Source organism: Xenopus tropicalis, chromosome 8, assembly GCF_000004195.4.
Source record: "Xenopus tropicalis strain Nigerian chromosome 8, UCB_Xtro_10.0, whole genome shotgun sequence".
Lineage (NCBI taxonomy): Eukaryota > Metazoa > Chordata > Amphibia > Anura > Pipidae > Xenopus > Xenopus tropicalis.
Window position 1 is genome coordinate 119032074 of NC_030684.2, and position 72089 is coordinate 119104162.

Consider the following 72089-nt stretch of genomic DNA (forward strand, 5'->3'; position numbering starts at 1 on the left):
GAGGGGAAGCTGATCATTTTAAAATCAAGGTCAGACTTATAATGAAATAGTTGCAACAGCTGTCTCTGAGATACACTCATTTGCATTTTATTTTTGTGGTTAAACTACTTTGGAATATCATATTCAGCAGCTTATCAGCTTGATTGCAAAATATCTAAACCCTAATAAATATTTAGCTTGCCCCAGTTTATGTTCCCTGAGTGACCCCTTGTATTTATGTTCCTAAGATGGCACATTTGGCTACATTGCAGCGAGGGTGCTCCACTTCTTCATGCCACCTGTATACAAACTCATAATCCCTTCATGGAACCACCGTCAGATCAATAAGGGTGATAACATGAAAGGAAACGTACCTATTCCTTCTATTGTTATATCTATAGAGTCCAATACAAACACAAATGAAATATGAGGTTTTTAGGAAGACTGGTCTCATTCTTATCAAGCCTTCTATTAAGGCAAAACTCAGAAATAAATAGTACTAAAAGATACAATTGTACTCAACACAGGAAAGACACACATTCACTGCAATTTACTATAAAAATAACATGAAAATATTTGCAGTAAAATGAAAAGGCACAGACCGCTGAGCAGAAGGGCGTAGCATCAAAAGCCGAAAAATACATATTTCCTTTTCCTGTCATCTCTTTGAACACCTGAACACACATTATATTAATATGATTGTAATTGTAAGATAAGAGAGCTAAAGGTCAAATAGAATATTTTTCTATAAACATGTCTATGTTAATGATTAGCCTTTAACAAGCAACAGATTGGTAGATCTATGTTAGAGGTCTGCACAAACATAAAGAGCAACGTCTTGAAGAATGAGCTTATCGAATACCTGGGAAAGTTTCTGGACTGCTGTTTATTTGGTATATTGTTATAATTTCAAAGCAGCAATGCTATGGCAGCATTGGGTGACCTTGCAACATGCTTTTTTAGATTAAGTAACATATTTTTCTATATATTAAATACAGCTTGGAAAGTTACACTTCCATTATTGTTGGCCATGCTCTGTACTAACCACCCTATGTCAAAGGCAATCTGTTAAGGACAGTGGTTCCAAATTGTGGAGTGGGCCCACCTGGAAACGGGGGATGGAGCAAAAGCAGGGGCCTTAGCCTGAAAGCCAATTAGGACATGATCTGCGGAAAATGACTATTTGCTTTCTTAGATACACCTGAAAGCCAAGCATGAAGGCCACATAGGGTGAGATTTGACACTTGACACTGTGATAAATACACTAATATTTTTTTACATAAGGACCTCACAGGGGAGGAGGTAGGTAACTATGGTCCAGCACCACAGGGATACTGCATTGGAAGGGTGCCCCTGCTGATCTAACTGCTTTAGCAATGAACTGCTGCTAACTCAACCCTAAAGTTGGTTTAAAATGAAGGATCTATAGTTTCTACTATACCAGCTCATACTGTAGGTTACGAACCATTGATTTAGCAGGAGGAATTTTCTGAAGGGTGCCCAGGATAGCTCATAAAATTACTATTTACACAGAATACCCTAGAGGCTGAAGTTCACCAACTGGGTTTTAAAGCGCAGCCAGGAGAGTTGCTGATCAGATTTCCACCTAAGGACTGGGTTGTCCTTTTCAGTGCACTTTCTGATGCAACCATAAAAGATAAATTGAAAAATAGCTAAAAAATGAAGGAATATGTAGAAAGGGCTCAAAGCATAAAAGAGGATCACAGGAGTTTCAATTTAATGCACATGTTGTGCGAGCACAGATCAAGGAGTTTGGTGGTTATGAAACTAATTAGCCCTATGCATTTTCCTGTCTAATCAGGTATTTATTGGCAGGAGTACAAACCCTATGAAGCATCATGTTAACATGTGAACATCTGAAAGAGAAATATCTTGATCATGTGCAACAGGTAGAGGTTGAGAAAGAGCAAAGACGACATTTATTTGTTATTCAGTATTTCATAGCAGTTCTATTAGATTTGTCATTTAATCCATATCAGGACAGTGCCTCGTGGACAGCAAGAGGTGGCAAGAGGGTATGAGAAAATTGAGAACATGTCTGATGCTAAGAAGAAATCAGAGCAGCTGTGGATCAAATGTCTGAAAAAAAGTACAAGTAAGGAAATAATTATCAGAAACAAACCAAGAAGATAGATTAAAAGTCAGTACATAGGAAGTGGTGTAAGTCCAGAGGGTGTGTAAGAGATCAAAAGTAGTGAAGATTAATTGAACATCCCACTATAAGAAAAGCATGTACAGTTAAATAGTAGCTCATGTTATTGTGATTTTATGGTGATAATTGTGAAACATAGCGGTTCAGCAGACACAAAAACTTATGCAGCTACTCGGTGGCCTTTGAATTATGTGTTTTGGGTGTAATTGTGCCAGATTAGGTGTGCTGCAAATGTCTACAAGCAGTGCTATGGAAATAAACATACATACACCCATACATATCAGTGGGACTCAGTTACAAAACAATCTCAACAGATCCAACCATCTGAGACAGAATTCTCGTTTTGCTCCATCTGTAGGTATAATACACCTCTCTGCTGCATGCTTTGGGATTATTCCCATATATTAAATGGTAAAATCCTAAATCTGCAATTAGTGACTTATAAATGTTGTAAAATGTAACCTACCTTTAAGGACAGATCATTGTTAGAAAGCCATTATACCTAAAGGTTTCTTGCTGAATTGTCTTTACTGGAAGAGGACATGGGTGTTGGCAAAGTTTTATGGTATCTACTGGGTCAGTTTCCACTAATCTAGCTACATAACCTCCACCCCAGTAAAACCAACGCCTTTAAGGAATAATGTTTCTTGTGTGGTATAATACACCTAATACCAACAAAGGTGGACTGCATTTGGCACAAAATGAGTAGCTGGTACTGGTGTAATTACCTTCACTTATTCCCCTCACAAAGTAATGTAAATGTGAAATGAGTGGAGCAGAGGTGGACTGTAGCTCATGGGTTTAGCCCCTAGACAGCCTAGCATAGACAGGCAAATGGGTCTGGGAGGTGGAAGCAGAACAAATTTAATGGGCAATGGGGAATGAAACTGGACATTGGTAGAGAATTAATTTTAGGGTACACAGGAACATGGTTTCTTAATGGAGATTGTTTACTGGGGTGGAACATGTTTTATTCTATTGAACACTACCAATAAATGTTATGTCTAAGTGGCTTTGGTTATTTAGCCAGATTAGAGGGTACATCTTTCTCTGAATCAGTACACTGTGTTGAGAGCCCTCTGGGAGAATGAGCTTTGGGCTCACTTGGGTTATTTCCTAGCTCTTCAATTATATAATTATGTGTATGTATTATACTGGGGTTTGTTTAGAATAGTTGAAGTTGATGGACTTTAATCTTTTTCAACCCAAATTAACTATATGTAGTTTCTGTTCTCTGGACTTGCATAGAGAGGTCACCTATCATTTACTATTCGCCCATCAATTGGTATTATCTATTAGGAAGACAAATAGAAACCTTATGGAGGTTTTACTGTTACAGCTGCAGCAGACGGGGAGATTAGTCGGCGTGCAACAAATCTCCCTTGTCGCGGGCGACTAATCTCCCCGATATGCCATCCCACTGGCTAGAATATAAATCACCGGTGGGATGGCATACATGGCGCCGAAACCGCTGAAGTTTCCTCTCAAGGCAATCGGCAATTTCAGAAAATTGCCACACCGTGTATGCCATCCCACTGGCAATTTACATTCTAGCCAGTGGGATGGCATATCGGGGAGATTAGTCGCCCGCCATTTGTCGTGTGGCGACTAATCTCCCTGTCTGTCACAGCCCTTATAGAATATTCTGTTCTAGGCCCCATATGTCTCGCCATGCCCCAGTGGCACCAGACCGCACTGCTGTTATCTTCTTTTTAGGTTATCAGAGAGCAATTAGAGGGTGGCTAGATAGCCTAAGATGCAGCACAAACAAGGGCAAGCTACAGGCAATAACACTAATATTTGAATTTGACAGATACAATAAGAGGAAACATAACGTCCCTTCCAAAGCTGGTGGAGCTATAAATTCACCAAAAAACCATTTGTTTGTAAAGGAAACACAACTTCTTTATACAATTCCGAGAGGCTGACAGACAGATATTGTCTACAGTAGATAAGATAGTAGTTCTAAAAAAGGAAAGGGAATGTGGACAGGGGAGTTTATATGAAAGGACTTCACATGTACCTTTCCTTTCGGATGTTGGCGTATGAACCATGTGCAATGTACAAAAGATATCGCACCTGGAAAATAAATGTGTTCAATACTTCGATTGTGTATCCTGGGAGAGTTGTATTTGCTCTAGGAAAGACAAACAGCTCAGATAAATACAGACCAGCCCAGAGTGTGGGAGGGAATGGAGCAGATAATGCTCCACCCTGTACTTTGTCAGACCAGATTTCCAGTTTAGTTATATAATCTCTCTGCCTTTCTAGGCCTTATGTTCTATTCACTTACTTCAAAGCTTGGAACATGCAATGTATTGTGCTTGAAACCAATGTACCTCTTGTTAAACCATCCATCACCTTATTTTTCTCCCTCATCACACAAATGCAAATACATAGTCTTTCATTTACAAACCAAGTCTGTCATGGGAAAACATGTTTTTTTCAAAACGCATCAGTTAATAGAGCTTCTCCAGCAGAATCCTGAATTGAAATCCATTTTTTCAAACAGATTTTTTTAGATTTCATTTTGAAATTTCACATGGGGCTAGCCATATTCTTCATTTCCCAGGGTGCCACAGCCATGTGACCTGTGTTCTGATAAACTTTGCTCTCGCCAAACTAAAAATATATATATATGAGTAAATATATCCTTTTCCTAGAGCCACCATTTAGTGATGGGCTGTGTGCTCCCTCAGAGATCAGCTGACAGGAAATAATGCAGCTCTAACTGTAACAGGAATTAGTGTGGAAGCAAAAGGCAGAACTCTGTCCATTCATTAGTTTTCCTTTAAAGGGCAAAAGCGTTTTACTTACTCCCACATACTGACTGGTACTATTACGTAGCTGACTGACAGGCCTGCGGGACAAAAAGATGGATAACATAGGAGGTCCACTATATGACTAACATTCTACTGTTGATTTGTTCAGGCTGTCGGTCTGAATTGACAGAACAGTGGAAAGTGAAGTAGAGCTGCGGCTGATGCACCTTACAATAGAAGTTATGTGCAGCAAATTTTCCAGAAATGAACATTCAACAAACTGCCTGAAATATATGGAAGAAATATGTCAGGACTGCCATCCCAGCATACATGAAATGATACTTTAGCGGTACATTTCTGGCCTGTTTCTTTATACATGGTCCCTCAAAATGTAGTTGCAAATTAACTAATTTGGTTTTCCTGTCGAGCAATTTTTAGGTGTATGAACAGATTCCATGAATCATGTTTTTCTCTAAATCCACTGTATCAGACACTATCTACGCTTGGGTTTTTCTGAATGAGTCAATGCAGGGTTAATCTTCAGAAATATTTTGCAGTCAATCCTTTCCCATGAAAGTTCTGACCACAGAAATTGCAAAATATCAACAAGTGATCCCATATTAATTGACTAAAGGGCAAATTAACGAAAACTCTAGCATTTCTCATTTCCATGAATGTCTGACATTTACTTTAATATCTAAACTGAAAAAGTCAGCACGGGTGAAGTCACAAAAAGTTTCGAATTGAAAAACTGTGGCTTTTTTTTAATTACGGCACAAAAAAACAGTGACAAAAATCCGAAACCTCTAAAGTTTTGAAGCAAAAAAAGCAAGTTTTAGCTGGCGAATTGTTGGATTCAAAAGCAAAGCCTTTTTTCCTCTGCAAATTTTAACGCTAAAAAAAATCCAACTGGCCCCCTAATGCTGTGGGCAGACATATCAAACATGCAGTGGTTATTGACAGGCAGCAATCAGGCAAAGTTGACAAACAGTCCAAGATTAGAAACCAGAGTATAAAACCAACAGATCATATGAAACATTAATCAAGAAAGGATCTAGTAGTAGACGGACAGACGGTACGTGACCCTTTAATCATGATTTTACACCAAATATGACATCTCTGAATTTTCAAAACATGTTGTGTCCTAGGAATTGACCAGAAGCACATTGAAAGGTTTACTCGCCATGCTTATCCTATTTCACTGGTTTTGGCACGGATTGGCAATATTTGGCACTATTGCAGCAAAACAACTTACAGCGCTGCCAGCCGGGGGTTCTAGGAAGAAGTGCTGAAAGTGACCTATTCTTGAAGTAAGGGCAGTCTGGGTTTTCAGCTTTAGACGCCACATTGTTTCAAAGAAGATTTCTTTTACAGTGAAGGAGGCCTTGTCCTTGTGCATGTCTATTAAGGCTAAGCACAAAAGTTCTTCCTCTCCAATAAAAGTCACTATAGCAAAGTACTGTATCTTGCAAGGAGTGTATCTTATGAACAGCTAAAGCTAAATAACATTTTGTTCTACAATGATATTATTCTCCTTTCTTGGCCCCGAAGATAATATCTCCACTTTACATCCCACATAAAAGTTTCATTTGCAGTCACCATTAAGAGCAACAAGCTTGTGGCTTTACCAAGGTAATTTAAATTCTTTCATGGCGAAACCCAAAATGTGTTTATACATTCCATCAAGTCGCATTTTGGTATGCTAAATTCCAGTCATTGCTTCAGTTATAAAATCCAGTGAAGGAAAAGGGTACTGATAATGAGTAAACAAGTACCAGAGAAAGGCTTGAATTGACTGGAATATCAATCTGCTATACAGGGCCTCCAAGTCATTTGTATATTAAAGAGACTTTGTTTTTTAAAGCAAACACAGATGTATTTGTTCCAGAAACACGCCCATTGCGAGAGATACAAGAGTCTTTAGGCGCAATATCCAAAGTACAGGGCTCCATTATGCGGGGCCATTGCAAAGAGGGTGCAATAGCAAATCAGAGCATGAGATTTAGATAGACGAACAAAAGTAGTGTAAGCACTATGGGGCCCATTTATAAACTTATAGTAATTTTTACTAACATTTTGGGCTACATTCATCAAATCACGAGTTCAAATCCCGAAATGGGTAAAATTCGGATAGGATACGATAATTTCTGATGATCGCAAATATCACGAAAATGCTTACGAAAAAATCGGAATAGTCACGTTAATATCATATTGGCATTCCCAAAGTCACGAAATTTTCGTACCAAACAATTGTAAACAGTGGGAATACCTTTCCGACTTTGATCCTTCTCTGCATGATTTTGGAAGCCTCCCATAGGACTCAATGGCACTCTGCAGCTCCAACCCGGCCCAAGGAAAGTCTCCCATAGGGCTCAATGGCACTCTGCAGCTCCAACCTGGCCCAAGGAAAGTCTCCCATAGGGCTCAATGGCACTCTGCAGCTCCAACCCGGCCCAAGGAAAGCCTCCCATAGGGCTCAATGGCGCTCTGCAGCTCCAAACCGGCCCAAGGAAAGTCTCCCATAGGGCTCAATGGCACTCTGCAGCTCCAACCCGGCCCAAGGAAAGTCTCCCATAGGGCTCAATGGCACTCTGCAGCTCCAACCCGGCCCAAGGAAAGTCTCCCATAGGGCTCAATGGCACTCTGCAGCTCCAACCCGGCCCAAGGAAAGTCTCCCATAGGGCTCAATGGCACTCTGCAGCTCCAACCCGGCCCAAGGAAAGTCTCCCATAGGACTCAATGGCACTCTGCAGCTCCAACCCGGTCCAAGGAAAGTCTCCCATAGGGCTCAATGGCACTCTGCAGCTCCAACCCGGCCCAAGGAAAGTCTCCCATAGGGCTCAATGGCACTCTGCAGCTCCAACCCGGCCCAAGGAAAGTCTCCCATAGGGCTCAATGGCACTCTGCAGCTCCAACCCGGCCCAAGGAAAGCCTCCCATAGGGCTCAATGGCACTCTGCAGCTCCAACCCGGCCCAAGGAAAGTCTCCCATAGGGCTCAATGGCACTCTGCAGCTCCAACCCGGCCCAAGGAAAGTCTCCCATAGGGCTCAATGGCACTCTGCAGCTCCAACCCGGCCCAAGGAAAGTCTCCCATAGGGCTCAATGGCACTCTGCAGCTCCAACCCGGCCCAAGGAAAGCCTCCCATAGGGCTCAATAGCACTCTGCATTTACATTTTGTTCACAATTCTTTAAATCCTAGGAGTGCTGTCCTTGTTTCAGTGCAATTTGTGAAACTATGAAAAAACGGTTGAAATTTTGCAAAACATGGGTACCACACAGCTTTTTTGATGCAGCCATGTCTTTTTATATGCAACTGTACCTTTTTTGACATGGAAGATTGACAAGGAAGTTTCACAAAACAATGGCAAAATGCAGGATTTTGCTATGAATCCATGCCTGGCTAAAAAATGTTCACCACTAAGTGTTTCTTTTCTTCTTTTTACAGACTGCACTGGTCCATGCTGAGCCTCTGAAAGGAGTCTTCTGACTGGACGAAGCCCCTGTCATCATGATGTTTAAGCTGGTAGGTATTTGTGGCTCGGGAAACAGAGGCGGGAGGAGAGCGGAGCTGATTTCATGTACAATAAGGTCACTCAGGTGCCACACCCAATCAATTATTTTGATCATTGATTGTTATTTTGCTCTCATCCCCATGTATCATCAGTGGAAGTACTAATAAACCCAAAGGAAGCAAATAAACACATCTCTCTCTGCAGAATAATGCCATAAAGTTTTACAAAATGGTCTCCATGTTCCCATCGATAAGCTTTGTTGGACTCTGAAATGTTCCATTGTCAACATTCCATCCTATTAATAAAATAGTTATTTTAACATCATTCTGTATGGAGCCATATTTCATGCATTCACCCTGACTGACCAACTGCTCCCAACATGTTTAAATAACAGTTATAATTAGAAATAAATTTAGAAATGTCTTTGATTTGTTTTGTTTCCCTTGAAGGTACAGTATTAGTGACACATTGTGCACTTTCATTCTTATTACTACACTTTCTAAAGCAGTGCCGCATCACCATCTTATCTGAGTTTTCCAGTTTTCCTTTACTTTGAATCCCAGTGCAGGTGTAAGAGCAGATCTTTTAAAAACTCTGCATTGGATCAGAAATTGGTGCATAACATAGCAATGGCGGGTACAAGGCATCTATCTTATTATGTCCTGGTAAGTACAGGGTTTCATTGCAGCCTGCGCCTACTAGAGCTCCATAATACATCATTCAGATGTGTAAGTGAAGGGACAGGTAGCAAGAGGTACCCCTATGAGTCTCCACACCCCCTCCTTAATACAGCACTGCTGACCGCACACAACACTGTACTCCTGGGGAAGAGGGGACATCTGTGTTGTGTTACAGAGCTTAGAGAGACATAAGGCAAAAAAAGTGCAGATAACAATGCAGAGTGTTTACTTTTTTATTATTATTATTATTATTATTATTATTATTATTTATATAGCGCCATCAATTTACACAGTGCTTTACAGAATAAAGGGGTACAAAAGACAGAACAGTTGTGTTATATATATATATATATATATAACATGTATATATAAACAATTCACAAAAATGGCTTACAGTTACATTTGGATGAGGATCGGAGACACTAGGGGCAGGGCCCTGCTCGCAAGAGCTTACATATAAAAGGGAGGGCAGCTCAGACATAAGGTCAGGGTAACTAGCACGGCGTAAGAGTTCATGTTGGTGTGTAAAGTGACAGTAAGTGCAGAGTGAGAGGTGTATGCTTGATATATACACATTCCTACTGTGCAACATTGCAGGATATGTTTGAATATAATGACAGACATCTTGGTAAAAGGCAGTTTGACAAACCAGAAAAAGGAAGGGGGGGGATTAGTTGATCTGCAATTTCTATCCCATCTATTTGACCTTTAAATCCAATATCTGCTTTTGAACCTATGAAGGACGGAGATATGTTAAATTCCTTAATTTATTTAACCAGGAGATAATTGAACCTGTGTTTTCCAGTGTCTTTGCACACACCCTGAACTACAGCATAAAAACAGGATGGACAGATAATCAAAGGGAATTATGTGCCAAAGTAACTAGGCACTAAATATTTGGCATTGTTTCTACATCCCTTAAGGCTACATATGCCTACATTTCAGGAATGTCCAACCTGTAGCCCCACAGCTGCTGCTGAAGTGCAATTCCATAGAAACCCAGACAGTCAAAGAGAGGTGAAATTCAAGAACAGTTAAAGGGCCTGTAGGTTGGAACTCCTTGGGCTACGTTAATATTAAATGAACCAGTAATAATGAAGCTTGGCGACTTCAAAGCAATTCCAGGGCCACTCCCTGATAAAGTTTACTATGCAGTTCTAAGAAATGCAGTTACAGTGTGATTTTTTTAATTAACAAATTTGGGAATTTTTATTTTGAACACGAGTACATAATTGTACGGAAGCTTTATCTTTTTTGCATATTATCATTAAAACATCAAATGCAATAACCGTAGACGAAAAGGCATATTAATCAGATGGGCTTTAATTTTTCCAGCAATTAGCTTAATAACACTTAATACAGTGGAATGTTCTAAAAAAAAAAAAAAGGGGGGGATTACTTTTAAAGCCAGACTTCAAACCACATAGTAATTTAAGGCTTTTCCACAGAACCCCAAATCCTACTTATTTTGGCTCCATTGGTTCCTTGTGCTTTTAGCACTTTATGTTTCTGTTCTGGGACTAAATATTTTTTTAGCGTAGAGCTATTATCATATTAGCCAGAAGTTTATAATGTGATTTAGCTATTAACACAGGCTTTAATTGCATTGCGTAGTTCTGTGTTTCGTAACCACACGTCAAAAAGAGGTATTTGATGCAAGTCAAAACTAATTTATTTATGTATTTTTACAGTATTTTTCCAAGATGGAACAATTCATTTCAGTACAGGAACAGTTGCACAACCCCTAAATCCTTGCTTAAAATTAGCATTTAGAATTAACAGTTCTAATAGGTGTTAGAGCACTGACCTCTAACACCTTAAAGACCAGAATGATGTTCGACATGAATGGTGTTCTCTGTGAGCATGCATTAAAGCAGTGGCAAATCCCGCACACTTTAGCAAGGCTCCAGGCTTTAAAGAAATCCATGGATGACTTTAGAATGACTCTAACAAAATATATTGAGTAGTATTTAAGAAAATGCTATAAACTGGTTACTAGACCTTGGCAGTACTGAAAATATGAGCATACAGTTAAATGTGGGTAATGTAATAACAAGTAAGGTTTGTCTGGTTTAGTAACCTACAGCGGCCAATTAGATATTTGCTTTCAAACAGTAGACCAGGAAATACTTCCCGATTGGTTGCTACAAGCTACTGGAGCAAACATTGTACAGGTATAGGACCGTTATCCAGAATGCTCGGGACCAAAGGTATTCCGGATAAGGGGTCTTTCCGTAATTTGGATCTTAAGTCTACTAAAAATCAAGAAAGCATTATTTAAACCCAATAGGTTTGTTTTGCATCCAATAAGGATTAGTTATATCTTAGTTGGGATCAATTACAAGGTACTGTTTTATTACTACAGATAATAAATAAATCAGTTTTAAAATTCTGAATTATTTAATTAAAATTTCTGGATAATGGGTTTCCGGATAATTGACCCCATACCTGTACCTGTTTTTACCCTTAGTAGGTAAGACTGGTGGCAGAGCAGAGTAATAGAAAGCAAAATAAATATTCAGCCCTCAGCTCTGGGGTCGGTCTGTAATCTGTAACTCATTAATAAATGAGCCTTGTGTGGTCAGTTTCCTCATGTCTGAAATTGAGAGGATGCTATGTTTGGGATTCACTGACTCAAACAAAGGTTAAGCAACATTGCAAAGTGGGGGTCAGTACAGTAACGCACAACACCCTCTAGTTTCTTATGAAGATGAAAGCTTCCATTAAACCCAAAATCACAGTTTGCCCATCTGATCATCTGAGTTTGCACCACCAGGGCGAGGACTAGGGGCAGGCAGATAAGGCATATGCCTAGGGTGCAGCTGCGAGGGGGGCGCTAGGAACATAACACTTGTCTGCTACCCCTAGTTTTGAAATGCAGTTCCTGCAGACCTTTGTGGCCGAATTTGTTGGCACCATTCTCCCACCCCCCCTACTTGTCACCGTGTGCACCATGGGGGTGGTGGTTGGTATCAAGCTACTTGGGTGCTGGCTTCACACGGTCCAACACTGTGCACGATTCCATAGTATAAGAGAACTACTGAGCAGCACATTTTTGCAAGGAGAAAAATATACCTAGAGGGTTTTAAAAGTGCTAAGCATTGTTATGTGGTCCATTTACCTGCAAAACCCAGGCGCTGGGTACAGACCTACTTAAGGTGCCAGTGGACCTAGGGCCACTGGTTGGGGAGCACTGATTTAGAGGGTAAAACTATCATGTCTTTGTGTGGTACAGCGAAACCACCACAGAGATCTCATGTCTTTGCGGTAGTTCCGCTGTACCACACAAAGACATGATAGTTTTACCCTCTAGATCAGTGCTCCCCAACCAGTTGCTCACCAACCTACCCAGTGTTGCTCCCAGTTGCTTAAAAATCAGGTGCTTATTTTTGTATTTCTGGTTAGAAGGCAAGTTTTGGTTGCATAAAACCCAGTGTAATTGCCAACCAGAGCCTCCTGTAGGCTTCCTGTCAATACAGGGGCTATCAAATAGCCAATTATAGCTCTTATTGGCACCTCCAGGAACTTTTTGCATGCTTGTGTTGCTCTCCAAAACTTTTTCCATTTGAATATGGCTCATGGGTATAAAAGGTTGGGGATCCCTGCTCTAGATGGTGAATCTGAATAAATAAGGCAGACACTAAAGAAATAGTCTGTGTTTACCAAAGAAAAAGTGGGCTATTTTTTTTTTCTTTTTTATGTTTTGGAGGTTTGTACTTCATGTTCAAATACCTTCTCTTTTAACCTGGAAATAAATCTTGCTCTAAAATACTGAGCCATGGTAATCTGCACAACAGAGTACAGCTAATTTTTATTTCTTCAGTTAAATATGTGTTAAGTATTTGTCCTCCTTTATGATATCTTCAGATAAAGCACACAATATGGGGGGATGACCACTATAAACCATAAAAAACAAAAAGAGCAATCCAAATGTGAAACAGACCCAGTATGTCAGATATTAAACATTTACTAGAAAACTAATAAAGATGTTCTGTACGGCACATTCTGTCTTCCATTGTTTCCCAATCATTTCACCCCCTAATGTCCTACTTGTCCCTTTTTCACCTGCTACTGTGGCGTACATATTGGTAGCCAGTGACTGAATGCCCCTTACTGGCATGATAGCTTCATAAAGAACCAAATAGACTCAAAATGTTGCGGTTGCTCGTGTTGTGATAATAAAGATCTTAAATATCACTTATATGCAGATGACATCCAGATATATTTAGACACCCCTTTACTAACCACTGATGTTCAAACCCAGATTGCTAACTGCCTCCAGGCTATCTGCTCCTGGATGAACCAACGCCACATCAAACTTAACCTAGCTAAAACAGAGCTCATGGTCTTCCCGCCCAAACCTAGCCCTTCTCCTCCTTTCACCATTACTATTCATGGCATGAACATTAACCCTGTTAATTTAGCATGCTGTCTTGGGGTTATCTTTGACCAGGCCCTCTCTTTCTCTAACCATATTAACAACACCACCAAAACCTGCCACTTTTTCCTCTGCAATATTGCCAAGATACACCGCTTTCTTTCACTAGTTACGGCTAAAACCCTAACCCATACCCTTATCCTTTCCCGCTTACATTACTGCAATCTCCTACTAACCGGCCTCCCAGACTCCCACCTCTCTCCCCTGCAATCCATCTTAAACTCTGCTGCCAGGCTCCTCCTGCTCTCTCCTAAGAGGGAACCTGTTCAGCCTCACTTAAGCTCTCTAGCATGGCTGCCTGTTAAAGGACAAGGAAAGTCAAAATCTATTAAGCACACTATTTAATAGTACTACTATGCTGTGTAAAAACGCTATATTTCTGGCTTGCCTAATGAAAGATTTACAGAGATACACATACTAGAACCTACATACTTGTTTCAGTGAACAGCGCCGCCATCTTGTCCAGCATTTCTGTATGGGCTATTGCTGAAAAAGCACAAGCCAGCCCTCCCTCCGATCCCCGCTCCTGCCACAAACCCTCCGCCGCTCTCCGCACCTGCCACAAACCCTCCGCCGCTCCCCGCACCTGCCCCCCCGCTCCCCCCACCTGCTGGGTCTGCATGTCACAGAGTTCTTACAGACACTTGTCCTCCCTGTGTGTAGTTGTGTATATTGTAAGATTGTACAGCGCTGTGTATCCTTGCAGCTCCTTATAAATAAAGTTATACATACATACATGAAGGTGTTTTACTGAGATTATTGAGTGCTGCCAGTAACCATTTGCCCCTTACTGACAGCCTGTGATTAGTGGAGAAACTACTGTCTCTTTATCTGTTACAGGGCACAATATCCCTTCTATTCTGGTGAACAGACTTTGCCCCAAAACGTACTGAGTTAAGTATGAAGATCCCTCAGTTTCATGTTTCTAAAGACCCATTGTTCATCCTTAGTTATAAGCTCAGTTATAAGCTCTTCTTGTTCGTGTGAATGCAGCAAAGCTGACAGTCGCAGAGACTGGAGTTATAAAATAGTCATTGGAATGCAAACCTCTCACTCACCTATTCCTTTATCTTTTATATCACGGCCTCCGTTGAAATAAAACAGTTACAAAATAACATCAAAAGGGAGTGGAATAATGACGCTGTTTCCCTTCACCTAATAAAAGTTATTGTTTGATAAAATTACCATGCCTTTCCTTATTTTATATTACTGTATATATGGCTTTATCACCCTTTGATCAGTGTGGGCTAGAAACTCACCCTTAGACTTATTTACAATGCCCCGTTATCTAGTGCTTTTATTGAACTATGCATCATCGTTAGAATATACAATGTATAGGCCTGATGTAAACAAAGAAAAGGGTTGCCATGGAAATGACTTGTTCTTTAGCCAGCCTGGAAATCTGGGTGCAGGAAGTGCCTGAAGCATTTTGCATAATATTTGGCTTTAGTTCGTGCACATTACAACATGCTTGTGGGGGAAATTAATGAATCTAATTGTTTTGTAAATGTGCTATTAATTACTATGGCAAAATATATTTTTAGAACATGTGACTGTAGGTGTTTCCTGCTCTAAACATGTTTGATTAGCAATGATTTATCTAAGGCTTCTAAGCCCCAAATACCTATTGGCATAGAGTGTGTAGGGACTGAGATGTACCTAAACCATATGCAACCATATGCGACCTCCCATAAATACACTGGAAAGCAAAGGGTAATGTTTTCAGGCTGGCATAATATTTTCTTCCATATATCAGCACAGGACTACTATGCTACTCCTATTCTACAGTATGACTTACAGCCTGAAGAAGAGCGACCTGTATGATAAGTCACTATATTTGGACACCTTTACCCTCAATGCAGCATTTGTTTCCAGAATTCATTGCGGGCACCTTGTAAGTTGCAACCACCGTAACTTATACATTATGTACCGATACATGTATGTCTGATATCACACAAATTTCAGCACAGAGTCAGTTGCAGCTATTGCTACACCCTCTAAGGCAGGGGTGGCCAAGACATTGATCGCAGTCCATCAGTCGATCCCCCATGGATTTCTGGTGGGCCACGATGAAGCCGGGGATGCGGAAGTGCACCGTGAATGCGTCTTGGAGAAGGAGTCATCGGTCGATCGCCGATGGAAAAAGTCTGGCCAGCTCTGCTCTAAGGGAACTCTGGAATTACTGCCAGGTCCAGGCTAGTAATAGTTCCAGGATTACCTAGCATTCATTGGTGCACTTGCTATTCATCAGAGCAGGCTTAACAGCGCCTTAAAGAAGAACTACACCCCCCGGGCTATAAAAGCCCCCTTAACTGGCCTGCCTCAACCCCCCTCACCTCTCCCTTATCGCAAAGTCTCTAACTTTAAAAACTGTCCCTATCGCAAACCCCAACCTAAAAGTGCAGAGCAGCGCAGCTGTGTACCTGGCAGACATCTTCCCTTCAAGCGAACATTCTTCGGGTCTCACCGCCAACATGGACCCTTCTTGCGCATGTGCCGGCTTTTATAGCCGGGGAGGGTGTAGTTCTCCTTCAACTAGATGTTACTGGGCCCAACAGCAAATTCAATTATGTGGCCCCAAAGTATTGGTAAGTTGTCTTATTCTATAAAAATATATTAAAATTGCTCACGTGGCCCCCTATTCTCCTGGACCCCCCTGCAACTGTAGGGTCTGCTTCCTCTGTAGTTACACCCCTGAGGCTGAACAAGCACATAAGTTTTGCAAATAGCAGCAATGCAACATTAAACTTTACTGCAGATTTCTTCCATAAAGGGAGTAAAGGCTTTATTGTGCCTCTATTCCTTCTTGCTGAATTAAACCTCAGTACAGGTATAAGATCTATAATTCAGAATGCACGGGACCTGGTGTTTTCCGGATAAGGTATCCTTCCTTAATTTATATCTCCATACTTTCAATCTAATAAAAAATAAAAATGCATTTGAAGTGAGAAGAAATGCCCATTGACAAAAAAATTGCCAAGACAAAAAGACACCACAAAAAAGATGCCCATTGGAGTCACACGCGTAAAAAGTTGCTGCGTGTAAAAATGTCGCCTATTGAATGCATTTCACAATTTTTTTCTGCAGTTTCGCAAATTTTTCAGCAAGGCAAAACAGGACAGATTCGCTCATCACTGCTTGCAAAAACAGGAATGGGATCCCTTATCCGGAAACCTGTTATCCAGAAAGTTCCAAATTACGGAAAGGCCATCTCTCATAGACTCCATTATAAGCAAATAATTCTAATTTTTAAAAATGATTTCCTTTTTCCCCGTAATAAAAAAACAGTACCTTGTACTTGATCCCAACTAAGATATAATTACCCCTTATTGGGGGCAGAACAGCCCTATTGGGTTTATTTAATGGTTAAATGATTCCCTTTTCTCTGTAATAATAAAACAGTACCTTGTACTTGATCCCAACTAAGATATAATTACCCCTTATTGGGGGCAGAACAGCCCTATTGGGTTTATTTAATGGTTAAATGATTCCCTTTTCTCTGTAATAATAAAACAGTACCTGTACTTGATCCCAACTAAGATATAATTACCCCTTATTGGGGGCAGAACAGCCCTATTGGGTTTATTTAATGGTTAAATGATTCCCTTTTCTCTGTAATAATAAAACAGTACCTGTACTTGATCCCAACTAAGATATAATTACCCCTTATTGGGGGCAGAACAGCCCTATTGGGTTTATTTAATGTTTAAATGATTCCCTTTTCTCTGTAATAATAAAACAGTACCTGTACTTGATCCCAACTAAGATATAATTAATCCTTATTGGAGGCAAAACAAGCCTATTGGGTTTATTCAATATTTAAATGATTTTTAGCAGACAAGTTATGGAAATCCAAATTACGGAAAGATCCCTTATCCGGAAAACCCCAGGTCCCGAGCATTCTGGATAACAGGTTCCAGGTATCCTTATTATGCCCTGGGTAGGTCCTATCAAAATCCAAAACCCAAATCCAGGACTAATTTAGGAGCATGATGAAAGAACAAACAATAAGGCCATGATTTTTGTGCAAGATTTACACTTTTGGAGCACTTTTGAAAGTTGAGATTTTGAGAGCTCCCATAGGGATATACAGGCAGCCTCACTTATGCGCTTTATATTGAATGAGGCCTCATTGTTTTAAAATGCTGTTGCCCCCAAAAAATGACTTGTGTCCTGGGAATTAATTGTAGAACGTTCAAAACAAGATGGGAATCCCTTTTAGAATAAACTGCCAAGGGGTAATGTGCAATTCCCTTTGATAGCTGCTGAAAGTAATTGACTGCAATAGTTACTGAAGTTAAAATATAATCAAGTTTATAGTCCTAGTTCCTAGTCATAAATTTGTTTTTTTTTTAAATAAGATCCTCTAGATAACAGGTGTATAAAATGTGGTCTCTTTTTTTTCTTTTTTTTGTACCCTTAGTTTGCAGCTACTAGCCCAGAATGTAGGGGTTTCAATAAGCCGACAACACTTTAAATCATTATCATCAACTATCATAACATTGTCTTTGCATGCTATTTCTAATTTTGAAATAAAAGTATTTGCCCAATGTTTTTACATTACTTACCTATTACCCCATGTTTCTGTATGAGTGGACTGCCATATTTGTGCAGCAGTAGTTCATTAGGGGGAGATTTATCAACATTCGGGGTTTTAATTTTTTTTATGATTCAAGTTTTTCATTCGAATTTGGGTTCAAAAACTTAAAGGAGACATATTGGATAAATGGAAAAAACCCTAATTTTGTAGCCAATTATGAATAATATATGGTGCTGGTTTCACTTTAGGCTAAAAATTAATCCTATCTGTAAAAATGGCCCCTTTATTGGAGTTCCCTATAGATCCTATCAGGTCTCTGTCTGTTTTTCGAATGAAGGGTGGGCATGTCCTAACAGTCCCTGCCAGGGGGGGAGAGCCAATCACAGCCCTGCACTCACACAATTAAAGACAGGCTTCAGTTCCCTATCAGGTCAACCTAGCTGCTGATTGGTTCCTATCCTACAGTGCAGTGTATTCGAGTTTTTTTATCAAACGAGTTTACCGCATTAATAAATAACCAAGCATTCAATATGCAATTTTATTCAATTTAGAGAAACAAACTCAATTTGACAAATTCAAAAATTGATAAACAAGTCCATTGGTGTTAGAAAGTCTAACTGGCAGGTTTAGAAGTGGCAGTCAGGTCTAGGGAGCTTTCACTACAAGTATTAAAAAGAAAATGGTAACATATTCTACAACACATGTCAATAAATGTTATACAATTATTTTTCCTGTGTTTGAAATTATATTGACTTCCTGTCCCACTTGTTAATATGCTCTTTTTTATTGAGATATTGTCATTGTAATGGGGAATCAGTTCCTAAAGGCCCAGACTATCAGTAACTAAACAGTTAGTCTGTGTGCTTTCTGTATGCTGTCAATCCTCAGCCAAAAATCTGGAAAAAAAAATATTTAGAAACTGCAAAAAGGGAAATAAGTGTAAATTGCAAATGTGTGCATAGAAGCACTCTGGGTAAACATTTTTTGGGTTTAGATCCCATATAAGTACAGGTATGGGACCTATTATCCATAATGCTCAGGACCTGGGGTTTTCTAGATAAGGGGTCTTTCCGTAATTTGGATCTTCATATCTTGTCTACTAAAAAATCATTTAAATATTGAATAAACCCAATAGGACTGTTCTGCCCTCAATAAGGGGTAATTATATCTTAGTTGGGATCAAGTACAGGTACTGTTTTATTATTACAGAGAAAAGGGAATCATTTAACCATTAAATAAACCCAATAGGGCTGTTCTGCCCCAATAAGGGGTAATTATATCTTAGTTGGGATCAAGTACAGGTACTGTTTTATTATTACAGAGAAAAGAGAATCATTTAACCATTAAATAAACCCAATAGGACTGTTCTGCCCCCAATAAGGGGTAATTATATCATAGTTGGGATCAAGTACAGGTACTGTTTTATTATTAGAGAGAAAAGGGAATCATTTAACCATGAAATAAACCCAATAGGGCTGTTCTGCCCCCAATAAGGGGTAATTATATCTTAGTTGGGATCAAGTACAGGTACTGTTTTATTATTACAGAGAAAAGGGAATCATTTAACCATTAAATAAACCCAATACAACTGTTCTGCCCCCAATAAGGGGTAATTATATCTTAGTTGGGATCAAGTACAAGTTACTGTTTTATTATTACAGAGAAAAGGGAATCATTTAACCATTAAATAAACCCAATAGGGCTGTTCTGCCCCCAATAAGGGGTAATTATATCTTAGTTGGGATCAAGTACAGGTACTGTTTTATTATTACAGAGAAAAGGGAATCATTTAACCATTAAATAAACCCAATAGGGCTGTTCTGCCCCAATAAGGGGTAATTATATCTTAGTTGGGATCAAGTACAGGTACTGTTTTATTATTACAGAGAAAAGGGAATCATTTAACCATTAAATAAACCCAATACAACTGTTCTGCCCCCAATAAGGGGTAATTATATCTTAGTTGGGATCAAGTACAAGTTACTGTTTTATTATTACAGAGAAAAGGGAATCATTTAACCATTAAATAAACCCAATAGGGCTGTTCTGCCCCAATAAGGGGTAATTATATCTTAGTTGGGATCAAGTACAAGGTACTGTTTTATTATTACAGAGAAAAGGGAATCATTTAACCATTAAATAAACCCAATAGGGCTGTTCTGCCCCAATAAGGGGTAATTATATCTTAGTTGGGATCAAGTACAAGCTACTATTTTATTATTACAGAGAAAAAAGGAATCATTTCTAAAAATTTGAATTATTTGCCTATAAAGGAGTCTATGGGAGAAGCCTTTCCATAATTCGGAACTTCCTGGATAATGGGTTTCCAGATAACGGATCCCATACTGTACTATTTTTGGACCATTTTGTTGAGTTAAAAGTAAGTTTTTCAACGTTTATACTACAACAGTCAATACCAAACTGCGCATAAATATTGGGTGCCATGGGTTTGAACAATGACTGATACAACAAAGTTGCATTATTCAACCATCGTTACAAAGTGCACATTACAGGTATGGGACCCCTTATCCAGATGCCCATTATCCTGAAAGTCTTGAAATACGGAAACTAATGTTTGTGGAGTGAATGAACACTCATAATCCAGCGCTTCTTGATGAAAGGATCCGTATATATAAGCCTTCAATGTGGTAGAAATCAATATAGATGAAATGCTGCTTCCTCCCGATGTTAGCTCCCCTTAGGATGAGCCTCAAAGAATATGTGCATTACGGAAAGGCCATCTCCCATAGACTCCATTTTAATCAAATTATTCACATTTTTAAAAATGATTCCTTTTTCTCTGTAATAATAAAACAGTACCTGTACTTGATCCCAACTAAGATATAATTGCCCCTTATTGGAGGCAGAACAGCCCTATTGGGTTTATTTAATGGTTAAATGATTCCCTTTTCTCTGTAATAATAAAACAGTACCTGTACTTGATCCCAACTAAGATATAATTACCCCTTATTGGGGGCAGAACAGTCCTATTGGGTTTATTTCATGGTTAAATGATTCCCATTTCTCTGTAATAATAAAACAGTACCTGTACTTGATCCCAACTAAGATATAATTACCCCTTATTGGGGGCAGAACAGCCCTATTGGGTTTATTTAATGGTTAAATGATTCCCTTTTCTCTGTAATAATAAAACAGTACCTTGTACTTGATCCCAACTAAGATATAATTACCCCTTATTGGGGGCAGAACAGCCCTATTGGGTTTATTTCATGGTTAAATGATTCCCATTTCTCTGTAATAATAAAACAGTACCTGTACTTGATCCCAACTAAGATATAATTACCCCTTATTGGGGGCAGAACAGCCCTATTGGGTTTATTTCATGGTTAAATGATTCCCATTTCTCTGTAATAATAAAACAATACCTGTACTTGATCCCAACTAAGATATAATTACCCCTTATTGGGGGCAGAACAGCCCTATTGGGTTTATTTCATGGTTAAATGATTCCCTTTTCTCTGTAATAATAAAACAGTACCTGTACTTGATCCCAACTAAGATATAATTACCCCTTATTGGGGGCCGAACAGCCCTATTGGGTTTATTTAATGGTTAAACGATTCCCTTTTCTCTGTAATAATAAAACAATACCTGTACTTGATCCCAACTAAGATATAATTACCCCTTATTGGGGCAGAACAGCCCTATTGGGTTTATTTCATGGTTAAATGATTCCCTTTTCTCTGTAATAATAAAACAGTACCTGTACTTGATCCCAGCTAAGACATAATTAATCCTTATTGGAGCCAAAACAATCCTATTGGGTTTAATTACTCTTTCAATATTTTTTTAGCAGACTTAATGTAGGAGATCCAAATTACAGAAAGACCCCTTATCCAGAAAACTCCAGGTCCCCGAGCATTCTGGATAACAGGTCCCATACCTGTACAATAAATTCATGAGCAAATGTTAGGGAATACTGAGGAAGATGCAGGACCCTACTGCTTCCAGTTACTTGTGGGGCTCGTTGGCCAGTGGTGTTTTAAGTCCAAAGAAGCCTACTGTGATCAGCTTGTACAACAGTCTCAGTCTTAATTAGGTCTTTTTTACACTTCCTTTTGTGTCCCACAATATCTGTCTGAGGAAAACAAATGTCCTACATCCCCAGCGGACTCACCACTTGAACATTTAAACAACCACCTACTCCTACACAACTTGTTCAACCCACATCATTCCAATCAAATGTATCTGCAAGACACAAAATGAGCAAATTAATTGCATTTCCTAAAAACCCAATATATTCTATACTTAGAATTATTTTGTAACTTTCCACTACTTCACCACTAAGTGACTATGATAAAGTCAGGCAGTCCAACACTGAAACACAGCTAAAAAACCTAGGGCGATGACATTTGGAATGCAAACTGTGGTCTATTAATGGAGTTCTCATATGGAAAGTAACATTGTGTAATTTGTTACAAAGGACAAAATGTCTTCCCGTAAAACAAATTAAGGTGCGAAAAAATACTATTGTTTTCTAGCTCTGAACTGTGCTATTAGTCAAGCGGTTGGGAGGATATTCTCCGCTGAGAGAATACTTTCCTGGAGATGTAAGATCCGAAAATGTTGCAAATGGTCCAAGGCGTTGGTGACAGATGTGGATCTTCATGAGGGAAGTAAAGCAACTTCTGTTAGGATAATAAAAAGGGGCTGCACGCTGCTGTCAACTTGTTTGGCAGATAATACAAGGATATTTCACAATTTGGGAACAGTTTGCAAGGGCAGGTTTTTCGCCACGCTTACTGAATTACAGGTTATATTGATTTTTATTTTTAAATCCAATTGGAATTAAATGTATTTTGAATAAACATTTAGATGTGTTAATACTGCAACAACAGCCATTAAACTGATGCACGCCTTCTTCTGCTCCTACCGACAAGTTTTCCCAGATAGACCCCACATTGGTCCAAAATGAAGTGAGACCTCTAGTGGCAAAATCCAAAAGTACCATATTATTAAAATGGGGCCCACTGTACTACAGGGACTTTGGCACCGCTATTTCAGAAGAAGCTGTGGTTAAAGTCACAGTCATAGGTAAAGCTTTTTTGAATGCAGAGTCAAGTTACTGTATAATGCCACCAGAACATGCTACCAACATGGCAGTGGCGGTTCCATGTATAATATCTCTGCTCTATACGCTATTGGAAATTGCTGTTGCTGTTGGTTTGGGGAGGCTTAAAGCCTTTATTAAACTTATTTGTACAGCACCAACTTTGACCGTAGAAACATCTTTAAATATTCCAAGTCTAGAGCAACCAGTAGCCACTCAGATCATGAACAGAGAAAAGGTTCTCAGAGCCAAGTGCCATATGCAATAGTAACTGCAATCAATGTGGGTTAAATTACATCAGAGACATACTGATTAAGCACATCTTTATCTGTTCATTACAAATTAGTTGATTAATGTCAATTAATAATCCAAAAACATATTATTGGTCAAAGCAGCATGTCACATCCAATCTTTAGCATTTATAGTTACCTGTACTGTATCTGTTCTGCTGTTTGGGTAAGCACTTCAATATTTGGCCCGATGTCAGTCAGGTAGGCCCATCAAAGTGCCCCATACAGGGGCAGATAAGCTGGTGAATCAGTCGGAAGGACCCGAATCTGCCTGTGTATAGCCACCTTATGGGATAAGTAGAACAGTAAAGTGCCTTGAGAGGGCACCAGGAGGGAGCTAGAGAGTATTGCTTCCGGGTTACTAAAGTGCAGACAGCAGCTGCCTTAACGTTGATGAATAACAAGACTTGGACCTGACACAGACAAAAGATCAGTGCTAACTCAGCAGCAGTGCCACCAAGTCACTATTAACCATTATTATCAGCACCATATGCATTTATTGCAGAATTGCAATATTGAAAAGCCATGGGACACATAATCATTTGTGGGATATATTTATCCTGTGCATTATACTAGTACTAAAGGCAAATGCCACATTGCCAAATGCCAACTTCCTCAATCTACAGAACAGAAGGCAGCATTTCCCCTCCCATCCCCTCTCCAACAAATTAGTGTTCAGACACAGTTCCAAGAATATATTGGGCAGCAAATAAATGTTCACCCAGAGGTTGCTGAATTTCCAAGAAAGCTAATAGGCATAGGCCCATAGATGTCCTCTTCAGGCTGGATCCCTCTAGCTAAGGCACCCCTAAGTGTGCCAGCACCCAAGTCTTGGAACCACTGATATAGGGAATAATGTATAGAGTAAAATAAGAAGGTCATCAACCTGTTCCTTGATCATAAAAGGGTATAAGGTTGCATGGCACTAATATGATAGGTTGTATAGGATATCCATGGCTATGTTTAAAAGGATGCCATTTATTTGTATATATTAAAATAATTTTATTTGTGGTTCTTGTGTTTCAAAAGTGCTCAACTTTAAAGTGTAGGTGATCTGAGGAGCTTGCTATGTGTTATAGAGTACTTGGGAGTACTCAATGTTATATTGTATGTTGTCCTTAACAGCTGACAGTTGACAATTGTCATTATATAGAGGCTATTTAGGATTTGAACTGTGGATTCTGGCAAATGCCAGAGGGGCTGCTGTAAGATGCCATAGACACTCACTATTTATTGGGCTGGTGGGGGCTGTTTGGGCCTCTGTGTACTTGAAATGCCAGGGTTTATTTTGAATCCCAGTCATGCTGACATCACAGTGTTTGTACCCCCAGGTAGTCACTATTATTGGAAGATCGTGTCAGCACAAAACTGGATTTTACGTTAAAGGCCAGCTTTAGCTGAGTGCCCTGCATGTGTTCCACTCATCTTTCCCTTTTGTGGCACTTCTGCTGTTACTTAAGGAGAAAAACACTGCAAAACAACAATTAGACCTAAGCTGAAAAATATGTACTCTTGCAGAGAACATGTCCGAGTCTTTAATTAATTAGTAAATGAATAACAGAAGTACAAACAGGCTTATAATATGTTTATTTATTTCTCCGTGTACTGGCATGGTTTGAGAATCTGGTATTTAGTCATGTGCTGTGTGTGGTACATACCTAAAAACGATCATTTTTGCAGTCCCAAAGCAGCTCTTTTAGCTTCCGTTTTGTACCAAACAAATATGCAATAGGAACCAAACTGGATTAGGCAATAAAGCAATCAACCACTCAAAACCCAGTTTAAAAGAGTTCTTGGTACACAGGAATAAACTGATGAACCATTCCTCTTCATTGTATTCATTAGCCAGTAAAAGACCAGGAATAGCAAACCACTGTTCATGAAGAAACATAATTCAACAACAAACAAGGCAGCAGGGAGCAAGGTGGCAATAAGCAATATGAGCAACACCCTAGGGTCACAACCATTGAGAGCCTAATGTGTCATTACCCATTACTTTCCATCCTGCCTAATAGATATATGTATGTATGTATATCTTTATTTATAAAGCGCTACTTATGTACGCAGCGCTGTACAGTAGAATACATTAATACAAACAGGGGTTAATAAGAAAATAATAGATAAATACAAAGTATAACAATAACTAGAAATAAATACAAGATACTGTTTCAATAAGTTAAGAGTCAAAGACACAAGAGGATGGAGGTCCTTGCCCAGTAGAGCTTACAATCTATATAGATTTATCTGACTTTTCCTTTTCCTTATCTTATCTTGAGCAGTTGACTCAGTAGCCAGTGCCAGCCTAAGGGCAACATAACTAAGGTGAACTCTTTGAAATACAGTAACAGACACAAAGATAGCAATTGTGGCCAAGACAAGCAGTGTTATAGTTGATTTCTTGATATAATGACATTCTAGATATAATTATCATCGTGTTCTGCCTGTGCTGGGTTTGACCAAAAAGAAAATATAAAATATCACATTTACTTCTAAATTCTATTATTTTGCCAGCAAACTGTATCTTGTATTTTAAAACACATTAGTTTCTTGGTTTCTGCAGCTCTGAAGCTTGTGATCAGGGCAGTTAAAACATTAATTTCCAGGCAGGTCAGGTGTTCCACAGGTGCCTTGCATGTGGAGTCAGGTGGCCTTTTCTATAACAAATATAAATATTGTTCTGCTTATAAATGAACCCCCTTCCATGCAACTTTATAGAACATATACTGCCCTTCAATAGATAGTACTAATCACTGAGAATGCCTCTGTGTGGCAGCACTATGTGATCTTCAAATCTTAAGTGTAAATGTAAATATTTAGGACTGAAATTAACATTAAAAATATTAAGCTATGCCCTCTTGCCCCATCTATAATAAGGGAGGTTGCTTGTTCCTGTGTGTAACGGTCTAATGTGGTAGTTTGGCCCTAGGGCCAAATAATCAATTTAAAATGGCAGGCATAGCTACCGTTGGATTGGGGACCACATCAATAAACTGATGCAGTCCCCAATCCCACAGAAAAAGAAAACCTGCCTGATTGAGTTATGGCCAGATGTCAGTCAGGGAGGCCCCCAGTAGTGCCCATATACAGGCAGATAAGCTGCCAAATCAATCTAAAGGACCGCCACCTTTAAAGAGCAAGCTGCACTGGGGCAGGGACTTATGGGAATGATGAACAATCTCTCTAAAGTGTTGCGGAAATGGACTGGCACTATAGAATTGAATAATGATGACAAATCAATCACTGTCAGCAGCTAAGAACATTCAGTAACACAGGACAAACATATAATAATGAAACTAAATGTGAAGTATTCTCGTGTTATGAAAAGAGAGATCTATTGCAGTTGTGAACATCTTTGAAAAAAATTAAATTCCCTCAAACCCTTACTAAATCGACATGTCTCTTTGTGTTCTCCAACTATCAATAAAGTGCGGTCCTCCAGGACATTCATTTCCCACATGTTAAACTCATTTAGCCTGAACTGAACAAACTTGTCGGAGCCGCAGGGTATGAGATTCGGTGCCAGAGAGGGGTGTAGGGTTACAGCCTTTTCCTATACCTGTAGGTAGTAGTGACCTAGTTATCTGCCTGTATTAAGCACAGCTCCTTGTCCCATGGCCCTCTCCATTCCTGCTGGTTGATGTCACAGCCTCAAGACATGAATGGAATTCCAGACAGGACAATATTGGTTCTATTACTCTGTCTGACACACAAATATTTCCCAATCAAAATTCAAAGAGGATGAAATCCGGCTCTGGAAAAAAAAAGCACCAGCTTGGCCATTCTTTATTAGAGGTGGGCACCAGTCACTGCGGGCCAGCTTTATTTAATCTCTTTTATTGCTTTTTCTACCAAAAATGTGTGTAGTGAAGAAATTCTATTCTAGCTCACATACCCCCTCTAATGGCTGCTGGGGGAAATGCCTGACAGGCTTCAAACAATGCTGCTCAGTACCAACTACTGGATTCCTCTCTAAACTGATTTTACAGATTGAAGGAATGAGAAGAGAAACTGTGCGTGACTAGGAATGTTCTGAGAAATACCAGAAGGTTTTCTTTCAAATTAAAACCTTTTTTTCCCTAATTTACAGCTTCACCTAAAATCAGTTCAATGCCAAAAGAAGCCTTTTATGAATTCGATGCACTAAAATAAGATTCATTATGACGAGCCTAATCATTTACATGGTGTGACCTTGCCAGACTTATAGTCTTCCAGAATATAACTATAACTCTCAGTATCTTAGGACACTGCAATAACTGCCAGACACATATTTATTCTGTATACTGTTTATGACAGTAATGTGGACTGTGCACTCAATTAAAAGCAGCCTCTTACACTGGGACACTTAACTATTAACATTTCCAACAAACTATCTCTATCACTGTAATGTTATAGTGTCAGGCATTGTTACTACAATATGTAACCCACTTTGGTTTTTTTCCCTTTCTGTCTGACCCTATGATTACCTGGGGAATTCAGTCTCTTATAGTAGATAATTGGCATAATGGGCAGTACAGCTCAGTGCCTGAATCAGTTCAGAGTGGACTTTGGTCTCAGCAGGTGACACATTGGCACATTTATGTGTTTGTTTGTCAAATGATAGTTCATAGGACTACATAGATAGCACTGCCTTGGGTTACACTGTGCTTCCACCCTATATAATGCACATTTATCTCTCTATATGTTTACAAAGAAGGGGGGTGAATTCCTGCCAGACAGATGAAAAGGAAAGGATAGATTACATAGAAAGACAGGCAGACATAGGGGCAGATACAGGGACAGGGGTAAAAGACAGTTCCTTTAGGGAGACAGGCTGATAAATAGATCGAGAAAAAACAGAGTAGCTGATTTAATGGATAATAATAGATAAATATATACGGAATAGTAAGATAATAAATAAAGAACGCGTGTGGCACTTTACAAATAATAATAAATAGATAACAGGCAGATATAGCTGTGGATAGATTGACTGATTGATTGATTGATAGATAGATAGATAGATAGATACAGATTGATATGAAAGCAGAAAGAAAGAAATATGATATATAGTTGACATATGGATAGATAGATGTTGATAGATATAGATAGATAGATAGATAGATAGATAGATAGATAGATAGATCGATAGATAGATGATAGATAGATAGACAGACAGACAGACAGATAGGAAAGTAAGAAAGAAAGATAATATATAGATGGCATATGGATAGAGAGAGCTAGATGATACATATAGATAGATAGATGATAGATAGATAGATAGATAGATAGATAGATGATAGATTTTGTATTGTGATAAGCAAAGTAAAACAAAACTATATAGACTTATATAGGCTAAGACTAGATAGAGAAAGAGAGAAAGAAAGAAAGACATATAGATGACAGATAAATAGATAGATGGATAGATAGATATAGATAGATAGATATAGATAGATAGATAGATAGATAGATAGATGATAGATTATAGATGATGATAGATAGATAGATAGATAGATAGATAGATGATAGACAGACAGACAGACAGATAGATAGATAGATATTCTGTATTTCCATAGGCAGAGTAAAACAAAGACAAAGTAAAGCTTAGACTACGCATAAAAGAATCAAATCCCTATCGTTCAGCATATGAAAAAGTGCCAGTAGGTGATAAATAGAAAAAACCCGATAGTTATTAAAAGTGATCACCTTCCATGTACAAAATACAGTGTTTGTGTATAACTGTATATGTATATATATGGATATATATGGTTATACACTTGCATGCCTTTCCTGTGTATCTCTTGAATTGATACAAAAAAAAAAGAACTTGGCGCAGAGTCAATTAGAAATTCCTTAGCGTGCGTCAGCGGCGAATATTCGCTGTGCGATAGTTGTGTCTCTCCCTCATGTTGTGAGCTCATAGAATAAACAGTAGCCCGTTTCCTACCGCTCGGCCTGTGATTGGCTGGGGGAGGCTCTCTGGGATGTGCCAGCCGCTTTATATGGAAGGGGAGAGCGCTGTCCGGGGATCAGAGCGCACAGTGAGCTGTTGGGCGCAGCTAAGGGCTCCGTATTCTATTCCTACCAACTAGGCGCTATTAGCCCCACTACCAGCAGCAGCAAGGAGCGGACTCACCTCACCAGAGGAGCAGAGAGAGAATAAGGACAAGAGTAAGAGGAGATGCTTTCTTCCCATTGCTATCCCAGTGCTGCTGCTCTTGCTGTATGGACTAACTCATCCATGTACCATAGGGGTGCCTCCAGCCTGTACCTGTGGATGTATTACACTTCTTTCTGCTTATCTAATTCATTAGTGCATGAGCTTATTACATGGGGCTGAGGACCATGGCATATGTGATTCTGGCTTAGTGCATGATGCTTTTACCTGTATTAGGGAGTTAGCCCTTGGCTTTAAAATTGTTGGGTTTAAACTTTTCTGCAATGTTAATTCTTATAGTAAGTTTATAGAATTTACCATTCAGATTGCCTTAGTATATGACTGTAAGACTTGTGGCTAATTCATACCCATTACTGGCAGCTGATGGTCTTTGTGTCATTTTAAATCCACTTGTGATAGTATAACGCCATCCCCTGGCGCAGCTGGAGGTGCCTGGCACTGTATGTGTTAATTATATTGGTTTAGCGCTGTCCCTGATTACAAGCAAGGTGTTTGGATTTGCTTTTTTGCCTTACTGAGGTGCTGTTGCTGATATTTTGGAATTATTGTTTGAATAACAGGTGATGAGGTTCCCTTTCTGTTTAATTTAATATACAGGGAGAGGTGGTTGTGTGGTTTGAAATTGCTTGTCTGCTTGCCCCCCAGCTATAGATCTCCCTTTCTGTGCCATCCCTGTGGAATGTAAATGAGTGGTTATTACAAGCCACACCAAGAGCTTTATGAAACTTGTCATAAAGGAATGCTCACTATGCTTATTAATGTTACAACGCCAGTGCAATTCTCTTACTTTCCATGAGCATGATGAAAAGCTAATGTATAGATGCAATTACAGACAACGCAAGTTGGTATGTAGGTGTAATTAAAGGTGGAATTCGAGACCAAGGGGCCCCTAGCAATGCCAGAAGGCTGGGGGTCCAAATGCAAACCTTGACCTGTTGTTGAACTATAACTCCCAGCATCCACCGGCAAACCTTCAGAAGTCGTAGATCAACAACTAGGTGTAATTAGTACTGTGTATTTACAGACAGGTCTATTATTGGTGCTTTGAATAGATATATACCACTCACTGTGTTATTGAAAAGGTTAAATGCTATTGTGTGTGACCAGAGATATGCAATATGTGGGGCCCTAGCTACTGTTGAACTGCACCTCCCTGAGGGTTTGCCTAAACTGTTAAGTAGATACCTGGTTTGATGGTAGTGGATATATATTTATAGGTGTCCACCTTAAATTGTTTCAGAAGTAACTGAAGTTCTCCATCATGGGGATGATGAAGGGCATTTTCCTACTGTTGATGTTGGCCGTGCCTCAAACATATCAAGCAGCAGGTAAGAAGGAATAAACTGATATAACGCTTATATTATATATTATATTCTCTTTAAGTAATCACTGTCCTACAATTTGTATGTGTAGAAACTCAGAGTAAATGTAGAGATGGGGCTTTGTACGAAGAGGTGGGAATCATTACTTGTGTCCAGTCTGTAGGTGCAAATTGTCCCTTCATCTAAATTGCACTAAAACATCCACATCTGTGTCACTTTCCCCTATTTAAACACATATATTAGGCCAACTAGAAATCATGCCACTGACTCTCACTGTATATTGTATGAGAGAACCTCCTGGTTCTCCAGGGCTTGATTGTTACATAAAGTCTAAAGAACTTGTTCTGGCTGCTTCTGGGGGTAAATTTTGTATCAAACTTAGATATTCTGCATATGTTTCCATTTCAGAATCTGGGAATGATGATAACAGTGTATTTGATCTGTTTGAGTTAACGGGATACAACCGCAAAACTGGTTCTCGTAAGCCTGAAGGACTCCATTTAGTAAAGGGACCTGACCCTTCAAGCCCAGCTTATAGAATTGAAGATGCTGACTTGATCCCACCACTGCCAGAAGTCAAATTTCAAGATTTGCTGGATGCAATACGTGCTGATAGGGGGTTCATTTTGTTGGCGACTCTGCGTCAAGCAAAGAAAAGTCGAGGGGCACTTCTGTCTGTGGAGAGAAAAGATGGCGCAGGGCACATCTTCAGTCTGATCTCCAATGGCCGGGCTGGAACCCTAGATTTAAGTTTAAGTGGAGAAAGGAAGCAGCAGGTGGTGTCTGTAGAAGATGCTCTCCTAGCTACTGGCCACTGGAAGAACATCACCCTCTTTGTACAAGATGACCGCGCACAGCTCTATGTAGGATGTGACAAGATGGAAAATGCTGAGCTAGATGTGCCAATACAGAAAATATTTACTGAGGACCTGGCAAGCAAAGCTCATCTTCGAGTAGCAAAGGGAGGAGTAAAGGACAACTTTCAGGTGAGTAGGGCCAAGTAAACCTGAGACTCCTTTTAAGTGAAAAGATATTGAGAAGTGGTCTTTGGCTGAGCAGGCATGATTGATGATTCTTGTGATGTGTATCACGAAAAAGAATGGTAACAGAATTATATGTCTAGCAGAATGAGGGCTAATCCCTCATGTTTTGTAAAAATCAGTAAGTTTTCTTTGAATAGGTGTAGCAGAGTGGCTCTTAATCAAAGTAACCCAATTAGCAAAGGGGATCTAAATGGTTTCTTTCTCTTGCCAGGGAGTCCTTCAGAATGTACGCTTTGTGTTTGGAACCACATTGGAAGCTATTCTGAGAAACAAAGGCTGCTCAAGCAGTAAGTTGAACTCATTCCGTGAAAGTGCTTCTGTGACTTTCTAGCAGATATGTACAAAGCTAAACCCTACAGGTGGCACTCAAGTGAGATACAGCAGTCAGGAAAGCCTCTTATTTCTATCAATTAAAAGGAGGTTTACAGAAGATTCTCTATTGGGGAATCTGTCATATTAATAGATCTAGGAACCTGCTTCAATGCTATTACTGTACTTTCTATTTAACAATTTTCTCTAGTGATACTAACCGGCACCTGTTATCTTTCAAGGAGTTGCAGCAATAATTGGGTGCAACAGGAGATCAATGCATAGGCTGAGGGCAACACTGATAAAACATTAAGTACATATAACCAGTTTTTTGCTGTAGATGTAAGTAAGATCTCAGCCTTTTTACACTTCAATCATGCATCATAAAAAGATGCCAGATATACATCAATAGTGAGGAATTCATGGATAATGCCCAGTAACACAGTAAGGAACTGGCAATAAACAAGGGTTTTATCATTAAACACATTCATTTCAAATAAAAGGTTGAAATAATTTCTTGTCATTCCAGTGACAAACTCAGTCATCACTTTGGACAACCCAGTGAACGGCTCAAGCCCAGCCATCCGAACGAATTACATTGGCCACAAAACAAAGGACCTGCATGCTGTGTGTGGCATTTCCTGCGATGATCTGTCCAAACTGTTTGCAGAAATGAAAGGCTTACGGACGCTGGTCACATCTCTCCAGGACCAAGTCACCAAAGAGGTAAGGAAACTTTCCCAGGAAAACTGTTCTGCAAATAGGCTGAAGAGCCAGATGAACATTATTGACTGAAGCCAATTTCTTCTTTTATTTCTCCCTTTAGACGGAGAGGAATGAACTTATTGCTCAGCGAGTAACAATGACGCCAGGTGCTTGTCTCCACAATGGAGTCTTGCATAAGAACAGAGATGAGTGGACCGTTGACAGCTGCACTGAATGCACATGTCAGGTAATATTAATAATAATACCATAAAAATACCATTTATGCGTCTTTTCAGTTGGGCGATTGTATGGGAATAGATAGTGATAGGGTTGTTTCCTCGGCTCCATATGGATCCTGACTGTGGATACTTATTGTTTATGTCAGAATGACCACGTAGCCATACTGGCAGACTAATAAATCATCTGCAGGCTGTTACATTGTTCTTCAGCCAGCTATGATCTGAAAAGACCCCAGTAATAATTCTTTCCATCATGATGTTGTTATGAAAGAAATAACGGGGCTGATCTTGCTGTAACTTGTGCTCTCCAGTGAATGGGGCAAAATACACAGCAGAGAATTTCCATTGAAAACATCTCAATACATTAAGTAGAAATTGTTTCCATACATGACAGAAATTGAATAGAAAAATAGAGTGTCAAAGCTGTTTTATTTTGATAGTAACGTTTCAATTTCTCTTATAGAACTCAGCTACCATATGCCGTAAGGTATCTTGCCCTCTGATGCCCTGTACCAATGCCACCATTCCAGATGGGGAATGCTGTCCCAGATGTTGGCGTAAGTATATGACTTGACAGCTTTACTTCAATGTTCTTTTTACGACCCCATCAACTTGTCTACATTCTCACATATAATCATTTCTATTGGCTGGAATGTTTATACAGTGATGCATCTGACTTTCTTAGTTCCATAGTAACTTCAGCCTCACCCCGTTATCCCAATTTATTTTACACACCCTTCTATTTGTATTTATATTCTGGGGCGGGGGGGTGTTGTTGAGTTTTTAAATGGTGTATCTGCTGCCTTAGGCAAAACATCTCATTTTCAAATGGTGTAATGACAAATATGCAGATATTAATCTTGTAAGTGCCGGACAAGTTCATTCAAGAAGGAGATCATAAAAAAGCTCTCATGAAAGTAGGACAGCTGCAAGTAAAAAAAAACCTGCTCAGTCCTGCATTTCTCAAGCTTTTAGGTAGCTGGCATGTTTGGAACTCTTAGTAGATCTTCCTCTTCTAGAGCCAAAATGACTGATGCTATTACATACAAATTGGAAACTGATATTGTTTTGACTCCTTATCTACTGTTCATCTTTTTTAATCAACCATTTGACTAATTCAAGATAGAATCTGATAAATGCAATTGCTGTATAAACTGCCCTGCGCTTGAAAAATATACTGGTTTAAAGGAAACCTGGGAACTAAATGAAGATATTCTAGAACCGCTAGAATTCTTTTTCCTTCTAAAAAATATTTTGCCTTCTTAGATGACATAGCATTTATTTATTAAGGGTTTTGTGAGCATACATGCGTTCCACTGATTAACAATTCCTATTCTTTGTGTTATTTCCAGCAAGCGACTCAGCTGATGATGATTGGTCTCCATGGTCAGATTGGACACCTTGCTCTGTGACATGTGGTCATGGCATCCAGCAGAGAGGACGTTCTTGCGACAGCCTTAATAACCGCTGCGAAGGTTCTTCTGTACAGACACGATCTTGCCATATCCAGGAATGTGACAAGAGATGTGAGTATAAGTACTTAATCCTTAACTTAATACAAACTTGTTGCTTGGTATGGAAGAGTCTGGTCAAATGGCTCCCCATCAAGCAATTGAGTGTCCTTACATATGTCAGGCTTGGAGAAAACGTAAGCTCATGATTCTCTTTTTTCATGTTTAGTTAAGCAAGATGGTGGATGGAGCCACTGGTCACCTTGGTCATCATGCTCAGTTACCTGCGGAAGTGGTCAAATCACCAGAATCCGTCTCTGCAACTCCCCTGTTCCTCAGCTGAATGGAAAGCCATGCGAAGGGGAAGGAAGGGAGAACAAGCCATGTCAGAAAGACCCATGCCCAAGTAATTTGCTTGCTTTGCTTTATGATAACTATTGTGAGTTCTATATGAGAAGGAATGATCTCAGCAGAGTAATTGCTCCACCAACTCATGGTTCAGATCAGATTTTTATAGGGAGCAAACAAAGATTTATTATGTCAGATCCTTAACCGATGAGGAATCCTTATGAGGAAATTTTGCTGAAGGTCACTGAGGGACACAAAGCACTTCTCCCATAGAACTTTCATTGTTTAAAGCATGAATGCTTGATTATTTCAAATAATTTCATCTTGCAACTGCAAGAAGAACAGTTGCTTAATGCATGCTCCTCGTGTTTTTTTTCCAGTTAATGGTCAGTGGGGTCCTTGGTCACTGTGGGACACATGCACTGTTACTTGCGGTGGTGGAATGATGAAGAGGGAGCGTCTCTGCAATAACCCCAAACCTCAGTATGGGGGTAAAGAGTGTATTGGAGATCCTACTGATTCTCAGATCTGCAACAAACAGGACTGTCCCATAGGTGAGTTCCTGTCAAAGCCTAGTTTAGTTTAATGAATTGCTGCTTGATTAGCCTTTGGCAGCCAACTTACATTTAGACTTTTTATATTCTTTTAGATGGATGTCTCTCTAACCCTTGCTTTGCTGGAGTCAAATGCACCAGCTTCATTGATGGATCTTGGAAATGTGGTTCCTGCCCACCAGGGTACAGAGGAAACGGAATAACATGCAAAGATATTGATGAGGTAACACTCACTTGCTCTCTTCTCTTTTATGACTTACATGGCTGTTTTTGTGCACATACCTTTGGAAGAAGGTCTCTTCCAAAGGTACATTTCTTTTTAACATATTGTTACAACGGGGAATCAAGAGTGTTGTCTTGTCTCCTTAGTGCAAAGAGGTGCCTGATGCCTGCTTCAGCCTGAATGGAGTTCATAGATGTGAGAATACAGAACCAGGATATAATTGTCTCCCATGCCCTCCTCGGTTCACAGGAACTCAGCCATTTGGCAAAGGCATTGATGAAGCTAAAGCCAATAAGCAGGTAAGCCTTGGTGATTCTACGACTGTTGCTTTGCAGATACTAGCATCCTCTGAGATGGTATTGGTGATATGATTAGTCAAATATAGCCATGTTAATTGATGTAAAGGTATTTAATCCCTAATGTTCTTGTGTATTTTTAGGTTTGCAAGCCTCGCAACCCATGCGCCGATGGTACCCACGACTGTCACAGGAACGCCAGATGTATCTACCTTGGACACTACAGCGACCCCATGTACCGCTGTGAGTGCAAACCTGGATACGCAGGAAATGGAATCATTTGTGGTGAAGACACAGATTTGGATGGCTGGCCAAACGAGAACCTCACATGTGTTGCTAATGCTACCTATCACTGCATGAAAGTAAGTGGCTTCAAAAACTGAAATGCTTTTTGTTTGTATATATGATAGAATGTATTTCATATCATTTTCTCATGTATCTGGATGAGCTCCTCAAACATTTATAAAACATATTGTAGTAATTGACTCTGGGAAGCTAAAGTTGGCTGCACGCTTAAGTAAATTACATGGGAAGAAGTGATATGTACATGTAAAACAGCTTCCCTCAGCCAAAATGAGAGGGCAAATAACTAAAACAGACAGATGTGCCTTGCTGCACTTATTATAATTATTAATTCAGTCTGGAGGCTCTTAACCAGTAGTACTAATATAAACCACCTTGTTTTCATTATTTCAGGATAACTGCCCCAACCTCCCCAACTCAGGCCAGGAAGACTATGATAAGGATGGAATGGGAGATGCCTGCGATAAAGACGATGACAATGATGGAATCCTAGATGACAGGGTAAGAATACAAAGACTAGATTCATGTTTTCACCAGCCAAGGATTTCTCTGCTTTTGGCAAAGTCCAACAGCGCAGCAGGAAAGTAAACACTACTGCTCTTCCTCACAGAAAGTATCAGGTCATTGTGAAATTTGACTAGTAAATTGTGAAATCTCTTGGCCGGGTCAAAACTAAAAAGTGTTTTGGTAAAGCTGGACTTTGAAAGTGAAATTGACCTCTGCCTTCTTACCCGCGGAGAGCTGCCAGCAGGAGATCACAAGCTACAGCGAGCATTTGTTAGCTTCCTCCAGCTCCTTGCTCAGATTCTAGCGTCTAACTGAAATTTTTAGGCTGGCCCTACTAAACCAATGAAGCCTTATACCTGGCTAAAAATACTACCAACATTTAAACAATGAAGACCCTTTTATAACATGAATGTGCAGTGAGATAGACAGATACATATATCGATACACTGGGCAGGCCGGCAGCTGAGCCTGAACTACATGTTCCTTTCTATTGCAGGACAACTGTCAGTTTGTGTATAACCCAGCACAGTATGACTATGATCGTGATGACGTGGGAGACCGGTGTGACAACTGCCCTTACAACCACAACCCAGACCAGGCTGACACAGACCGCAATGGAGAAGGAGATGCCTGTGCTGTGGACATTGATGGAGATGGTAGGTCTTTTATCCCTAGAGATCAGTATTGAATATGACTAATGCAACCCCCTAAATAAAATATTAGAAAAGTGCCAGTGTTCCCTAGTTTCAAAACTTCTGTCCCATAGCCAGCTTGGGTTGCAGTTATAAATAATTCTTGATTAGGTGACACTACTTGGGTTAAGCTAAATCATTTTTATTCCTCTTTATTCCTCTTTCTAGGGATCCTAAACGAGAGGGATAACTGCCCCTATGTGTACAATGTCGACCAGAGAGACACAGATAAGGATGGTGTTGGAGACCAATGTGATAACTGCCCACTGGAACACAATCCAGAACAGGTAAGAGCACCTTCCCTTGTACCCAGCTATGCATGTAATCTAAAGCTTAAGATATTATCCAAGAAACGTGGGCACTGCGCCAGTTTCCTAAAACCTCTGCGTGGGCAACTCAAGTACAACGGATTAGTCACTTATTAGATTCCTTGTTGGAGTTTATAGAATACTTGGCCCCCTACTAAGAGGTTGAGGTTCAAATTGTTTCATTTGGATAAAGGTTCCATCTTGATAAACAACTATATAGACTAGTTTTGTTTTCTAAATATATATTTTTAATTAAATTAATAAATGATGCTTATTAATATGACTTAACCTAACATTCAGCTATGGCTTCATCCCATCATTATTATAGTCTGGCAAGGATCTGACTTTTTTGGGGGAGGGGCAGTTGTTGAAAATCATCCAGAGTTTCATTGGTTGGAGGTATTCATTCTCCTTACATTTGCACAGTGCTGAGAGGGGGTATTCTATTTCACCGACAGGCTGATATGTAACTAACACCTCATTCATGCCATCAAGGATTAGCTACTTTTTTCAGGAAAAATCCCTTAGTCCTACTTTACTGCCCTGGTTTTAAGTAGAACATTTGTAGACATTCCTAAGCACTGATCAGGTTTCGGCTCTCACTCCGTGTGGGTTTAATGATTGGCCACAATGTCAAAATCATTAAATGACTTAACCCCCTCTAGCAGTGCAGTAAAAAAGAAACAAGAATGATATCAGCTTTAATGCGCACAAAGGAGAATGTCTATGGCCATTGGCCAGTTATGTTAATGACTACATGAGGAAGCGGTGATAAAAAAACTTGGAATCTGTTGCTTTTAATAACCAAAGTTATAAAGCACCTCCATGGACCATGCCCATAAAACTTCTCTTGACCTCTTGATGCCATACTGATATTCTTGTGTAGTGTGTTCTACATGCTTGTAGTATGCCCGTGACTAATACTTCCACCTTTCTCTTTCTAGACTGACTCTGATTCTGACCTCATTGGCGATAAGTGTGACAACAACCAAGATATAGATGAGGATGGGCATCAAAATAACCTAGATAACTGCCCCTACATCCCCAATGCCAACCAAGCAGATCATGATAAGGATGGCAAGGGTGATGCATGTGACCATGATGATGACAATGATGGTGTTCCTGATGACAAAGATAACTGCCGATTGGTCCCTAACCCAGACCAAACAGATTCTAATGGTAAGACAATATTACTAATTATGTGGTTTAATTACCATGAGTAAAAAATGCTACTGGGAATTCAACTTCGCTAATGTGTAACTGGTTTGTGGTTTTGCTGTAAAATAATGGTAATAAACAGTGTTTTAGCTTTATTATGGACAGCTAGTTGATTACATCATGGACACTTCCTTACATCACAGATCATTTCTAAGTTACATCATTAAGTCGTCTGCTGACTATAAAGTTTTATTTTATTGCTTAGTCTAGACCTATTGAATATTTCTTGTACAAGCCTAAACTTTCTTTTCTTTTGGTCTTAGGTGATGGCCGTGGAGATGCTTGCCAATATGACTTTGATGATGATAACATACCCGATGCAGAAGATGTTTGCCCAGAGAATGTGGAAATCAGCACTACTGACTTCCGTAAATTCCAGATGGTGCCTTTGGATCCCAAAGGGACATCACAGATTGATCCTAACTGGGTGGTGAGACACCAAGGCAAAGAATTGGTTCAGACTGTTAACTGTGATCCTGGAATTGCAGTTGGTAAGTAGAAACAGAGAGCACTTAGTCACTATACTGACTGCATAGAGAAACTCTGTAGGATGTTCAAGATGGCAATGGTTTGTGATGTTGTTTCTTGCTTTACCTTAAGGTTTTGACGAGTTCAGTGCTGTTGACTTCAGTGGCACATTTTTCATCAACACCGAGAGAGATGACGATTATGCCGGCTTTGTGTTTGGATACCAATCCAGCAGCAGGTTTTACGTAGTCATGTGGAAGCAAATCACTCAGACATACTGGGACACAACTCCCACTGTAGCTCAGGGCTACTCTGGCCTCTCAATCAAGGTTGTGAACTCTACCAGCGGACCAGGGGAGCACCTACGAAATGCACTGTGGCACACAGGAAACACCCCTGGGCAGGTAATTACTTCTAATTACTTTCTAATGACTTTGTAATCTACTCCTGTCATATCAGATAGGAATAAATATCCACTTGTTTGTGGGCTGTAGTCTAGTTAAGTGAAACCCAGGACGTTCTTTATCAAATTATGCAAAACAACCACATAAACGGAGAGATAAGGTTATTGCCAAATGACAGCTGATTCATTCATCCAGTATATACTGTAATAGTGATGTTCCTTCTTGTGCCTCTGGTATAAATCTGTTTTTTTTCCTTTAGGTTCGCACCTTGTGGCATGATCCTCACCAGATCGGCTGGAAAGATTTTACAGCTTACAGATGGCACCTGACCCACAGACCAAAGACCGGTTTCATTAGGTAAGATCATCTTTCCTTCATTGTTGGGAGAGACTGATGCAGAATTAGGGATATCTATTCTAATGTCTTTTGGATCTTGTTGAAGGAAGGCTAGTCCAGCCTTCTGGTTAGGAACTGAATGATAAAAATATAAAAGATTATATTATTCTGAAAAACAGGTATAATTGCAGCTAACAAGGCAATTTCTGCCCTATATGATGCTCTTGTGCATCCCCTATGTGTTAGCGGACAGAAATAAAGACGTATGGCTGGCAGTGTGGACCTGACAAGCTCAGAGTTATAAAATACATTGCTTGATCAATAAGAATTGCTTAGTAGCAAAGAGGGTCATTTGACCTCACTCATCTTTTCATTACAGAGTCGTCATGTATGAAGGCAAGAAAGTTATGGCTGACTCAGGACCAATCTATGATAAAACATATGCTGGAGGAAGATTAGGATTATTCGTCTTCTCACAAGAGATGGTCTTCTTTTCTGATCTCAAATACGAGTGCAGAGGTGAGTGGTTTCAAAGAAAAACCTTGTGACACTACTACCATAGTCATTTCAGTCTATAAACCTGTATTGGGGTGTGTAATTCTGCACACAACTGGCCAGTTTCTTTTAAATGGATAAATGTTACTTGTGTTTTCCAAAAGTTATAACAAAGGCAAGCAAAAGAATTCACAACAAAGCAATTTTCCCCATATTACTTCAACATATATATCTTTCTAAACTTTTAGCTCATCTGTGCCAATTCAAATAAGCATCCAGAATCTTTACATCCAAGACAGTATCATGATTATGTAAGAAAAAGTCTATAGCCAACTGCCCAATAGCAAAATTTAGCACGTTTCCATTTAATGGTTAAAAAAAAAAAAACAACTACATCTAAAAAAAAATGTTGGCAGATTTTAAACTTGTCCTGTTTCCATTTCTTCCAGACTCTTAATCCAGAAGTTCTTCATTCCATGAATGTTAAGAAGATATAGTCGCACCTTCAGATATGTACCATCCTTTGGACCATTTCTTCCATTTTTTTTTAACCTTTTTGTTTTTTTTTTAATTCTCTTTTTTGGAACAAATGATCCATTCCAGAAATGTGTAATTAAAGACAGACTTAAGTAAACGGAGGAATATTTTCTCAATGGAAAACCTTTGGCGAGAAAAGATCTGCCACCGAAGAGCAACCACATAGACTTTTTTTTTTTCCATGGAAAGATTATGGAAGATTACGCAGGAAAAAGAATAGAATGGTTTAGAAAAGTAACTTTCTGGAATCCTTAGATATCAGAAGCACAAGACAATGACGCTTCTCCTATAGAACTGAAAGCTCGATATTTTATCAATATGGCTATTTTTTATTGCTAATGACAAGACATGCAATATTAAGAAACAACTTAAACTGCTTTTGAGGAACATCTTTTTGCTGTTGGAGTGGACCTGGAATCTCCAGAGTACTATGAATGTGTAGTCTGTAGATGTAGCTCCCGCTGGCTTAAGACAGATTTCTGTATCCCTGATATGGATAAACGATGTGTGTTGGGTTATAGATATTACTGCCTAGAAAAGAGTATTGAATGTAGCATGTGTGTGTGTGTGTTTGCGTGCGTGGGTGAGAGAGAACAGTCCAGATAACCAGAATATTTGACCATGTTTGTTCAAATGAAAGATGCACTTGTTCCCGGCTTAAGCAAAAAAAAAAAGCGCTCGGTATATTGGAAACTAGCATATACAATGCAGTAATTAGCACTTGCCTGGGACCTTGTGCTGTTAAGGGTTAGAAAGGCACAAAAACAGGAAAAGGAACAGTTACAGGTCAGGTAGGAATAATTCAGTTGCAGGAGACAATTAGAAAAGCAGAAAATGTATATGTATTTATATTTGTACATGAGACGCAGGAATATTGGGTCATTCTGCTGTGCGGTTTGGAAACAGACGCTTACGGTTCAGGCATGGGCTAGGGATAGATTTTTTACTGAAGGCGAGACAGCCAAGTTGCGTGTTGATCTTTCTAAAGAACCAGTGGGAGAGCAAGGAAAGAAGGGTGGATAGCCGAGTGTACAGCAGCCTGGCTGTACTTACAGTGTAAATGGGAACCATATGTCTTCCAATAGCCGCACAAGACCCTAATTACATTACGGCAGGTAAGCAGCTTCTCTCTGCAATTACAAAAGCAACCAGCAACCTTAAACCTTTCGCATACAAATATTACCTCATTGTGTGACTGAGAAACAAAAGAAAAAAAAAAGGATGTCTTTGATTTCAAGAGGAAAAACAGAAAAAATTGGACAGATATTTAAAAAGCATTTTTAAAAAAAAATCTACTGTAGTGTTAATCAGCGCTGTAAATAGTTACATTGACTGTCTATCCCCAGGAAAGTATTTTAAACTTTTTTTATGTAATAAAAATATTGTGATATTTTTTCTATATTTGTATTATTAATTTTGTCGCTTCCGTTTGTATAAATGTTTTTTTTTTTATTATTTTTGTATTGCTGTTTAGTGTCTTGGGTATTTTGTAGATATGCTATTTAAATAATTTATCAGGAACGGCTTCCTGTTGTGCTCTTGCTCCTGTCTGTATAAAATGTTTTGCACTTGAAAGAGCTTTGCAAATATCTGCCCCAGATTTTTTTTTTTTTTTTAATATCCGTGTATACTTTTAAATTTTTTTTTTTTTACAGAAAGAGAAACCTTTTTTTGTAAACATTTCAACTTTTCTAAGAAAAATAAACAGATGTAAATTGTACAGCAAAATGTTGTTACATGTAAAATATAAAATAAACTATTAAAAACATTCGATTTTTTTTGGTGTTTATTTTGGCATACGTGCCTGGTTGTAGCACAGAGGATGATGGGAGTTGTGGTTTAGCAACAGCAGCAGATGAAAGCCCCAAGTTCCAGTGAGTAATATAAGGTGCAAAACTTGCTGCTGGTCTTTTCACCTATAGCAACCAATCAGCAAGTAGCATTTATTGGCCAGAAAACATTTTATTGGTTGCTATGGGGTTACTGCACATGGATAAGCTTTGTGCCTTTTATGCCTTTATTTTCGGCGCCTTTACGACTTTTCGGAAATTATCGCGACTTTTTCGTTACCAATACGATTTGCGCGAAAAAACGCGAGTTTTTCGTAGCCATTCCGAAAGTTGCGATTTTTTCGTAGCATTAAAACTTGCGCAAAAAGTTGCGATTTTTTCGTAGTGTTAAAACTTGCGCAAAACGTCGCGCCTTTTAAGTTTTAACGCTACGAAAAAAGCGCAACTTTTCGCCGGAAAAATCGCAAAAAAAACCAAAAAGTCGCAAAATGTTCGTTTTCCAATCGGAATTTTTCCAATTCGGTCGGAATTCGTGTCTTAGTAAATCAGCCCCTAAGGCTATCCCTTAATGCATCTTATTTATAATAATAGACTTAATATAGATAGACTAAAAATAAGTGCAGGGACACATTTTCTTTTTTACACACCGTTCTTTTCCATCTATTTAAAAGAAAAGCATAGATGTTTGAGAAGGAGTTGCCATAGAACTTGTCTTGGTTGAGGCATTTTCCATAAACATTGGTATTATGGCACCATCTACTGACCATAAAGTGATGGTGCTCTACAGCTATAAAGACCATATATATATACAGATACAGATATTTATATATGAGCTGTGAAAGAACGACAAAACCATTTCACATTTATGCAAAAAGAAACTTCATTGGAAATCAGTCCCCCAGTACCTCAATGTAACGGTCATTCATTAAGGTCTTTGGTCTTGTACTTGTACATAACTTATAACCTGAAACACTGTAGGAGAAATAGAAGAATGGCTGGCAACCTTAAGGAGTCTCAACCACAGCGTTGTGGTGACTGCAGTGTGAGTTTTGATACCAGACATGCATGCATACCAGTCATGGTTGGTCTACAACAGTGATCCCCAACCAGTGCCTCGGGGGCAACATGTTGCTCACCAACCCCTTGGGTGTTGCTCTCAGTGCCCCCAAACCAGGGAGTTATTTTTGAATTCCTGACTTGGGGGCAAGTTTTGGTTGAATAAAAACAAGATTACTACCAAATAAAGCCCCTGTAAGCTGATAGTGTGCATAGAGGCCCCTAATAGCCAATCACAGCCCTTATTTGGCACCTCCATGAACTTTTATGGTGCTTGTGTTGCTCTCCAAGTCTTTTTACATTTGACTGTGGCTCACAAGTGAGAAAGGTTAGGGATCCCTGGTCTAGAAGCACTGAATACACAAAGGTATAGCAGAGATGGATGGCTACAGTAGGTATCCAAACCCAATGTTGGGGGGTGCAGTGCCGGATGTCTTATCCGGGGGCCTGAGGCCACCCCCATTCGTAGGCCCGTGTGCAGGCATGCGTATTCCAAACATTCGCAAACCCCCCTCCCACCACGAGCACGTGCAAGCATGCACGTCCATTTAAACCCACATACGGAGCAGTGGGGAGAGGTCCCCATTGCTCCTTATGAGAATTTTGGTGCAGTGGGCAACATGCCGCCCCTAAATTTGTGCCACCCTAGGCCCGGGCCTTTGTGGCCTCGCCACAAATCTGGGCCTGGGGGGGGTGCTGCTTAAAGGCATGAACAACAATAGCATTTTAGTCACTTTACTTCTTGTACATGCGAGTGCTCCCCATGGACAAATGCCAAGTCCTGTGGCACATTTTGAATACAGTGATAGAGCCTTGAAAAAATGAAAGCTGATTTGAGTTATCTCGGACTTGGACAAACACATTTACTGTCCAAAGCAAAAAAATCTGCTGACATTTCCATGCTTTGATTGTTTTATTGATTCATCATTGTAAAATTCCCCATTCGTACGGCACAACAAAGAAATGGGCAAAAAAACAAAACCCTTTACCAACAATCCCTATACATATACCAATCACGCATTTCCCTTTCATCTGCCTCCAAGCTAACTGGCGGTTGCCCTCACTGGCACCCAAGCGGTTGAAAGAGATCAGCTCATTTCTTCATCGTTCACTCAATGTTTTGGTTTTTTTCAAATCATGTGTCAATTGTATTGATTCAGAGGAATGCAGACAGGAAAACGCTATGGAACATTTTCCAGCATTCCACTAGGGAAAGAATGTGTGTATCAAATATTTTAGAGAAATGTTCAATTGGACTTCCATACAAGTGTCGGTGAAACAGTCTTTCTTATTTATTGATTTAGGCTTTATTCCAACATTTTATGGTGCCCATGTTCAGGAGTATTTAATTGTTTTATGCCTTCACGTAGAATGATTAAATTGGTGTGCCCAAACAGTGTGCTTTGGGAGTCCCAGATACATTCGTTTATAGCAAAAAAAGGGAAAGTTGTGCTCACTACTACATTTTAAGGCATTAGGCTGTGACCACAAAATTCAAGACACCACTAGGATCACCTGACTGTAGCTGGGAAGTGTGGGAGCTACAACATGGAGCTAGTCATTGCTCCTGTATGAACTATAGCAACAAAGGGAAAATTGTGCTCTCCGCAATCCCTGTGGAGGATATTGCTTGGTAGCTTTATGCACAGAATGGCTAAATGTCCAATATATATTGATAATGGGTGAGTGCAGGGAAACTCTTGTCTTTGTATATAAAGATTGTCTATAATCTTTAAAGCAGTGGTTGTTGGAATCATTCAGCTCAAGCCTCCAGTTTAAGGCCTAACATTTGGCCCTTACCCAATAACAAGGATTCAAAAAAAATCTAAATCAGCCATTCAGCTATAGTTCTAAGTATAAAAGAAGTGTTCACCCCAAATCTTGCTTTGATAGACCTCCAACAAATTGGCATTCTGCCCTAATCTGCCCCTTTCTGCTCTTCACACTAGGCTTACCCCAACCAAGGCTCTAAGCCCATCAAAGGGGGTGGGGAAACAGTTTGGCAATCACTGCCTTAAACTAATACAGATAATTTGTTCCTATTTTCTATAGGTATAAATATCACTCTAATAATCCCTCTGGGACCTTTATAATCACCCGCAAAATACCTAAAATGATCCAAGCCCAAGACATTTTCTACTTGCCCTGCCAAAAATGCATATTCTTTTTCTACTGCCCCACATTCTCCTGCCAATACCAAAACCTTGGATAAATTATCAGTGGGAAAAAAAGTTATATAAAAGTTATATAACTTAAACTCCCAAATTCTTCTTAGCGATGCCATTAACTGTTAATGATACGCAATGGAAACCCTAAATGAAATAAAACTGCAAATCAGCTTATTAGAGTTTTTTTGCCTTCATACAGATCATCAGCCAGGATATTGAAAATGAAGGAAAATGACGGACGCATGTGTTACCATGGCACCCTAATATAAACACAGCACTTACAGAAAGCAACAAATTGTAACACCAGGATGTAAAAATGTTTGAATGTATGTCAATACCTAGCCACAAGAAAAAAAAAGTCATTCCAGACCAATTTTTTTTCCAGCCACTGTCCACATAATCTCTTTCATGCCCACAGGGTGGATTCTAATAAAATCATGGGGCACTAGCTCTTGGACAGAGAGAGTATCCTTAATGTGCCATGGAGAGCTGCCACCAACCTCAAGCAGGTTTGTCTCCAAAGGTAATTGGGAATGCATTGCTATTGCGTTATCTTTAATCAGTCCTTAAGACTGGTTCATGGAACATTAGTGGAACATTTTGTATGTGAAGTACTGAAGTAGAAGAGAATAAGATGTTGAATGTTTTGGTTGGAACAAGCTGGATTATGTCTAGTGAAAACCAAATACAGCATTTCCTAGTAAGAATCTTCTGCCAGACGAGTGGTGGTCTGGAGATGCTTTGCTGGCCCATGATCACAGTGTCTTGCTATTATGAGAAGAACTCTGAAGGACTGTAAAGGAACAATTACTTTAAAACACCTATAATTGCACATTTCATCATCTTCTCTTAAAAGTCTTTTTGCCTCTTACGTACTGCCACAAGGTTTTTGTTGATTCTTCTGCTCATTATTCCAATATAATACGTCAAAGTCAAAAATCCCCAACATCTTATGATGTCTGTGAATGGGAAAAAACCTCTTGGGAAATGTTTTGCACGTGGTTTGCAATTAAAATAATTTCCCAACAATAGGGACATTTCATATAGTTCCGGGACACACTAGGTCCATAAAGAGTAGATCTTCTGATTCCTTTACTTTTCTATTCATGACAAAGGCCATGACTTGCCTTGGCCAGAAGAGAACATGACAAACAAAATTATTAGGGATTTCAAGGGCCAAGTATAGATTTCCTTGAACATTTAAAGATACAGGCAAATATGAAAAACCAATCTATACACAGGAGCACAAGTGGAAGAGTCTGCCCATATCATTGGTACATTACAAAGTTGCAGATAAAAGAAAATATCATAATCATCATAATAATCAACCCATTTTAGTTCCACTGGTAGTTAGAGCAGCAAATCAGCCTGTACCCTAAGGGGCTGATTTACTAACCCACGAACGGGTCGAAATGAGTCCGATTGCGTTTTTTTCGTAAAGATCGGTATTTTGCGATTTTTTCGTATTTTTTGCGATTTTTTCGGCGTCTTTACGAATTTTTCGTTACCAATACGATTTTTGCGTAAAAACGCGAGTTTTTCGTAGCCTTTACGAAAGTTGCGTAAAATCTTGCGATTTTTCCGTAGCGTTAAAACTTACGCGAAAAGTTGCGCCTTTTTCGTAGCATTAAAACTTAAAAGGTGCGAAGTTTCGCGTAAGTTTTAACGCTACGAAAAAAGCGCAACTTTTTGCGCAAGTTTTAACGCTACGAAAAATCGCAAGATTTTACGCAACTTTCGTAATGGCTACGAAAAACTCGCGTTTTTACGCAAAAATCGTATTGGTAACGAAAAATTCGTAAAGACGCCGAAAAAATCGCAAAACATACGAAAAAGTCGCAAAATGTTCATTTTCAAGTCGGAACTTTTCCAATTCGGGTCGGATTCGTGGGTTAGTAAATCAGCCCCTAAATGTCATCATTAGGCCCTAGAGGGACCTTCCTACAGTTTGTTAGTCTTTCCCTAGAGTGTACTCTGTAATACTTACAGTAATACTATAGCATAGTTTGTTTTGTTTCTTATTCACCACTGCCTTCATGGGGACAAGATATTCCAACTGAGTGCTTTGTCTTTCAAAAGCATTTCCATTTATCAGCAAATTTATAGTGATGAGCGAATGTGTCTGTCTTCAGATTCAAAAAATGGTGAAAAAAATTTTTTTTTTTTGATGCGCGTGTTTTTTTTTCGTGGGTGACAATTTTTTGTCACACGGTGAATTTTTCTGCGCCTAATTTTTGCCCCCGTTTCATGAATAAATATACCAATGCCAAAATTCGCCATGACTCTATGCCTGCTGAATAGTGCATCTTTTTTTTTACGTGCTCGCACCTATTTTGCCGCAACTGCACCCATTTTTATGTGACTGTGCCCAATTTGGCACAACCCTGCCCATTTTGACGCGACCGCAACTTTTTTTTGATGCGTGACAATTTTTTTGCGGCAAATTTACACAGAAGTTTTGGGAAACAATTTGCCAATGGCGAAATGCTGAAATTCACTGAGAATACATGTCTGGCAAAAACATTCACTACTATCACTACTGCTGAATAATTTTGCTCATCACTACAAATATACACAGAAAACAACGAGCAAGGACAAGTGCCAGACTGAGCAAGGGGAACTTAGAAGGTAAGCTAGAGGGACATGGAAGGCTGGAATGTTTACCCTCATAAGGCTGCTGAACACTGGAAATCAGCAAAAAACAGCAGCTCCGAGCAATATGGTGCTTTGGGTTCTTTCTTTTACAGATTCGGTGTAGTACAGGGCAGCAAATTAATAAATCTACCTACACCTCCATCACCAAAACATACTTTGTAAGCAAAAGGGAGATATACACCTGTGCTCCTTCAATAATTATCGCTGAAGTAACTCAAGTAAGTCATAGAAAAGTGGCAAAATTGCATTCTTAAATATTATACTTTTAAAAAATATCAGGATTCCTTCTCTAGGCAACAAGGAGCTTAATATATAGTAGAATATTCACGTTTCCTCCAGATTCATAGTGTACTTAGACACACATTTTTTTATTCTTTCTGGTGCAAGAAAAAAAAATGATCCTAATTAATATAGTGAATCTGAATAAGTCTGCTGACAATTGGGAAGGCATAGCCATCTCAACTTTAGACATTCCTACTGTAAACTTGGCACCAAGACCATTCAGTGTTGGCCAACCATCATTTAACGCTTGTCATGAATGGATTGTTTATGCCAAAATATTATGATTGCAGTGTGAGATGATACATTACTGAGCCAATGTCAGTTTTGTATTCAGATCTTTTCCTCAAGGGAGAACTGGCTGGGAGTGAAGTCACTCGCAAGGAAAATGCTATTGATATATCCAGTTAAGAAAGGAAGGCCAACTTGCAGCCTTCCAACTCCCATCATCATCATCAGCAGGATTCAAAGGTTGGAGGGCTACATTATGCCTGTTCATGTATTGCCATATTAGCATGATATGCACTGTTCTATAAGCATAAATATATAAAGTAGTTTTCCTTATTTCCTAATTATTAAAAGTTCTTATTTTAAGCTTTTTTTGTCTTCAGCCTTGAAACTCATCTAAAAACACAACGAAGTCATGGAAGAACATACATATTCCATGCTGGCTGTGTTTTCCTTAGAACCCAATACTCAATTTCTCCAAAGCAGCATTGCTTATCACATTGCCACCCCAATGAAGCTTCCAGAAAAGGGCAAAAAGAAGAGTTGATGCTTTTTTTACAATTTGCTACAAAAAAGAAACGTTCAGTCCAAAATGGCAACTATATTAGTCCCTGGATACAAAATACTGTAAAAATTCTTGAAAATATTAAATCTGCCTATACAGTATTTAGTAAAGGTCTGTGTATCTGTAGGAATATTTGTCCCATACATTCACACACTGGGTTCAGAGATACACTGTATGACACAATGAACACAAGAGGATAGAAGTATGCACATGAAAGTTCCATTTAGGACTTTTGGGTGAGCCTTGACTGGTAGTAAATTATTTGTAAACATATACTACCTAATTGTCATTTGTTTCTGATGCCCCCATCTTGCCACAAGCATAATAGCCTCTGCCCCAATGATATAATGTTGCTGTATATACAAGACATCCCTCTGTTGATGCTTTGTGGTAGCTGACTTCACTGGGCAGAACTTGAGACCATCCTGTAGCCAATCAAAGCACCAGATCTTTGACCATACAAAGCTGTAACTAATCAGAGCAAACATTAGTGGCCAATGACAAGCACTATGATCTTTAGCACAGACCAACTAAAAGACTTCAGCTCTTTAAAAGTGTATGTAACCTCCATGTATTGGAAACTCAAATACTATCTCACTTGAAAGATATTAGATTTCCTCTAAGAATGCATGAAACAGCTCCCAATGCTATGTATTGGAATTGCCTGGTAAGAAGATACACTGTTTATGATTAGGGTATATTTTCCCTTAAAGAAGTAATAACATATGTATGTTTGGACTTAACCCTTGTACCTGTAGCTATTCAACTTCCATGAATGTACATGTATATATATATTTTTCTATACCAAATGTATACTTAAACAGAACATTAATATAGATAAGGGGTAGATCATTATCAAACAGTGAAGCTTTAGCTGATGACCCAATAGGTTACCCTCTCAGTATCAATCAGATTTTTTTGGTAATAAAAATGAGTTGAGCAATGGTTACATTTGTTTAACTATAGGAATGTAGATGTTATCACTGCTGGCTGTAATTAGGTTACAGTTTTCATGGAACTGTAACAAAACCTGGATAATTCTCTTGCTATCGTAGATCTTGATGAAAACGTGCTGCTCAGTGACCCCACATTGATAAAGTCTGGCCACCCCTACATGAAAACAGACAAGGGAAAACAATAAAAGGAGGGGAAAAACATATATATATATATCTAATATTATGAATAACTGCTCAAAGCAGTCAAATATATTCTGGTATCTGCAGGTATCTGCATTGATAAGACTGTCGGTTTTTATGCTATAATCATTAAGGATTGCTCAGTCTGAATTTTAATAGATAAGCCCCTCCTTATTAAGAGACAATAGAGGTATAAGGTAGAGCTTACAGTCAAAGTTGTCCCTTTAAATGTGCATCTGGTCTGCTTCAAGCCTTTGTGTGACTTTCCCTTATTTTCCAAATATTTTTTCATTTTTTTCAAATGTGATTTTCTTACACAAAATATAAGAGCGGAGCTCTGGAATATGTAAAAACATCTCAGTGCATATTTAGAAAACATGACAATTCATGTTCAAACTATAAAAAGAAGTTCACACGCACTGCTCAAACCTCACACTTTTGCAAAAATATTTGCTGAATGCACCAAAGCCTCGTCCGTCTGTGAGAAATGAAATAGCTGTAAACAGCGGATAATCTATGGGGCAAAAAGAATGCCACAATATGGAACCACACTTATAATCTTGCCTACTCAGGAATGTGTAAAGCCCACACTGACTGTCTGAATAATGGGTCATTTAGTGGGTCAGATAGAGATAGGAAATCCGACAAATGTATTTTTATATTTCTAAAGTTTCTTGTAAAGACCAGCTGTTTTCACAGGAAACATGTGTGAGCCCTCTTTTTAGGTAGATAGGCTTTGCTGTTACTGGTCACTACAGTATTATGGCGGTCACTTATTTTAGGTTAACTGTTAATTTTTCATCCAGTTTACCACAAAAAAGAAAATAATCCTTCCTGACTCCAAGATGGACCAGTCCCTGGATCAACTTATACTAAGAGCTATCTCCCATAACCCTGTATTTGCTCACTTGTACTGAGAGCTATCTCCCCTACCCCTGTATTCCCTCACTTGTACTAAGAGCTATCTCCCCTACCCCTGTATTCCCTCACTTGTACTGAGAGCTATCTCCCCTACCCCTGTATTCCCTCACTTGTACTGAGAGCTATCTCCCATACCCCTGTATTCCCTCACTTGTACTGAGAGCTATCTCCCATACCCCTGTATTCCCTCACTTGTACTGAGAGCTATCTCCCCTACCCCTGTATTCCCTCACTTGTACTGAGAGCTATCTCCCATACCCCTGTATTCCCTCACTTGTACTGAGAGCTATCTCCCCTACCCCTGTATTCCCTCACTTGTACTGTGAGCTATCTCCCATAACCCTGTATTTGCTCACTTGCTAAAAAGCCATCCAGCCCCTACTTGAAGCTATATAATTTCTGCCAGTACGACTGATACAGGGAGAGAATTCCACTGTACCTCTTCTCTGCCATAAATAACCCCAACTTACACAATTTTTCCTCATAACTTTGATAGCTTTGATTCCCTTGATCAACTTGCTAGCTGTTCTTTGGACATTATATGCTTTGTAAGGATTGCAGACCAAAACTGCTTGGCATATTCTAGATCATGCCTTACCAGTGCTTTGGGGAAAGGGAAAGAATGACCCTCTCCTTCCATTAATCTATATTTCTTTTAATACAGGCCAGAACCCTGCAGGCCCTTGCTGCTGACTGGCATTGCTTGCTTCAGCCAACATGTGTTGTCCACAAGTACCCTGGGTCTTTCTCCATCAAGTCTTACCTAATCCCATTTAGGGTATAAGTGGCAGAAAACAATAGGTCACTTGCACCATATCTGTTTCCCTGGAAGCTGCCTGCTAGGTGAGCAGCATTGGACTAAGGTGTGCAAGGCCCATCAGGGCTGCTTCCCCCGGGTCCCTGCACCGCCCACCCACTCAACCACCGCCAGCCCCTTCCTCCCAAGCACGTACCTTATACTTACTTTGCCACGATCAGGGCAGTAAGGGCAGAGGGGGAGTGACAACATTGCAAATGGGGATTGTGTCTGGGTCAGCGGGGCCAATGGGGGTTGGGGCCCATCAGGTTTTTTCCTGGTGTTCTGCCGGCCCAGTCCAACACTGTTGGTGCAGCATTTTACTACCAAACAGTAGGTAAGGAAGGTAACTATGGTAACTACCACTTAGGCTGTTTAAGTCTTATGTTTGCTTAAAATAAAGTTTGATGTTTTTTTTACTATGCCTATCCAAGGGATCTGTGAGTGCCTGCTACTCTTTTGGTATGATACTTCTCCTTGAGCTGTAGATCTAGGGAAAGTTCACCCATACACCACATAGTTATCAGGGAGCTAATCCACCTGCTTGTAGCTCACACAAAACAGTTTTCCTTTGATTACATAAAGAGAAAGAAAGTTTGCCAGCGCTTAGTTTGCCTTTAAAAATAATTTTTACAAAACATGAGGTGTTAGTACCACACTTTGGCCAAAATATATAAGCTCACGTGCCACGTCAAGGCCCCTCATTGTACGTGAGTCCTACACTGTCTAATGACTTTGAGTCTGTGATTCCTTTGATTACATAACTACCGCTTAATGCAGATGAGACATTTAACTCCGCCACTGCAGTTGCAGTGCCCACAGTTATACCTAAGAAAAAACAGCTATTACCAGTCAGTTATAATGCAATTTTATTCGCTCATGTAAAAGAACAAAGCCTAATGCGTTTTGTGCGCAGGCGCTCTTAATCATAGGCATAGGCAGTGCCCACAGTTCCCTTGCAGTCATGTGCACATAAAACCATTTTCATTAAAGGAACATGCTTGAAAATGGGTCCTTGCACTTTTGTATAGTTTTGCTTGGCACAACCCAGTTCTTCCTGCCTTCCGTTGCATTTTGAGCACTGCTACACCTATTGACCTAGTGGAACCCTGGAGCTACCACCACCTACTAACCAGGGGGTTGCTCCAGGGTTCCCTTGGTGCAGCACACTTGCGCCTGAAGGGTTTGGGCAAAGATGTTGTTTACATGTTAAACAACGGAAATGAATTCTGTGGAAAATGCTGCGCTGTGGGGAAAAAAAAACATGGCTACTTGTACTGTACTTGTGGATAAACATGTGCCCTATAAACTTATGTACAGACACCAGAGTGCATGCCAGCTGGGCAAAATAAGTATAGTGTTATGAGCAGAGCTTTACTCATACTGTATAGATTGTAAGCTCTACAGGGCAGGGACCTCCATCCTCTTGTGTCTTTGACTCTTATCTTATTGCAACTTTATCTTTTATTTATTTGTATTCATTGTAATACTTTGTATTTATCTATTATTATCTTAATAACCCCCTGTTTGTATTAATGTATTCTACTGTACAGCACTGTGTACATAAGTAGCGCTTTATAAAAAAAGATATACATACATACTGTGCATTCCATGCCCCTCCATAATGCACAGTTCTTGAGTAATTCTGTGGATTTCAGGGCTGACATTTAAATATTTTCCTTTATCCTGGTTTAGCCCTCGAACAATTCTTAAAAATCTTGGAAAGCAATATTTTTTCTGAACAGCAAGACGCTTCCTAAAGGCTACCTGTAACAAAACCACTGCAGAAATATAAGGAAACATATATTCTACATTCAACTGTATTGCAAAAGCTGTAACTTGCAGATAATATATATATTCACTGTACAATGAAAAGCAGCAAAGAATCCCCTTGCAAATGAGAAGTCACAGGCAGCCTGCTCAGATTTCCAACCGCTGTGAACACAATGATCCAAGTCAATGGCTCCGAGCTCCAGCGGGATCTCAGCAGCTCCCACATTCTTTAGCAGTTAATGGAGTTTGTTAACCCGTTCACTGTCCAGTGCAACATTGATTTACATTCACACTATGAAGATCTCTTATATATCCATGCATCCAATAAGGCCTTCCTAAACAGCATTAATAGGAATTCTTAAACCATACCTAACCCAGAGCATGTATACATCATAATGGCAAGTAAATGTATAATAACCATTCTGAGAAAGAATGCACACTTCCATTGTAAGTGATACATTGACACATTTTGCCCCGGTGTACTGTATGCTCTTTTTGTAATCTTTATATTAAAGTGCTTTGACATTTAACTAGGCAACTTTATTCTTATATGATTGTAATAATTGCTGAGGGCACAAAACATACTTTATTAAGCATTACAGGTAGGAATATACCAGACACTACTGCAGTTATTTTATTGAGTTATATTAAAACTCATACCCATTAAGAACTTGTAGATTGTAAGCTCTTTTGGGCAGGGCTCTCTTCACCTCTTGTATCGGTTATTGATTGCTTTATATGTTACTCTGTATGTCCAATGTATAAAACCCACTTATTGTACAGCGCTGCGGAATATGTTGGCGCTTTATAAATAAATGTTAATAATAATAACTGACAATAATGGAGATACCGTTTCTAAATTATATGTAACTCCACATTGGTACATTCCAACAGTATTTAGTCAATGGGGAATTACACAATACACAGGACCAAAATATGGGCCACTGAAATCTTGGGTTGGGTTGGGTTGATAAAACTAAATATTTTTGTTTTACCAAGGTGCAGTACATTGCACAACTGCTGCACTTGGTCTGGTAGTTGGGTTGGACTGTACTACCCATGGGTCTTTTTTATGGCTTAATTTATAGTATATATTATCAGCTATCAGAGCAAAATGGCCTTCAATCTTAACCGCGGCTCCCAAAACTTCAAGTACAGACCATAAATCAAATGCAGATGTAGGAAATTATGTTTATTTCAGAAATCCTGGGATTGAACGGATTATCCTTGAATCCTGTTTGGGGGTTAAAATTCCTAAAACAGGATAAAATCTTGAATGGTGGCAGCCATGACTTAGTGCCATTAAAAGAAGAGTATTTAATGTTGTTTTGTTAAATTGGGGAAAGGCATTTAAACAATGCTAGACTGGTGAACCAGAGAAGTGATGGATTTCTGTTAAAGAGTCAAAGAAGATTTTTGTTTCTTTCCCTTGCTGGTAAATTGGGGGGGAGAGGTATAGTGTATTCTGCTTGGTTGAACATTAATGTATTATTTAATCTAAATCTCTATCATTTTGATACTGGGTTACCTTTATCTCTCTTTATATATTTCCCCATCACTAACATCAAATTATCCAGACCTTTATCTTCTTAAAATATTGGCCTGCCTTGACTTGGTCACCAACAACAAACACATTTCCAACTCAAGAAAAGATTCGGTCTATTGCTCTTGTATTGTTTCCTCCGGAACTCTACCATAACCTTTAGGCATTGGAATGCAACTGCTGTAAAATCATATTCATCTTTCTAGTAATAAATGGTTTGGCCACCTTCCCAATCTGGAACCTCACGTCTATCAGTAAACTGACCAAAATGATCCCCTTTGATTATACTTCCAGCAATTGTAATTATCATTTCCATGAAGGACCCTTAGGGCATTGTACCCAGACGCACTACTCATTACCTGCTAATGCCTTTCCAGTTCAAACATTTCAACAAGTAGTAAGATTACAAAACAAAGAGCTGCACGCAATGTGTATAGAAAGGTATTTTTTTCAAGACTAAATAATGATGCCAATGTCTAAAAGGAAACATTGATTTTGGTTAAATTTGATAACAAAGCTGGGCTTAACACAAACTGGGACATCACTCCCAAATTTTATGCACAGTGCCCTACGTCTCACTAACCACTGATATTGATATTTTTATTGGTTAATATTTTTCTGGAAACAGCCTACAACAATGCTTCTTTACTATAACATCATAATAAAGGATGAATTTAGCGCTCTGATTCTGGTCTTGTGCCATGAATCTGGAGTCAATTTCTTTACCTCCCCCTCGCAGATGTGTGCTATTGTTAATTTGTATATTTTACTACCATTCTTTATTTATTTTATTTTTATATCCATGAGGCCTCTCTGTTCAGTGGTGTGAAAATTTTCATTCAAACTAAAATCAAAAGTTAATTCAAAGCCTATAGTCATTTTTCTGGTTACTAGGTTCTAGAGCTATGACATACAAGGCTTTTTGTGTCATATCTAGTAGTAGCAGCAATAAAGGGGTCTTTTCCCACTGATGCCGATAGAAAGCACCACAAGCATTCATAGGCCTATATTTATCCCCAACCCATTGGTGAATTTTTTTTGTTTGACTCACTGACCCATGGATACTTGCTACTTGTTACAATTTATCAGGCACCACATTAGCTCCTAACAAGGAATACATGAAAACATGGTTGGAGGCCCCTTTTCTACTCCTAAGATTTAATAAAAACACTTATTATTAAATTTCATCCTATATTTGCCTCCATGCTTAGCCTAATATCCACTGCTTTGCCTGCTCCTAGGTGGACCTACATAGTTTGAGACCTCAGCTCTAAGGGTCTGTCACCGTTAGCTTTATTTTGTTTCTTTAAAACATCAATGGTTCTCTAATCCTAAGAATGACTATTGTGGGCACAAATGTTACTTCAGAATTTTGTACCAGCTCTTCATGCAGTATTGCACCAGCACCCAACATACTGTATTGCCTTGCCCTTTGGTGCATATAAAGACAGCAGCCTTAGGGGTTAGGGGGCTCGGTAAGGTTTGTTAGGTCATATGATTATGCTTAGTATACGCGTGGAATAAACAAACCATCATCACAAAGGTTCAGGAATTGGAAAAAGAGTTTGCTATTGGGTCCGGAATGTCCTAGTTATACCCCTTCACGCTTTTCCTGACCCTCAGGGATGCTTCAAAAATAAGTACAAGAACAGCTCAAGGTATCAACTCTTTTTGGCACAGTGTGGGACACACTGAATGCATTCAATATTTTCATTGTAGCTTTCCCAAGTGATAAATTCCACCCTATACTTCTAAAACCTTGATGAGCATGTTTCCCTTGTGTGGTAAGCTGTACGGAAGGTTTATGTTTAATTTTAAATATAAAAGCTATAGTTATGTTGACAGCTTGTTTGGGTTCATTCATACAAAATCCTTTTTTTATACAAGCCGCAGGTGTTGACATCAAGCCTTAACCATGTGGGATAACTGCTGAAACCCTTAACTAAAATGCACTTTGAGTATATTTGCACTGTTCTACTTAAATCTGAGCCATAATCATGGTTACAGCAGGACCTATTCTTGCTAATTTTGCTGTCAATCTTTGATGGCGCTGCAGGGTGTGCTCTGTGGGTCTGACGTCCCTGAAAACATAAATATATAGATATTCGGTGCAAAGGGAAATTTATGTTTATGCCAATCAGGTTCCAGTTGTCTGAGATTGAACTCAATGAACTGACCTAGTGCCAAATTAAATAAGCTCCTATGTCATCATCTACATGCCTTTTGCTAAAATTTGAGTCATATACATGTCATATCTTTTTATGAAAGCTTTTTTTCCATAATACTCACTTTCATTAAACCAGTCACCGTGCCGCTCTATGTTGCCACTGCATAATTCGGGTTAAATTTATTTTCTTTTTTTCCTGAACGCAAGTCAATCACATTTTCTCCTTGTATCAAGAAGGGAATAGACTTAGCAGTCAGATACGTTTATCTACATTCTTCCTGTCCTTCTCTTTTTGACTTGAAGATAGCCTTCTCCATGTGTTGGCTAAAGGGAAAATATTTTTGTGAGACCTGTAAAGTACATATATAGGGATTAGTTTAATATAGGGATGATAGTAGCCACCAACAAGAGGTCCTCTGCACTCACCCATTAACTATATATATAGGACATTAAGGCATTTTGTGCACTAAGCTACCAAGAAAGGCCCTCCCCCAAAGTCATCCCCAGTCCTACACTCACTTTTATCTGATTCATTAGGAATTCTACTGCTTCATTATACATTTTACCTGCAATTTACTTGCTTTCAAGGGATGATAGTAGCCACTGAAGAGTTCCATGACATTATAAAGAAATGAGGCTGCAAACCATTTCGTACAGGACACAAAATGCCAAGGAGATATCAGCAGTTTTTATATTTTGGAGAAGGGAATGCATTGTATCTTATAATGGACCAGATTTGGTTTGATTGAAACTTATTTCATGGTTTATCATGTGAAAACTCAATAGAACTCTATGGTAAATATGAAATTGAGTAAAGAGAGAAGCTTTTCTCATTAATTTGAATCTGGCTCGATACAGTATATCAATTTGTGAGGGGAGGTTGTTATATCAAGGTTTGGCTGATATGCTGCCATATACTTGGGTCTGGAGAGTACCCCATTCAAACTCCCATTTTAAGCACAAAAGTGAAGTAATATAGGATATTTTTATACTTATTATACTCTACCCCAAAATGAACTTTCTCCCTTTTGCTCAAAGCACAATCAATTGCAGTATAGCTGCTCTTGTTAAATATGGCACAGGGAAAGGCAACTTTTTTTGTATTCTGCTAGGGCAAGGATAGGTAGCCTTCACACTCCAGACTAAAATATCTACTACAGCTCAATTCAGCAAGGATTTACAGGTCAACCTCCATGCACCATCAGTGAATCCTGGACAGCTAGGCTCTACTACCATTAGATACTATTTGCTCTAGACTAAGCACCTCATCAGTAGCTTTCATAAGTTCACAAGAAGCTTTATCACTAAAGGTTGCCTGCTTAGACTGCAAATATAATCCTCTTATATAACTGGAATTGCCAAGCCTTCAGGTGCCGGCATCCCTGTCTGCTTTAAGTGCTGTTGCGTGAGCAGGGATGATCTTAGGTCTCCTGCTGCCTACGGCAAAGGCTGGATTTTCACCCCCTAATCACTATTACCAATGCAGTTCCACTGTATCACTTACACTGATTCACATGCAAAGCACACAACATTCCAATATATTTTATGTTCAAACGACAGCCAGTATGAATTTATTGCTACTGTGACTCATCTGTGCCTCATCTAATTCTTTACCTAAGGCTATATACTCATTTTTGCTTTGTTACAGAACTGGCTAGGAGATGTAAGCAAACCATACATTATTTTTGTTGTCCTTCAACAGATACCCATTTAATTCAACACCCTCCTCTATTACTATTGTAAAGGTGCGACAATCAGGAACGTGTTATTATTATTACTGCCAGAGCCATAGCCGAATTAGAAGCAAATCCTTCTGCAATACCGACAGAAACCCAAAGAGAATGATTTACATGAAATCCCTGGCCACAGCCTAAATTCATATTTTTATACAAAGTACCAATGCAGATGAATAGCTTCTATTTTTATATATTGCTGGCTTCATGGAGGGATAAAGTGATATGTTTCTACATGCACTGAAGCTACAACACCCTAACAAAATCACATTGTGCATAAATGGCATGGCAGTGATTCTTCTATGAAACCTGCCAAATGCAGCACTTTAAATCAAGGGATTTGTAACCAGATTCCTCTGACCAATATCAGTGCTGGCATATATTTATATTTATGGTACTTGCTTGTTAAGGTATTAGAAAGCCTGGTAAGTTGGTCCTGCTGGGGAGAGTTCCATTTGCAGTTCTGATTATTAACCGTGCCCCCACGGACATCATACCAAGCCCCCTAGTCTACTAAGATAAACCCTGTCTGGCTTTTTGCTAGGTGATTAGACACAATAGGACGCTTTGAAAGATAAGAAGTAACATAGATATAAATTCACAGTAATTTGTAGTCACTAATTAAAGGGGAAATCCGGTTTCCGAACCATAATTTGTTAAAGAGCCTCACAGAACACAGAAACCCCTAATATACCTATCACTGTAATCTGAATAAATACCATTGTAATTTGCTCAAATTGTAACAACACTCCACAGCTTACAGACAGCATGCAGGAACTACACAACCCACAATGCATTGTACTGTGATGTTCCTTTCTTTATTAACATAATGTGGGCAGGGAATTGTGGGATTTGGAGGCTGCAGGCTGAAGGCAGGCAGAGGATAGTTGACTCAGGGCCACCATCAGGGGGGCACAGGGGGTACAGTTGTCCCGGACCCGGACAATTTTAACTTTAAAAGGGGGCCCGGCTGTGCTACAGTTTTTTTAGTAGCTCGGGCCCCCTTTAATCAATTCGGGGCCCCTGTCATTGGTGGTCAGCGGTAATCCTATCAGTACGCATGGGGCGCAACCTTATAAAGGGCCTGGCGTCTTTCAGCACTTAGAAGTGCAGTGCTGTCGGGAAGAAGAACCTCGCCGGAGGAGCCGCCAGAGGGGCCGCCACAAGAGCCGCACAAGACAATGGGGGCTGTGCTGTGCTGGCTACCAATGTACTAGGGGGGCCCTGCTGGCTACCAATGTACTAGGGGGGCCCTGCTGGCTACCAATGTACTAGGGGGGCCCTGCTGGCTACCAATGTACTAGGGGGGCCCTGCTGGCTACCAATGTACAAGGGGGTCCCTGCTGGCTACCAATATACTAGGGGGGGCACTGCTGGCTACCAATGTACTGGGGGGGCCCTGCTGGCTACCAATGTACTGGGGGGGGGCACTGCTGGCTACCAATGTACTGGGGGGGCCCTGCTGGCTACCAATGTACTGGGGGGTCACCGCTGGCTACCAATGTACTGGGGGGGGCACTGCTGGCTACCAATGTACTAGGGGGGGCACTGCTGGCTACCAATGTACTAGGGGGGGCACTGCTGGCTACCAATGTACTGGCAGGGGCACTGCTGGCTACCAATGTACTAGGGGGGCCCTGCTGGCTACCAATGTACTGGGGGGGGTCACTGCTGGCTACCAATGTACTGGGGGGGCCACTGCTGGCTACCAATGTACTAGGGGGGGCACTGCTGGCTACCAATGTACTGGGGGGGGCCTGCTGGCTACCAATGTACTAGGGGGGGGGCCCTGCTGGCTACCAATGTCTCATGTCCTTTGTATTTGTGGGAGGGGGGCCCAGAAAATTTGGTTGTGAGGGGCCCCGTGATTTCTGATGGCAGCCCTGAGTTGACTACTGTTACATTGTATTTACATTGAGTCTCAAAGTAGTCAGCTAGATCAGCAGGAGAACAAGGGGCCAGGCTTAGGTAAGTGTTCCAAACCATATCATTACATTAAACATCATTAAAAGACTGCATATTTTTTAATTGATGTATATTGTAAAGTTGCTTGAAGTCATGTTTACTTTTCAAAAAGCTTAAGTTGTGTTTGGGCGGAGTTCCCCTTGAATTTGCTCTAGACTAAGCACCTCATCAGTAGCCCAAGCTGAGTGTAAGGGTCAGTGTTGTGTCCCACATCTGTGACTGACATATTTATTACTCATAAACTGTTCTCGGCAAGCAGTAGAACAATGATAGAGTGACATTAGGGTGGCATCAGTAAGTTGCAGAACCATAAACTTCTACATAGTGAATTTTTACTGTACAGCCGCTTAGAAAGTGATACTGTTCAGGTCTACATGTTATTGTAAAAAAAGTTCCTGAACTTAATACAAATGAGAACCTTAATGCAATGGAGACTGTACTATAAATGATTTATGGCTGTAGTAAACCGTAAATTATTAAGGGAGGTAAAAGAGAGCCAATGCACTATATACAACAGTTTTAACAACAGCTCATGATACAGCATGAGTGTAACATCCAGACACTTAGACTGGGCTCTTGTTTACTCGAAGGAGTTGTATACTTTGTGGTAGGGATGCATTTAAAATAAATACAAACTTTTGTTGGGTTCCAGATGTGTATGGCAATAATACTGTCCCCTCCATTGCTGCTTCTCTCTTAGTTCCATCCTGTGTTTTTTAAGAGCTAATCACCCATTGCAAAAGTGGGTAATTAGCTGTCTCCCAGACTTCAGTTACTAACCTGGGGCATTATTTACATTTTCCCGAAAGCCTATAAGTACTTATCCCCCAACTCTCACTATCCTTTTAAAAAGCTGTTTGTTCTACAAATAAATACAGTAAATATGCAGTGCCAGGAACTGTGCACCTCCCTGCATTCTCCACCATGACCCTATGCCCATTAAATACACAGATTCTCCACCAGTCCTGGGCATTAGAGACCTGCAGCAGGTCATGTACCCACAGGTACCCACGGAATACCCACAAAGCGTTCAGGTTTCAGGTAGGAAGTCCATGATTCACCAACCAGGTGGATAGTCTGCAGAAATTTTTAGCAAGTGAGGGAATACAGGGTTAGGGAAGATAGGTCTTAGTACAAGTTGATCCAGGGCCCATCTTGGAGTCAGGAAGCATTTTTTTCCCCTCTGGATCAACTAGCAGTTGGGCAGGTTATAGGAGGTGTGTCTTTTTTCAACCTAACTTACTATGTTACTATGTTACCCTGCCTGGGTATTTGGGTAAAGTGCGGATGTCACAGCTTTTGCTGGTCAAGGTCAGGTGGTAAATAAACTCATTGCAGCTGGGTTGGGTAGCGGGCCAGGGTAGGTGGCATAGCAGGGTGGCGGGTGAGAGTCAGGATGCATGTCAGTGGGTCCGGTTTGCCTGACTGGACCTGCACAGGAATCTACTGAGCATTGCAGTTCAAAGACAATAGCAGAGGATGGGCCACTATAAAGATCCATGTTATGACCAATTGCAGCCAGTCTAGAAATTAGTCCCTAGTTGATATTACATAAAGAAAAGAATGGTATGTCAAGGTAGAGCATCTTGTAATGAACATATGGACGGACATATATAATGAATGTTTGGAAAAGAAGGTTCAGTCCTTGAGCAAACCATACCTTTAAATTACTGAATGGAAGTTTTATTTGACCCTTCACAAAAGGGACTAGGAGACAACATTACATTTATACGAATATATAAAAAAAGAAAAAGGCTCTGTTTAAATGTAACTATACCATAAACTATATTATAAAAAAAAATTAAAAGGGGAAAAGGGTATTAGACTGACTGTTACCAAGTGGCCTTAGATTTCAGACCTTATTTGGCATCCTGTAAACAACATCCCCCAGGAGCTGCTATAAACCGGCAAATAAAGAGGGGCTTGATTACTGAGGAATGTAACAGACTGAAGTGCTTACATTGACCATACTGTGGTCCTAAAAGAATTCCTACTGAGAATGGGCTTAAGCGTTTTCCCGCAGACTAGTGAGGACGCAGACCAGACTTGCAGATGAGAATGCTTTGCTGTGTGAAACAGATTTTGCTTTTTAACAGGGAACGATCCAATTACTTAGGAATAACACAGGCGGGAAGAAATGCTACTGAGGGCATTTTCATTAAGACAGGGCCTTTATTATGCAATTTAATGAAAGAATCTGTTCTTGGTCGAATTTTTCAGACATTATCCCGTAGGTGAAACTCGCTTACATGCTGCAAATCCTTTCCAAACTACTCGTGGCACGCAGCTAATTACTCTGTGGTTGGATTTCATTTTCTGCTTTTCAGAGATTGAGATTTTGTGGGATGTTAGCTTGATGCAGGCTAATATATTATCCCTACTACTGTGAAATGCTTTCCTGTTGGTTTCCATCACACCAAACCAGAGCAGCTATTTTAAATTCCAGATAATTGTAAAAAAAACAGAGAAGCTTCATAGGCAAGGGTGGACTGATGCTTCTTCTATTAACAAAACCTTGGGCTATCTTCTAGGCTGGGAAGTTACCGTACTTGTTTATCATAGTTGTTGATGAAGCATTAAAACATCATACTAATTTGACCTGCTTCTATTGACATGACCGGGAAAGCCATAACACAACTACTGAGACCCAAAGACTGGCTTTGATGGCATCAAATCCTCTTTCATAAAAATGTCCAAAAAGATGCAATCCTATTTCCTTCTGCTAGTGACTAGCAAGGCCAATTAATTTCAATAATAGGCTATAATAGCCTTGAAACAATGATGTAGATGGTAAGAGTGAGAATTAGGGGGAGACTTACTAATCCACGAACGGTCCGAAGGTGTCCGAATGCGTTTTTTCATAATAATCTGTATTTTCACGACTTTTTCGTTGCCGTCGCAACTTTTTCGGATATTTTCCACGACTTTTTCATCGCCGTCGCGAAAAAATCAGATTGGTTTTTCCACCGTTTACAATCGCTCAATACGAAAAAATCGCGACGGCGACGAAATAGTCGCGCAAAATAAGATAAAGTCGCGACGGCGATGAAAAAGTCGCGACAAATACGAAAAATTTTTCCAATACGATTTTTTCCCTTTCGGGATTCGGATTCGTGGATTAGTAAATCTCCTCCTTAGTGTTGAGTTGGATTGTGGGTCTCTCTCCTTCCTCCACATTGAGTGCCCAGAAAGATGCTGGACTCACTGTACAGAACTTTGGTGTGAAAATTTGTGAAGGGGGGCAAGCAGCCAAACCGAGTTTATTAGTTGCCACCAGGATAACTGGATTTATTTTGCTGCCCGTAAAGCCCTTCTTTTAATCTAGTTGTATACAGAATAAAGTAACCTTTGCACCATAAGGTATGATTGCAATTTTATCATAACTGTCTCATATTCATAGTTTTTACGCATTAACATATGGGTTCTATTATCACATTCACTTCTACATTGATTATAACTTATATTTGTAAAATCTTGGGAACACATGTTAGTACTAAATTCAGCATATAAATGCATCCCTCATTCCTCCCATACTTACAAGAGCTTTGTCAATGTTGTTTTCTATCTGATCTCATGTACTTGTCTTAGGTGTCTGGTATTTGGGGCGTATGAACATGTATGATTAATTCTGAAACCAATTTTAGTTTTTACATTAGTATTTGCAATGGTTACCTTAGAGACTTCTTGTCAAAGAGGCTGTGGTATGATTATTTAGGTCAAAATATTTCCGAGAAATTATCTTTCCAGGACCAGCTCTGGTGTTTTGAACTGTGATTTTGATTTAACATCTAAATGCCTCCATGCGTTTCCATCTAGAACTCCATATTGATGCAATGCTATTTAGGAGATGTATCATTTCTTGGTACAGAAGACTCTGCCTTTATCCTTACTAAATAGCCTGACAGGTTACAACTCAGCAGACCACACATTACACAGGATTCTTTCTCTCAGGGGGGTCCCTTGCTGCAAGATGGAGATGGATGTCCACATTGATTTTACACACACTTTACAGATTATGAATAACTTGGGCACCAATGGTTCTTTACCTATGAGTACGTGTTGAAAAACACGAAACGCGTCAGGACAATTGTGAATAAAGCTATTTCTTAAACCACCTTCACCCATGTCTGGAGTGCGTACCCATCGAGAAATTGTGCTTGTGACGGCTGGGTCTCCCTTTGCTACGGGTCTGGGGCGCTGCACCCGGACCACTGGATCAGTGGGGTGAGTGTCCATGAAAAACTGTGATTTACATGATAATTTAATGAAGAAATAGTTGTGAAAATAATTTTCCCTGGGTGAACAGCACCCGAACCAACTTTGTGAAGGGCTGAGCAAATGCTAATTGAGACTGGCTGTTTCAAATTTTAAATTAGACTTGATGTGCTGAGTTTTGGTGTTGTTGTATTTAACCAATGGTTCTTTAAAACAATAGCTAAATGTTCATTTGCTGGATCTCATAACAATCTCTTAGTTGTTACTCCAATATGATACAAGTTACAATCACTTCACTTCAGTATTTCAATAGTTACTTTCCTTGATTGGATTTGGCACAGGCAGGGGAATAGTAACAGCCAGAGAATTAGAAATCACTACTTAAGTAGTCAAGTGTCCAGAGTAGATGGCCCTCACAGTGGTGTTCCTCACAAGATCCATCTATCCCTTAGCCTGACCACTTGAGTACCTACACTGGCAAGGGACACCCAGGGTACTAAGCCTTTCTGATCTCTTCAATGGAACCTCTGGATGCTCTTCTATCTACCCTAAGCCTAACTCCCAGGCTCTCCAGCACTGGCCACCTCTTCCAGCAACTGGAGTTCAAAAAGACAAAACCACAAAGTGACTCCTCACAGCCCACCCCAACTCTAAACAGGCCAAGGCTGCTAAATTAAATCTTCTGTGAACTAAAGTAAAGAAGTGCAAAACCTTTAACCTACCTCCACACTTGTGTCATCAAAAGCATACATTGAGCATGCCCTTAAGAATGCCCAGCCAGCAGCTAAAGCAGCCTAGGTAACACAGGGCACATGCAGTGATACCATCACCAATACAAGGGACTAGTACAATATGGATCTACATGGGGCAATCTCCTCGGCATGTACTTCTGGGCTGATTTAGTAAGCTTTATGCATAAGGCACATCATTCCTAACCTTTAATATTGATGTTCAGGTAAAACCAAGATACAGATACATGGTTTAGCCTCAACACATTCCTCAAACTCTTTTTTTAAATACCTTCTATATACTGCGCTAGCAACTGTCAGTGTTTCCTATATACAACTAGCAACGGACACCTTTTAAAAAAGAGCATTTTATAGATTGTATCAACCAATTCATTTGATACATACCACAAGCATGTGTTCTTGGAGTTTTATTACATTTTTATGCCTGTGAGCTGTACTATGTTCCAAGGGTAATGGATGTAATGAAGTCTCTTGACACAAAACAACTGCAACAAAAAGAAATGTTAGATGTGCGTGTACATTAATTCTTCAGGCCCAATCTATAGGCAGCTTCCTGTTCTGGAATCTTAAGATAAACAGAGGCAAAGGCTTCACGCCACCCTTTTTTTATGTATTAGGTCTGAAAATAGACCCACATTTTCTACAGCTTGCTTTTAATGTAATGCCGTTTCCTGTGCTGTTCATCTAAGGCATTTGATGCAATTAATCTCTGACATGTTATATATATAAGAACCTTAAAGCACAGTATAGTGCCTGTGGAAATTAGGATGGATCTCAGACAGTGCATTCTTTAAGACATTTAAAATACCTCCACATTTTGCGGTGAGTGGAAGTGATGGAGAAGTAGACCGTACCAACTGATGACACAAGAAGAACATACAAACTTGTTTTGAAGTTGGAATCAAACCTAGGACCCCAGTGCTGAACTCCTTTGTATCTACTAAAAGTGTTATATTCTATAATAAGGAGACATTATTCACAATATATATGCTATTCATACTGTATATGCTTATGTGTTCACCTATTTTCCCAGCTTTATTTTCATTTAGGCTTCTCATTTCAAGACCAGATTAATGATAATCTACATAAATGTAAGAGCACTAAAGAGATGATTGATAGTAAGATGTTGGTTGTGAGAGTTAAGCTGTGCTTGGAATCTAAGCCAAGACAAATTGTAATGCTATAGCTGCTTTGGCAAATGATCAGGAATAAGGTGTTAACTTTTATTGCTAAGGAGAAGGCAATACCAGATTACCTACCACAGACGTATCATTGCGGTATATAGTTATATTAGTACAGAGCTGTAGAATATGTTGGTGCTTTATAAATACATGTTAATAATAATAATATTAGTAAAGTTGTCCTTAGTGTGCTAGAAAGGAAGCCAGAGGCATGGGTCAGGATAGGATATGCCCAGATGGCAGCCACTGGTGGACATGTAAAGTACAACCTATTAAAGCATACCCCAAAGGGCAAGGATCAAATTCAAAAATGTACCCAAAGTATCAAAAATAAAATAGTACAATAGAGCAAGATAAACTTTATTATTGTGCATGAAACAATATACATGTACCGTAAACTAGAAACACAAAAAGAATAATGGGGTGGGTTGGTGGGACGATCAGTTGCTATTTTGGATGCCAGACACGCTGCCGATGCCCGCACAGCACTCCAGGTGCCCGTGATGGTGAAGAAAAAGGTAGGTAAGGCATTCCTCTTTTATATACCATCCCTCCCATAGAATATACAACCAATCCTGTACCCCCAAATAGCAGCTCCCAGGGTTCTCTCCATTCCCAGCACCTCCCCACAGTCTGAGGCACCCTTCGTTAACCACTTTGGCGCCCAAAAAACTAGTTTAACATTGGGCTTCACAATTTGCCTTTCTATTACTCCTTCTGTTATCATCAGATCTGTAAAAATGTTATCTGCTTAATGATAAAGTGAAGTCTGTCAACCAAAACTTCTTTAATTTGGTATCTGTATCTTTCTGTTAAGATTCTCTCCTACTCATCTAATAGTCTGCCTATTAAGCAGCTGACTCATTGCTAGGGTAATTTGTAAAAAACATAACCCATAGCAACCAATAAGAAAGTAAAACTTACTTTACCACTGGCAAGCCAAGCCCTTGTGATTTTGCAGCGGCTTTTTCCCCATAGAGCTGAATAGAATCAGCTTCACATTTTTCATTTCATGTACATTATTTATTTGACCATCACTGGTAAAGGGAACAAGGGTTCTCCTTCTTAGTGTCATAGAGATACAGATATCCTCTGGTGTTTTAGTATGGTGTTTTACAAAACTTGGCTTTCATAGGCATGTCTATGGGGGTTAAATACAGCCCCACTGCATAGCTATTTAATTATTTCCCTGCTATTAGGTTTCCACTAATGGTTACTGTTTTCACCTTCAGTAATGTGTAAGGTTATTCATATCGACACCAGACTGTCTACATAAAAAATGGAACTTAGACTAATAACATAATTTATAAGCCCAAATAAACATATCACAAAGTATTTAGTTTAATGATAATGTCTGCATGTCTAACATCAATGAATATAGTATACACCCGTCTCTGGAAGAAAATTCCATCATTTAACTACTCTCAATTTGGACTCTTCCCATTGCCTGATGGAATATCTCCTTTCCGCTAATTCAAAATGATGGCCGTCAGACCTTTTTTACGTTCCTGTTCTTAAATAGCTACCCAGATGAGTTCCTGGGACTGCACTGATTGCTATATTTAAACATAATGACATACAGTCATCTTGATTGGCTTATTATATAATTTTGTCTGCAACTTTATTGGCACACATACATTGCAATGCCAATTTCAGGGTCATAAATAACTGTCTGAATTGCATACACATCTGACTGTTTTTAATTTGTTGTGCCTCCCTCTGCATGTGATTGCATTTCCTTCCATTGGGTCATTATTTATCAATAATTAAGAACAGCTTGGTAATGTAAATAAAGGCTTTAAAAAAGAGCAGTTTCTAAATGGATTGATATATTTCCTTTTTTTAGCCTGAATTGATAACATATGCCTTGAATTACTAGAGGGCTACTTAGTTCAACTGGTAGCATGTTTTATAGCTTATATTATTTTTTATATGACACAGCCTTGTCCTGTACACAGGTAAAATCTTTTAAAAATCTTAAAGGAGCCGTTATAACCCCAAAAAAGCAGCATTGCCACCACTGCATATATATATATATATATATATTGGCAGTAGGACGGCGGCAGGGCATAGGTATCAACTGGCACACCCTCTACTATGCACATCATCCAGGGCACACAAGGTAGGAGCATGGGAGGCAGCCCCTGTATTCATTACCTACATTTAAGAACAGAGTACATCTCACACCCATACAAGCTCTGCTGAGCACCACTGCATGAGGTTGACCAGTGGTGCAGAGGTAAAGTCTATAGGCTCTTAGCACCCCTTAGCAGCAGCTGCACCCCTGCACATTATAGATGAGACATACATTTAGGCCATTTTAATTTCCTGGTGTTACTAGTATTTGTAAAACATAGGTTTCCAGATGCCATGGAAGGTCCTTCCAAGGTCCTTGGAATGTCTAACATTTATTGAGGCCCTACTGCGCCCATAACAAAGTTAGATTCTGTTTGGGATTTAACCAAGATTCTGCATTTTTCAGCAGGATTCGGGTTCGGCTGAATTCATGGTCCTGGCCAAACCTAATCCTTCATATCATGTGATTTTTCACCACATAAACAGGAAAGCTGAATTTTTTTTGTTGTTTGGCTGAATCCCAAAATAGTAGATTCAGTGCATACCTAGATTACAGGCCCCCTACAATTAGGGTAGAATTGGGCCGTCGTGACACCAGGAAAAAACCTAGTGGGCCCTGGCGGCCCAGACCCGACCCTTGCCAGCGCTCCCCAGGCCAGCAGTTCCTCCCCTGATGCACTCAGGGGAGGATGTTGGTTGGAGGGTTATGGAAGCTCTGCGGGGGGTTAGGGGGAGCAGGGGCTGCGACCAGCGGGGACACCTGCAGGGCCCCTGGGGCGGCAGCCCCGGTGGGCCCTACACCCCCCAGTCCAACCCTGCCTACAATAGTATCCAAGTCTTTCCACATCCCATATCCATCATCCCCTGCTGCTTGGGAAAATTGGCTAATAAAATCTTTATTAATGCAAATATTGCTCCTACAATATTTATTGGACTTTTTTTATTTTTAAATGAACAACCAGTTTAAAGGCCATGGCACACAGAGAGATAAGTCACCCACTGCACAGGAAATTTTGTAAAAGGAAGCATCACATACGCCTTTCCATTGGGAACAAATCAGATGGAATATCTATACTGATATACACATTTATTACTGGCACAGGCTATAAACCAATGTAGGGCATTTTTCCTGCTGCAGCCATACCTATAGAAAACCAAATTTTTTTTGTCTAAAAGTCCCCTTTGGCCATGGTATAGTTCCCCTTTAATAACACAAAATAAATAGGACAGGTTGAGTGACAGCCTCCAGTGAATCTACATGTATCTTGAAAGACATTACATTACACAACACAAAATATTTAAACAGGTGATCCCACTGAGGTGCAGAAGGGATGTCATTATGTCAGTGAGCAAAGGAAATATTTGAGATAACTCTAACACAGTTATGTTATCTATATCTAAATGGAAAAAAAAATATCTGGAAAGGCGGGAAATAGCAAGTCTGTGGAATTTTATTTGGGATTTAACTTGTCATTCATCAGATAAACAGCAGCATCCTGTTCTACATTATACTTGTAGTGTTATCATATCTTTATGATCCACATCTGTTAAAAAAGACACACACAGCGAGACCAAAGGCAAAACTATGTTTCCCTATAGAGCTCAGAGGAATCTATTAAATGTATATTTGGTGCCAATAGCGACTAACCAAGCCGGGTTCTGGGAAGCTGGGAAGAATAATTGGGGAAGACAAAAATAATGGCAGCACTGTCAGTACTTAGAGATATATATACATTG

At 39.6% G+C, this 72089-nt stretch overlaps 1 protein-coding gene across 1 annotated transcript; it reads left to right on the forward strand.

The window, feature by feature from the left end:
- Positions 1 to 29432: 29432 nt before the first annotated feature.
- thbs1 (thrombospondin 1) lies at positions 29433 to 43124 on the forward strand. The gene is made up of 22 exons (XM_002937199.4): positions 29433 to 29591; positions 30839 to 30926; positions 31329 to 31906; positions 32175 to 32250; positions 32802 to 32998; positions 33099 to 33224; positions 33680 to 33773; positions 34569 to 34742; positions 34897 to 35073; positions 35396 to 35569; positions 35665 to 35792; positions 35939 to 36091; positions 36232 to 36450; positions 36785 to 36892; positions 37395 to 37554; positions 37759 to 37877; positions 38843 to 39077; positions 39380 to 39607; positions 39717 to 39988; positions 40248 to 40345; positions 40704 to 40843; positions 41269 to 43124. The coding sequence occupies exons 2-22, from the start codon at positions 30860 to 30862 to the stop codon at positions 41274 to 41276; spliced, it is 3531 nt and encodes a 1176-aa protein (XP_002937245.1). The 5' UTR covers positions 29433 to 29591; positions 30839 to 30859; the 3' UTR covers positions 41277 to 43124.
- Positions 43125 to 72089: the final 28965 nt, after the last annotated feature.

Excerpts from the sequence above, each read along its gene's own strand:
- thbs1 (XM_002937199.4), top strand. The coding sequence starts at position 30,860 with ATGGGGATGATGAAGGGCATTTTCCTACTGTTGATGTTGGCCGTGCCT. Across the intron at positions 35,793-35,938 it reads CATGCAAAGATATTGATGAG|TGCAAAGAGGTGCCTGATGC; the intron begins GTAACACTCACT and ends TTGTCTCCTTAG. Across the intron at positions 39,078-39,379 it reads AGACCAAACAGATTCTAATG|GTGATGGCCGTGGAGATGCT; the intron begins GTAAGACAATAT and ends TTTTGGTCTTAG.